This window comes from Malus sylvestris, chromosome 14 (genome assembly GCF_916048215.2).
Source record: "Malus sylvestris chromosome 14, drMalSylv7.2, whole genome shotgun sequence".
Lineage (NCBI taxonomy): Eukaryota > Viridiplantae > Streptophyta > Magnoliopsida > Rosales > Rosaceae > Malus > Malus sylvestris.
This window is the reverse complement of record NC_062273.1, coordinates 6,514,353-6,586,441: the sequence shown is the minus strand read 5'-3', so window position 1 is coordinate 6,586,441 and position 72,089 is coordinate 6,514,353. Positions and strand designations below refer to the sequence as shown.

At 39.1% G+C, this 72,089-nt stretch overlaps 1 protein-coding gene, 1 long non-coding RNA gene and 2 pseudogenes across 2 annotated transcripts; 3 read left to right on the top strand and 1 right to left on the bottom strand.

Moving 5' to 3' along the window:
• Positions 1-24,944: 24,944 nt before the first annotated feature.
• LOC126600257 (uncharacterized) lies at positions 24,945-25,709 on the top strand. Its single transcript, XR_007615398.1, has 2 exons — positions 24,945-25,215; positions 25,377-25,709. It is a non-coding gene; the product is annotated as an uncharacterized LOC126600257 (long non-coding RNA).
• A 6,417-nt stretch (positions 25,710-32,126) lies between these two features.
• LOC126598975 (uncharacterized) lies at positions 32,127-34,594 on the top strand (annotated as a pseudogene).
• A 686-nt stretch (positions 34,595-35,280) lies between these two features.
• On the bottom strand, positions 35,281-39,824 carry LOC126598974 (pentatricopeptide repeat-containing protein At1g52640, mitochondrial-like; annotated as a pseudogene).
• A 10,454-nt stretch (positions 39,825-50,278) lies between these two features.
• Positions 50,279-52,422, top strand: LOC126598973 (calcium-binding protein CBP-like). Its single transcript, XM_050265369.1, has 5 exons — positions 50,279-50,404; positions 51,443-51,618; positions 51,783-51,801; positions 52,168-52,268; positions 52,359-52,422. The coding sequence occupies exons 1-5, from the start codon at positions 50,279-50,281 to the stop codon at positions 52,420-52,422; spliced, it is 486 nt and encodes a 161-aa protein (XP_050121326.1).
• Positions 52,423-72,089: the final 19,667 nt, after the last annotated feature.

The window sequence follows — 72,089 nt, the reverse complement described above, 5'->3', positions numbered from 1 at the left end:
CACTTATTCAAACACATTTATCAGATTTAAGAGCTTTAAATCGTACTTGAAGGTATCCTATAAATAGGGGTTGATTTCTTTACACCTTGCCCCAGTTCTTTTGGGTCAAAGGTTTCAATACTTGCAACATGGTGCTAGAGGGAGTGACCTCTCTCAGCTTTAATTGCATGTCTGTTTCCAATGAATCTTAAATAATTTTTTTTTGGAAACTTGTTCATCAACATGTGGTTCAGAAACGCTTTTTAAATCCTTTTGTCAGACCCTATACGTCAAACCTGAGCGTTTCCAATCAAACTACCTTGGCTGGCTTGGCCAAAGCATTTTCGCGAATCGGAGCTCCGTTGGAATAAAATTCCTCGTAGGGATTGCCTAGTCTAGATAGCCTATTCAAACCAGTTAACATAGGATGTTGCATAACAACTTGACCTAGTATGCTGGTTCAGGATAGAAGTAGTCGTACTCGGGGTCGGAGTTCAAAGCCATCATCGGATTTTAGATTGCCTTTGTGATTATTCCCATTAAATGACGTAGAGCCCATATTTAAATATTATGACTACAATTTTGTTGGTTGTATAAACTTTCCGGAGGCCGGATGGTACATTGGACTTCTAAGTCAGGGTGCCATGTGCCTATGCCTGTAGCCCGCCAATCATTGCCAAGCTTATTACGGTTTGAGTCACCCAAGCTGCTAACCGTTCGAGACAAACTAGGCTAAGAGAGGCTCATCTAACAGTGTTACTTTAGACTTTTTTAGACTTGCATTCGTCTGAAGTTTTCAAAGTTTATGCTTTGTTTGGGATGAGTGGAGTACTACCTGCATCACCAAAAACTAAAGATCAAACGGATATTGAAAGATCAAACTTCTTTATTATAATTAGAGTAAGATTAATTGATAAGGGGGTGTTATTGAATCTGGGAAGAATTGTCAACATATCTTCGGGATGGAGAATCAAATCACTGGTGTAGTTCTATAATATATATATATATATATATATATATATATATATATATATAAAAGAAAGATAATATGATATAAAACTTACACCGGGGATCACTTTTGAAGATAAGCCTATGCTAGGGCGTGAGGAAATGAGTTCTCTATGGACTTGTATTCGCGTAGACCATGTCTAATTCAACTAGTGCTTGTTTTGTTTAAGCCACTTGGAGTGGCATGCAAGGGTCTACCTTTAGCTAGTAGAGGTCATTCTTCTCAGCATCGGTTCTTCAATTTCTCTAGTGTTTGACATTTCGTTGTTCGACTCTATACTTGGATAACGGGGTATGAATTTTTCTGTAGAGGGAATCTTGTCCATGATGTACAGCCATTCTCGACTAAGGGGATGGGTTATCCATCACGTGGAAGGTCATAAGATGTTTAAACGGTTTTGCCTGTGCCTTGAGCTATATTGTTTCGTACTGTTGAGCGAAGTTCCATCAAGGGTTTGGATAGGGGATCTTCTGAAATTCACTTTGTCGAGGACACCCATCCTTTTAGTCTCACTTGTGAAGAGGATGTTGCCTACTGACCTGTTATCAATTAGAATCCTACATACCATGGCATAAGAGATTTGTAATTTGATAACAAGAACACCATTAGAAGGTGAATAGGTAATTTTTGGCCTGGTGACAAGGTTCTTTAAGTGATGCACTCCACGCATCATCTTCCTTCCCTTATATGCCTTTTTGAAGTAATCATTTTTTCGTCCTACCTGGTTGACTGTCGGGAAAAACTTCCCTCCTAAATATCAGGGCAGTAACAAACCCAGGTTCTTCTGCAGCTTCCTCAGGGGGGCAGTTCAGATGAGTTCCTAAGCCAGCTTGCCCGGATATGGGCCAGTTATCTTTGGAGGATCCTGAGCGGTGGAGTTTCCAAGGCCGACAATGGTGTATTTAACAATTCTCATCATTTTATCTAGCATGGTGAGTTTTTCCCATTCCCTGATTTGTAATTCTTCATAAGATTTTTCACTGACGTGCGTATCTTCAGTACATCCTCCCAGACCTGATCGATGAAAGAGGAATCTTCCTTGCTCGAGTCTGTGGCTTGACCATATAATGATCTTTTGGACATAGCTTCTAGAGGGTAGAGTGATCTGGTCGATATGAATAAGAATGTCCTATCAATAAAAACACCAATTATTGGAACCAAATTCGTGCACCGCCGTGAGAGGCGGGTGAGTACAAACTCAGGCAACTTGCAAAACAGTAAATAAGCATAACCAATCATGAGACTAGGGAGGTATGCCATCCAAAGACTTTCGGATAGTCAAGTTGGTGAATGATTTTAGACACAAGCATTGGGCATGAGAATTGAAGTGCTTAGATTGCATTGCCAAAGATGAACCATAGATGAGTGTATTTATACCGTGGGGAGAAAGACCTTTTTAAGATAGAATCCTCGTTCTAAGCTGGGAGAACCATAGAGGATATTTAAGAGTACATATTGCACCCTCTTAAGAGTTATGATTACTTGTCGCGCATGCCAAATCCTAGATTGTAGGAACTTCATGACTTAAAGGATCTGATTGCGTCCATATCCAGATCAAATCGCGTGTCTTGCGAAACAAGCATAGTCATCCAATGGGGTCGCTTAGGACTCCACCTATTGCCCTAGAGTAGAGTGATGGTGGCACCACTCCTCCATCTAATATAGTTCATCCCAAAGCTGGCGAGTCATTGACCAGACTTTTGAGATAATTGTATTCAGATCAGCATTATGTCGGCCCTGAAAAATTTGGTCTCACACTAACACTTTGAGGTAAAATGTAATTAACAATTCTCATGTTAAAAAAAAAAAAATACATGCATGCTAAGAGAAAGTAAATATATAAATTAATCACACCCCCATACTCTATACTCTTTTTAATAAATTATAAATAAAAAAAGTAAATATATAAATTATAAATAAATAAAAAATTATTATTATATCATCATACTCTTTTTTATTATACCTTTTTTTAGTTATGTAACATATTCACAGCATTTTTGTATAAAAGTTTACCAAACACTTAGACACTTTAAAAAAAAAAAAAAACACTTTACAAAAGCTTTACCAAACAATGAACTACTTAATTTTACAGCTGCTTATTTTCACAGCACAGCAGAAACAATTTTTTTTAAAAGTACAACAATACCAAACTAACCCTAAAAGCAGCAAAAGAGAGGGTGCTTGAAATTGTTCGAACAATATTGCACCCTAGCAAAAGAGAGGCTGTCTGAAAGTAGTCTAGATTCACAGCGACAATACTTGTCGCCCATGCCATGACACCCTCCGCAAAGTAAACTAGACCCGTCTTCAAGGCATCATCTTCATATTCTATTCTTTAAAAGCTTTTTCTAGTTCGGCACGAGTCATATAAATCTTCTTGCTTTCTTGGAGGCCATCTTCACTTTAGCCTGCCCTTCTGCTTCTAACCTTGCTATTCTCCATCACACCCAAACTTTTGAGGACAATACCCCCCTCAATAACTTAATCTTGGAAAAGTCACGTTCGTCACACCTAAACTCAGTAATCAGGCAGAAGTTTTTTTTGGTGTAGTGGGTAATAAATTGCTAATCATATTAATGGACTGCTTAAGATTTTGCTAGGTCTACAGAGGCTAAGACGGCCGAGCTACAAACAAAAACTTGCCTCATAAGAAGCACATCCAAGTCCAACAAACAAGCCTAACCCAGGAGCTAATAGCCACGACAAGGCCTAGAAATATAGACCTAATCTAATCTAAGCAAATATAAGTTATATAACAACCAAATTAATTATGACAATGCGAATTCTAATCATGAAATTTACATTTCAAGAGGAGGGCTTAATTTGGAGAGATTTTTAGTGTGTTAGGAATACGGTTCGGTACATTAAGTGTAATAGTATAATTGGTTGGAAACTTAAAAAAAAAGATTACAATAAATTGTATTGTTACACTTGGTATACATGGCTGCATTCCTGGCACACTAAAAAATCTCTCCTTAATTCTCAAGAAGCTAAGTAAGTGCCTAATGTATTAATCCACATTTAAATTTGGCCAAATAAACTATACCCATGAAAAAAGGTTTAGTATCAAACTTTAAGTGTGGGTTCAGTTTCAATCGGTTCGTTTTTTGTCAAAACCGAAAACCAAATCGAATATACTGCTCGGTTCGGTTTGGTATTGTTTCAATTTTTCGGTTTGGTTTAATTTTGGTTTCAGTTTTTTCGGTTCGATTTTGGTTTTCTAATGACTTTTTTTTTAATTTTGAAATTGATCAGTATATGCTATTCTTCTCCTTACCTAATTAGTTTAATTCATTTGGAATAACAACAGCAACAAACCAAGTTTAGAGACCAAATATATATATATATATACAAATACAAAGATACAGATTAATTTTTTATTTTTTTTAACCTTCAAAGACAAACACAAAAAGAAAAAAAAAATACAAAGCTGCAATTTCACAACAGACCAAGCTAAGACCAAAACGAAAAGAAAAAAAAATTGATTAAAAACCTCCATACGAATACTTCTCAACTAGTACAAAGGATAAAAAAAGCCAGGTACAATAATTAAGTTTAATAAATAAAAACCAAATTTTACTGAAAGTAGAGAGGCCTTGGAGGATGGAAGTGGAGGGCTAGCGTGATCAACTTTGCATGCACTACCTGCAAATCCAAAACCAAAGTTATAAAGAATTTCTTTTGACCAACCTATCTTAATTTCCACAAACCCATCACAAAATTCATTCAGAGTATTACAAAAGATACAAATCTAAGAGAAAATTACAAACTTCATTTACATCATCACACAGATTTTGAGTTCAAATTTCAAACAAAATATCTCTTAACCCTCTGAAAGCTGGACACCGAAGAGTTGTTGTAACTGTTGGTATACCATGGGTCCAGCCCATGATGAAGGACATTAAAGGTCCAGCCCATTATAAAGGATGGATGCTAGAAAATGCTAGAAAAATCTGGTCCAAATATGCATGTCGGTGGAGTGCATGCATATTCTAGAAAGTTCTAGCAGTTTGTATAATTGTGTGGCTATCATTTCTAGCCAAAGTCAGTGTGCAATGGGTATGACGGCAAAAACCCAACTATAAATAGGTGTGTTGGTGTTGCTAGCAAATAAGAGAGTAGAAAAGGATCAAGTCCAAAGCTAGAGTTCCACTCCAAGAGTGAGAGTGAGAGTGTTCCACTACACATTGTGTGAGTGAAGTTTAGAGTGATAGAAAGTATGTGTTATACTTTCTTGTAGCCATCAAGTCTTGTCTTGGGCTTGGTAAGACTACTCTTGTTGTACTCATCATTTTCATATAGTGAAGATTGATCGTTGTTCTGTGGACATAGGCATAAATTGCCGAACCACGTAAATTCTTGGTGTCCATTTTCTACTTTACTTTGTGCATTCTCTATCTTGTAGTACCGACATTCCTAACAAGTGGTATCAGAGCCCGATTGGCTTATACAACGAGATGGAAGGAAGTGGCACTATGATCAAACTCACCAACTCCAATTAGGTAACATGGAAGCCAAAGATGGAGGACATTCTCTATTGCAAGGATCTGCATGAGCCAATTGAAGAAGATGCCAATATGCCTAAGAGCATGTCTGATGCCGAGTGGAAGAAGATGAATCGCAAGGCAATTGGCACAATTAGATAATGGGTGGACAATAGTGTTTTTCACCATGTGTCTAATGAAACCAACGCCCACAAGTTTTGGACGAAGCTTGAGTTCTTGTTCGAGATGAAGATCCCAGCCAAGAAAGCCTTCTTGATTAAAGAGCTCATCAATGTGAAGTACAAGGATGGTTTAAGTGTAGTAGAACACTTGAACAATTTCCAGAATATCATCAACTAGTTGGCTACTATAAACATGACGATTGAGGACGAGCTGCAGGCACTCTTGTTGCTTAGATTTTTGCCAGACAGTTGGGAGACCTTTGTGGTGAGTGCAAATAACTCTGCTCTTAATGGTGTTCTTACTCTTGATAATGTTAAAAATAGCATGCTTAATGAAGAAATTAGGAGAAAGACTTCTGGCACATATAGCAACCAAGTATTTGTCACAGAAAACCGTGAAAGAAGCAAGAGTAGAGGGTCTAGAGGTCATCGCATAAGTCTTAGCCGATCCAAGTCAAGGTTCAAGGGTACATGCCACCATTGTGGCAAAAAAGGCCACATGAAGAAAAATTGTTGAGTTTGGAAGAGAGAGCAAATGGAAGGAAACAATAAGAAGAAAGATAATACTGGCAATACCACCGCTATCATATGTGGTGATGTACCAAAAATATTGTATGTTGGTGAATGTCTGCATATGGGTGATTCTGACAAAGACATTGAATGGATCTTTGACAATGGAGCTTCCTTCCATGCTATATCCAAAAATGAGTTCTTCAGTACATACAAAGAAGGTGACTTTGGCATAGTGAAGATGGGGAATGAAAGCTATTCCAAAATTCTTGGAATTGGTGATATTTTCCTAAGAACTAATCTTGGCTGTCAATTGATGTTAAAAGATGTGAGACATATTCCTGATATACGTCTCAATCTGATATCCATCGGTACCCTTGAACGACAAGGTTATTATCACCATATTGGCGAAGGAAAATTGAAGCTTACTAAAGGCTTAATGGTGGTAGCAAGAGGACGACTTTGTTGTACGTTGTACCGGTCAAACGCCAAAGTTTTGAAAGGTGAGTTGAATGATGCGGATGACTCATCTCTAGACTTTTGGCATAAGAAGCTAGGCCATATGAGCGAGAAAGGCTTACAAGTTCTGGCAAAGAAGTCTTGATAGGAGCATATTTATGCGACTTAGTTAACATGTTTTCTTGCATTTACTTAGTTAGTTATTGCTTATAAGAGTGTTTTAAGCTATTTTTGTGTGTTTGTAGGTCCTAATAACTAAGTTGGAAAGAAAGTGCATTTTGGTGCAATTTGGAGCAATTTTGGGCCAAAATGGATTGCATGCATATGGAGCAAGTGGGATGGACGTTTTTGGTGTTTTAAAAAGGGTTTCAACACATACAAAAATCTGAATAATGAAATTGAAGTGTGGAAGTGTGCAGATACATACACTTAAGGAACAATTTAAAAGGAAAAGAAGTGAAAGATGCCATTTGTTGGATTGCTTTACAAGATATATTCACATTTTCAGCAACTACAAACATAATTGCAAGCTGAAATGATGCATAGCATGTGTGTAGAGGTGTAAAGTGGCCAAAAGTTGATGTTTGCAAGATGAAATGATGCAAAATATGTGTGTGAAAGTTGTCTAACAGCTAGTACATGTGGAAAAGGGATGGAATACAAGGCAAATGCATCAGAAATTGAAGAATGAAGGCACATGGACAGCTACAAAGGAGTTGAATTAGCAAAAGAGGAATGATTGCCTTTTGTTAAAGGCAAGACACAATGATAAAAGAGCATGTAAACTAGCTGTTTTTGCATCATTTTGGTCTTTGTTTGTATTGTTTATTGAAGCCACTTGAGTGATTCTTTGCTTTGGAGCTTCTATAAATAGGGAGTGAAGGGAAGAACACTAGACATTACATTACATCAAAAACACAATCAGCCACACCACCCATTCTCCATCCATTCTTTTAGCCAAACCCATCTACACATTTATACACTACATCACAAACACATTTTCAGCCCTCTTTCTCTCTTTTGCCACACCCTCCATCCATCCTAAACACCACCATACCATCTCCTATTCATTCCTCCATACAAATACCATCCAAACCTGTCCCCAAAACCATGTGCCGCAGCAAAGAGGAAGGAGGAGAAGCCTTGGACGTGCATGCCATTTGAGTTAGGATTGCTGGAACGTTTTAGGTGTTTTCTTTCCCTTGTTTTCAATGTTTAAATTAAATACTCTTTGTTTTGTAAGTATGAGGAACTAAACCCCCCTTTGGCTAGGGGGAATTCGAAACCATGTTTATGCTTGCAATATGATTTGATTACTTCTAATTGCGTTTCATAAGCTGTGAATTCAATTTACTTATCTGTTCGTATAAAAACTGATTTGTGTATGTTGGTTGAGAGTGCACGCTTAATTTTCATGCATGAATTTGATGCTAGAATATAAGGGAGTTTTACCTAATCGTTATGAACTTATATTCGCAAGTAGTGAAGGTTGCTAGTCACAATCGCGTTAAGTAAATTCTTGGCATAAATTTCATGCAATTCATAGTAACGAGTGCCTCGTCAATGCTTATGTTTTTCATAGAACTTAATGATTCTTGCTTGTATCTCTATTATGCAATTTATGTAGGGAACTTGTGGGGAGCTTTGGGTTGTCGTATGCAATTCATCCAATTCAATAACTTAAGGAAAATATGAGGGTTAATTAGTGCAATTCACGGTTAATCTGGGGTGTTGGGAATTCATGGTTTATCGAAAAGTAATTGGAAATCGTTTTGTATGCAAGTGTAACATGTGTGGAGAAGAACCCCTTAGCTAGCTTTCCATCCATTCACTTTTATCAAATTCGTTTTAGAATCTGTTCAATTTACAAAGTTTGTTCTTGTTTTCAATTTTCGTCAAAACTCAATCCCCATTTATTTTGAAGTGTTAGATTAGTTAGAAATCAATTTAGTTTGTGTTTTTAAGTGTCTTGAGTCAAGTCATAACCCAATTTCGTCCAATTTAGTGTTAGGTGTTCAAAACTGCCCAGAAAGTGTTTTTAAGGCAGTTTTGAGTGTTTATTTGCTGTTTTGAGTCTTTTGGTTTGTTTTGGTGTTTTATAGTTTAGTTTTGCATTCTGTGAGTCTAGTTTAGTGTTATAAACTTTGTTTTTACGTTTTGAGTCAGTTTCAAGTGATTTGGCAATCCCTCCTAATCCCCGGCCTAGAACGATCCCTGCTTACATATTTTGCTACAATTGATAAAAAGAGGGTTTAATTTGTGTGCTTATATATTTCGCATCAAATTTTTGGCGCCGTTGCCGGGGATTAGCAACATTGCTAGTCCCTTGGATTGTTTTATTTCAGTTTGTTTTAATTTGTTCCAGATTCTGACCTTGTTTTGGTTCTTGGTTTAGGTACTAGTTTATGACTCGGAGTTCTCATCCGATTCGTGAACACATCTTGGACTTTGACGATGATTTTGAGCGAGAGTTGAGACGAAAAAGGAAGAATACAGAACCTAGTGAATCAAGTTCAAATTCAGAAGCCGAACTTGATTTTGAGGAAGAGGAACCCACGGCAAGAGTGGGTGAAGTGGAGGAAGCAATGACACAAGACAATTGTACAATCAAGGAGCTTTCGGCTTCGGGATTGGACAATGCCGCACCTCTATGTATTCAATATCCCGCGACTACCCAAGGAAAGACCGAGGAATTTGAGTTGAAGTTAAGTTTGCTACACCACATTCCAAAGTACCATGGGTTGTCCATGGAGGATCCTAACAAGCACTTGAAAGAGTTCGAGATGGTGTGTTCAAGCATGACTCCAATCAATGTTGACGGGAGCATATTGAAGATGAAGGCCTTTCCCTTTTCTCTCATGGAAAAGGCGAAAGATTGGTTGTATGAATTAGCTCCCGGAACGGTCACATCTTGGGAGAGCATGAAACGGGCTTTCTTGGAGAAGTTTTTCCCAACTTCTCGAGTCATCCTCCTACGAAAAAGGATAAGTGGAATTCAACAAGATGAAGGTGAATCTTTTCCTACTTACTATGAACATTTTAAATCTCTTGTTGCTTCATGTCTACAGCATCAGATGAAGGAGGAACTTCTTCTACAATACTTCTACGAGGGGCTACTACCAATTGAACGTCAAATGCTAGATGCCTCGGCGGGAGGAGCCTTGGTGGACAAGACCCCCTCAGCAGCCAAGACATTAATCTCCAATCGAGCGTTGAATGCCCAACAATACGAAGGTGTTAGACAAAGGAGCAACCCACGGCAACACCAAGTGAATGAGGTAAGTGCCATAACCGAACTTCAAAATCAAATGGCTAACCTTATTACTTTGCTTTCTCAGGTGGTGGAAGGTCCAAAAGTGCAAAATGTGGCAGCTTGTGGCGTATGCTCCATGCAAGGACACCTTACGGACAAGTGCCCACAATTGATAGAGAATGGAGGTTGGGAGACCCTCAATGCCGTGGGATTTGGCAACCAATACCAACCGAGGAATGACCCATTTTCTAATACTTACAATCCCGGTTGGCGTGATCATCTAAATTTCAAATGGCGAGAACCCCAACAAGGCCAACAACAAAGCACATTTAGGCAACAACCCTCGGCTTTCTATCAAAAGCCGTTTGCACCAACTCAACCCCAAGCACAACCCACCCAAAAAATCAGGCTCTTCTATTGATAATGATCAGATTTTTAATTTACTAACTTCTATGGCGCAGGGCATGCAAACTAGGGACAAAAAGGTGGACGAGTTGGAGAAGCAAGTGGGACAAATTGCTGAGTTTATGGGGCAGTTTCGAGAGCAAGGCAAGTTGCCTAGCTCAACCGTGGTCAATCCAAAAGGTGGATTCGAATCTGCAAAAGCTATAACTTTGCGAAGTGGGAAGCACGTAGGATCTGAACCCCAACACTCCAAATCACGTTCTAACGAGGTGGAGGAGTTGATGATTGAAGAGGAAGAACAAAAACCACCCACGGCAAAGGTGGAAACACCTTTGCCGCAAGCCCTATGTGATCCTAAGTCATCCAATCTGTCCAATAGAGGTAAGAACATGTCAAATCCAGTTCCTACTAATGTTTTTCCTTCGAATGTTCCTTTTCCAAATAGGTTCAAGCAAACAAAGAAAGAAGAAGCTGAAAAGGACATTCTAGAGACATTTAGGAAAGTTCAAGTCAACATACCCCTTTTGGATGCAATCAAGCAAGTCCCGAGGTACGCCAAATTCTTGAAGGAACTTTGCACCACGAGGAAGAGGATGTCGACCAAGGAAGTTGTGAAAGTAGGCGAGAACGTGTCAGCCATCTTGCAACGCAAACTGCCCCCTAAATGCAAAGATTCGGGTAGTTTTACGATTCCTTATGTCATTGGTAATACTAGGTTTGAATCTGCCATGTTAGACTTAGGTGCATCTATAAATGTCATGCCATATTCAATTTATGCATCTATGAACCTAGGAAAGTTAAAAAATGATGGTGTAATCATATAATTGGTCGATAGATTTAATGCCTATCCAAAGGTAGTTTTGGAGGATGTTTTAGTGCAGGTTAATCATTTGATCTTTCTGGCGGATTTCTACGTACTTGAGATGGATGAATCGGACCATACCCCTTCATTACCCATCTTCCTTGGAAGGTCATTCATGAAAACGGCCCGAACAAAGATTGACGTGTTTAATGGCACTTTAACGATGGAATTTGATGGGGAAGTGATTAATTTCAATCTTTCTGATTCTATGAAGTTTCCTAGTGAAAATCATTCATTTTTTGCTATTGATATAATTGACTCTTTGGCGCAGGACCATTTTGACAATTTGAAGGACGATGCACTTGAATTGGTCATTGCACAAGGAAAGAACATGAAAAACATTGAAACAGCCACCAAGGAAACCCACGGCATGCATGAGGATTCCATTGCCGTGCCCCCTAGTGAAGATATCATTGAGATGGTGGCTGCCCTTGAGTCATTGCCATTGCAAACTGGTAAGTTTTTTGACCCTATTTTAAGTTCGATTTCGGCTAATAAAATGCTTCCCTCAGTTGTGCAGCCACCCACATTTGAACTTAAGCCATTGCCTAGTCACTTAAGGTATGTTTTCTTGGGAGAGGATGAGACATTGCTCGTCATCATTTCATCCTCACTCACGGCACAAGAGGAGAGTAAATTAGTGAGGGTGCTAAAGGAGTACAAAACAGCAATTGGATGGACATTGGCCGACATCAAGGGAATTAGCCCTACTACGTGCATGCATCGCATACTTTTGGAGGAGGGGTCTAAAACATCTCGAGAGGCTCAGCGCCGTCTCAACCCTCCTATGATGAAAGTTGTGAAGAAGGAGATCATAAAGCTTCTAGATTGTGGAATTGTCTATCCAATCTCGGATAGTAGGTGGGTTTCGCCCGTTCAATGCGTACCAAAGAAATCCAGAGTGACAGTGGTAGCTAATGCCGAGAATGAACTTGTTCCTCAACGCATTCAAACCAGTTGGAGGGTGTGCATCTACTATAGGAAGCTAAACACCACCACAAGGAAGGATCATTTCCCATTGCCGTTCATTGACCAAATGCTTGAGAGGTTAGCGGGTTATGCTTTCTATTGTTTTCTTGATGGTTATTCTGGGTATAATCAAATTGTCATAGCACCCGAGGACCAAGAAAAAACTACTTTTACATGCCCTTTTGGTACATTTGCATATCGTCGCATGCCTTTTGGTTTATGTAATGCACCTGCCACATTTCAAAGATGCATGATGAGCATATTTTCAGATTATGTAGAGAAAATAATTGAAGTTTTCATGGATGATTTTAGCGTCTTTGGTGATTCTTTTAATGGTTGCTTGCATAATCTAAGTTTGATCTTAAAACGTTGCGTTGAAACTAACCTTGTTCTTAATTGGGAAAAATGTTATTTCATGGTTAAACAAGGCATAGTTTTAGGTCATACAATCTCTGAAAAAGGTATTGAGGTTGATAAGTCAAAAATAGATCTTGTACGTCACTTACCTTCTCCGACTTCGGTTAGAGAGGTTCGTTCTTTTCTTGGCCATGCAGGTTTCTATCGTAGGTTTATCAAAGATTTCTTAAAGGTGGCACAACCTCTTTGCCGTCTCCTACAAAAAGAAGTGGCGTTTGAATTCACCAGGGAGTGCACGACATCATTCAACCAACTCAAGGAGTTGTTGACCACGGCACCAATCATTGTCCCACCGGATTGGAGCCTACCTTTCGAGCTTATGTGTGATGCGTCCGATTATGCGTTAGGAGCTGTTTTGGGACAAAGGAAGGACAAGAGGCCGCATGTCATCTACTTTGCCTCACGGACGTTGAATGATGCGCATTTGAACTATTCCACTACGGAAAAAGAACTTCTTGTCGTTATTTTTGCTTTAGATAAGTTTAGATCATATTTAATTGGGACTAAAGTAATTGTTTTCACTGACCATGCAGCTTTGAAGTACTTGCTCACTAAAAAGGAAGCCAAACCGCGGCTAATTCGTTGGATGTTACTACTTCAAGAGTTCGATATTGAGATTCGTGACAAGAAGGGAAGTGAGAACGTGGTGGCTGACCACCTAAGCCGCATGGTGCATAATGAGGAGTCCCTACCCATTGTCGAGACATTCCCCGATGAACAATTGCTGTCCATAAAGGTTAGTGAGCCTTGGTATGCCGATTTGGTGAACTTTTTGGTGTCAAAACAGATTCCAAGCACTCTCACTAGGCACCAACGTGATAAACTTAGGCATGATGCACGGTTTTATGTGTGGGATGATCCATATTTGTGGAAATTTTGCCCGTATCAGATTGTACGTCGATGTGTGCATGATTCTGAATTTCGTTCAATTTTAAGTTTTTGTTACACATATGCATGTGGTGGTCACTTTGGCACACAAAGAACAACACTTAAGGTGTTGCAATGTGGGTTCTATTGGCCTAGTATCTTTAAGGATGCTAGAACTTTTTGCTTAACATGTGATAAATGCCAAAGAATGGGTAACATAGGTGCTAGGGATCAAATGCCGCAAGTTTCTATCCTTAATGTTGAAATTTTTGATGTTTGGGGAATTGATTTTATGGGTCCCTTTCCTTCCTCGTATGGTTTCATGTATATTTTGCTTGCGGTTGATTATGTGTCGAAGTGGGTGGAAGCTAAAGCCACCCGGACTAATGACTCTAAAGTGGTTGCAGATTTTATTAGAACTAACATTTTTGCAAGGTTTGGCATGCCATGTGTCATCATAAGTGATGGAGGATTGCACTTTTGCAACCGGACCATAGAGGCGTTATTGAGGAAATACAATGTCAACCATAGGGTTTCTATACCTTACCATCCTCAAACGAATGGCCAAGCCGAGGTTTCCAACCATGAGATCAAACAAATTCTAGAGAAGACCTTTGGGCCTACAAGGAAGGATTGGAGCTTACGGTTAGATGATGCACTTTGGGCATATCGTACGGCGTACAAGACACCCATTGGAATGTCCCATTTAGGCTCATCTATGGCAAGCCGTGCCATCTCCCCGTTGAATTGGAGCACAAAGCTCATTGGGCCATCAAGAAGTTCAATATGGACCTAAATGCCGCAGGAAGTCATAGGAAGTTTGAACTCAATGAACTTGATGAGATATGGCATGAGGCATACAAGAATGCTAGCTTTTACAAGGAGAAGACCAAAGCTTTCTATGATAAGATGATTCGAGGCAAAACATTCTCCATAGGCCAGAAAGTGCTCTTGTTCAACTCCCGTTTACGGTTGTTTCCCGGTAAGTTACGTTCTAAGTGGATTGGACCGTTTGTTATTACTAATGTTTTTGTTCATGGTGTAGTCCAAATCCAAAGCTTGAAAACGGGACATGAATTCAAGGTGAATGGGCACCGATTGAAGCCCTATTATGAGAACTTTGAGGAGCATGCCGTGGAGGACATCTCCTTGCAAGCCGTGGGCTCCAATGAGGAGTGAATGAGTTCTTCGTCCGGCTACAAGATGTTAAAGCAAGCGCTACTTGGGAGGCAACCCATGTATTCAAATGAGGAAGATTTTTGAATCACTCCACAAGCAGTTTTGCGTTTCTAAAAACCTTCATTTTTCTGCATTTTCATTTTGCCTGATTGTCAATTTTTTTTTAATTTATGTGGTTGTTTCTTATTTAATTATTTTTGGGTTTTGATATCTTTTTTTTGAAACATTGACAAATATGCAAGGTATTTTTACATTCATAAAAAAAAAAAAAGGAACATTAAGTAGAAAAATACAAGAGGAAGCTTTCACAAAGGCTGTTTGGGAGAAGTCTCAGTAGTCGGCGGAGCCTCAGCAGTCGGCGGGGGCACAAAAGGAGGAGGTATCTGAGGTTGATCATTTGGAGCTTCACTACGCAGTATAGCCCCAGAAGACGAAGGCAAATGCTGTTGGAACAAACCCACAAACCTCCGATGATCAAGTAAAATCTGACCATCAGTTTCCTGCATCTGATCAATTTTCCTCTTTATGTTTGTGGCATAGTTGTGTGCGAGCTTGTGCAACTATTTATTCTCATGCTTGAGCCTTTTAATCTCCTGTTTGAGACTCATCACTTCAGCCGCCAACGATTCAACTTGACGGGTTCGAGCAAATAGGGGTTGGGCCATGTTGGACACAGAACCCGCACACTGCACACTAAGAGCCAGAGACTCCTTAACAGCCAACTCATCAGACCGTCTAGAAAGCAGTCTCTTATCTTTAGGAGTGACAAGGTTCTAGGCCACCACCGCAGCAGTCATGTCATTCTTCATTACCGAATCCCCAACGGTAAGAGGACTAGTAGGGGATATGAAGGATGGGCGCCATATGTTGTCTGGAGAAGGCGGGACTGCTTCTTCACCAAGGTTCAAGTCAAAATGACGGTCGGAGGGGCCAGACATTTTTAGAGGTGTTAAAGAAAGAAGAGGTCAGACAAGTCAAGATCGTAGAAGTGCAAGAAGGGAGTTTCTACAAGCAGAAATTCAAGTGTGCTTTGAACGTCCTGCGTACCTCTATAAAAATCAGCACTCGATGAGATTTCAAAGATCGAAGAGGTGAGCTCAGAAATTGAAGAGGCCAATTCAAAAATCAAAGAGGCACTAGCTTTCTCAAAAGCTGGGCTTGCTTAGAAACCACGGCCAATCTTCTTTTCCAGATTTGTCTGCACTTGTCACATGCAACCTCTGCACTTGACGGGATTTCAGAGATCGAAGAGGCAATTCTAGATATCGGAGAGGCATCTGCTTTTCCAGACGTGTCAACATCTGTCACATGCAGAGTAAGCTTTACGAAAATCACGGGCAGTTTGTCGAAGAGCCGATTCCAACCATCTACTTTTCGAGACGTGTCAACATCTGTCACATGCAGAGTCAGCTTTACGAAAATCACGGGCAGTTTGTCGAAGTGCCGATTCCAACCATTTACTTTTCGAGACGTGTCAACATCTGTCACATGCAGAGTCAGCTTTACGGAAATCACGGGCAGTTTGTCGAAGCGCCGATTCCAGATATCGAAGAGGCACTCGCTTTTCCAGATGTGTCAGCGCCAACCACATGCACACTCAGCTTTGCGGAAATTACGGGCAATCTGTCAAAGATCTCTTGTGAAGTAGAAAGCACGTGAAGTTTACTATTAAATCATCCAACGGTTGCTGACAAGAGTGAAAGAATAGTACTGGTTATTAATTCCTATAAATGTCACCCTTCACCCTCCATTGCAAGGCAGACATACATAACCCTCATTCTTCTGGGAGAATGCCTGTCCAACAAACCCTCTCGAGTCACTCAATGTTCTTTATTCCTTGGGGTACCTCTGCAAACAACTCATCCAAAGAAAAAGTATTTCATATCATGAAGGTTGAAAGCAAGAGTATCTCATATCATGCTTTCTCCCTGTCTTTCTCCTTGTCGTTGTTTTGGGACAAGGAGAAAGAGAGCAATCAGCCAGCACTTGGTATCAATCTTCCGATCTGGAACCAACTACCTGGAACCCCTTCCTGATTGCTTACCTAGCCTTGATCTCGAGTACTCATCTTCATCATCTTATGCTTCCTTTTCGTCTACCACATCTGCCTGGGGAACAGATAAGGGAAGTGAAAATGATACCTCGAAGCATGTGGAGACAATTTACCAATTCATCCTCAGCTAGGGACAAGGAGAAAGAAAGCAAGAGGTGGGCACTTGGAAAGATTGAAGAAAGAAACAGACCAACACCTTTACCTCGTGCCTGCCCGCTGTGCAGAAGAAACAAGCAGAGAAGAATGCAGACTGCACAATCAAATCATCCCAGCAAAAGGAGTCTGATTTGAAACCAAGGAACTCTCATATTTCTCGCTCAGAATTCCAAACCAGTTCGAGATCAAAGCTGTGGAAAGTCAACAAGATCATCTATATCCAAAACCAGATTTGCGTTCTTAAACTCTACTCTGTCTGGTTTTTACTTTGCCATATTTGTCATGTTTATTCGTTAATTGTTTGTTTGCTTGTTTTTGTGTGAGTTTATGCTTAAAACATTGAGGACAATGTTTGATTTAAGTGTGGGGGGGTAACCAAGTTGTTTTGCATGAAATTCGTAGGAGTTTGTCACCCATTACTTCTAGTGTTGTTCCTTGTTGTTTTAAGTGTTTTTAAGCTATTTTGGAGTATTTTAGTGTGTTTTGACATAAAAATCCGAAAATCTCATAAAAATTTGAAAAATTGTTTTGAAAAAAAACCAAAAAGAGTTGTTTTGTGTCTTAGGGTACCTTCCAACACAATGATGAGGATTTGGTTTTTAATTACATGACTGTTAAAGAGAGTTATAAACATGGATGAACATTTGATTTACTCTTTGGTGTATGCTTGGTTGTGGTTATAATCTATGAATTCACATGCAATCATAAAGGAAAAATCAGTTTTGTAACATGCTTGAAAGAAGGAACTCAAATGTACGCTATAACCTTGTGAGACTTGAGCCTAAACGTTTATTTGGAGAGTTAATAAACTGTACATCATTGTTTTCTAAAGTCGTTGCATAATCTCATTATTCTTTGCTTGGTTGCTACTTAGAAGGCGTTTCATCATTTAGTTCCAAATGCTAGAACTCATGCCTATTTCATTCAAAGCATGTTATTGATTTGCATAACACATATTCAAGATGAAGTTGTTTAGTGAGCCGAGAGCCAAAAAGCCTATCCCATTCATGATATGTTTAAGTTTAACCCCGTTGAGCCTTGTTTAGCCTACGTTCTTTGTTAACCCACACTATCCTCACCTAGCCTAGATTAGGACCATCCATACCCTTGTTCTTGAAGCATAGTAAAGCATGACTCAAATTGAATTCCTTTTGATTAATGTATTGCAAAAAACAAGTGTGGGGGAAGTGATTCTTGTGTGTGTGTGTGCCAAAGTCCTTAATAAGGCACGGGTCAAAAAAAAAAAAAAAAAAAAAAAGAAAAGTTGTGAAAATGTATGAAAAAGAGTACTAAAGTGTTGTTTGTTGAAGAAAGGGTCCAAAACATTGAATTCGGTCCTAAGTATTGCTCAAATCTTCCCTTTGTGTTAAAAGTTGATTTCTGCATTCTAAAGTGAATTCTAAGTTTCGATTTCATTACTTTGCTTGCTATTGCCTTAGGAACGTTTGTTATCCCTATCTTTCCTTTGTTAACCATTACCCCAAGCCTCGTTACAACCCTTGACTTCTATCTTGAGTGTTATGTGTTTCAATTTGTGGAGTTTGAATTTAGTATGAGCATATGGTGTCACTGGTTCTCGCATCTAAGTAGTAGCATTCCATTCATGAGATCATATCTAAACATGCTTAATAACTCCAGAAATTGCTTTCTTTGTAACACATATATGTGAGTGTTCGTTTTCATGTTTACATCAATCTTCTCACATATAACTAGTGTAGGGTGTGTAGTCAGAAAATGTGTGAAAATAAAGAGTATCTTATAAGGAATTGAGCAAATTCTCTAAGACATGTTACTACATTCAAAACATCATTTTAATTGGTTAAATGTGAACTAGTAAGTGGTGACTGTGATTAAGTATGTGCTCAAGTGTGAAGATAACTAAAATCTGTGGGAATAATGATTTTTAACATGTCATGTGCATTGGAAATCCCTGAGGCAAATGTTGGAAGGATTAGAATGTGTTTTGTTTACTTTGTTTTGTTTGTTTGTTTCGTTTTGCTCGAGGACTAGCAAAAGCTAAGTGTGGGGGAATTTGATAGGAGCATATTTATGCGACTTAGTTAACATGTTTTCTTGCATTTACTTAGTTAGTTATTGCTTATAAGAGTGTTTTAAGCTATTTTCGTGTGTTTGTAGGTCCTAATAACTAAGTTGGAAAGAAAGTGCATTTTGGTGCAATTTGGAGCAATTTTGGGCCAAAATGGATTGCATGCATATGGAGCAAGTGGGATGGACGTTTTTGGTGTTTTAAAAAGGGTTTCAACACATGCAAAAATCTGAATAATGAAGTTGAAGTGTGGAAGTGTGCAGATACATACACTTAAGGAACAATTTGAAAGGAAAAGAAGTGAAAGATGCCATTTGTTGGATTGCTTTACAAGATATATTCACATTTTCAGCAACTACAAACATAATTGCAAGCTGAAATGATGCATAGCATGTGTGTAGAGGTGTAAAGTGGCCAAAAGTTGATGTTTGCAAGATGAAATGATGCAAAACATGTGTGTGAAAGTTGTCTAACAGCTAGTACATGTGGAAAAGGGATGGAATACAAGGCAAATGCATCAGAAATTGAAGAATGAAGGCACATGGACAGCTACAAAGGAGTTGAATTAGCAAAAGAGGAATGATTGCCTTTTGTTAAAGGCAAGACACAATGATAAAAGAGCATGTAAACTAGCTATTTTTGCATCATTTTGGTCTTTGTTTGTATTGTTTATTGAAGCCACTTGAGTGATTCTTTGCTTTGGAGCTTCTATAAATAGGGAGTGAAGGGAAGAACACTAGACCTTACATTACATCAAAAACACAATCAACCACACCACCCATTCTCCATCCATTCTTTTAGCCAAACCCATCTACACATTTATACACTACATCACAAACACATTTTCAGCCCTCTTTCTCTCTTTTGCCACACCCCTCATCCATCCTAAACACCACCATACCATCTCTCATCCATTCCTCCATACAAATACCATCCAAACATGTCCCCAAAACCTTGTGCCGCAGCAAAGAGGAAGGAGGAGAAGCCTTGGACGTGCATGCCATTCGAGTTAGGATTGCTGGAACGTTTTAGGTGTTTTCTTTCCCTTGTTTTCAATGTTTAAATTAAATACTCTTTGTTTTGTAAGTATGAGGAACTAAACCCCCCTTTGGCTAGGGGGAATTCGAAACCATGTTTATGCTTGCAATATGATTTGATTACTTCTAATTGCGTTTCATAAGCTGTGAATTCAATTTACTTATCCGTTCGTATAAAAACTGATTTGTGTATGTTGGTTGAGAGTGCACGCTTAATTTTCATGCATGAATTTGATGCTAGAATATAAGGGAGTTTCACCTAATCGTTATGAACTTATATTCGCAAGTAGTGAAGGTTGCTAGTCACAATCGCGTTAAGTAAATTCTTGGCATAAATTTCATGCAATTCATAGTAACGAGTGCCTCGTCAATGCTTATGTTTTTCATAGAACTTAATGATTCTTGCTTGTATCTCTATTATGCAATTCATGTAGGGAACTTGTGGGGAATGCTTTGGGTTGTCGTATGCAATTCATCCAATTCAATAACTTAAGGAAAATATGAGGGGTAATTAGTGCAATTCACGGTTAATCTGGGGTGTTGGGAATTCATGGTTTATCGAAAAGCAATTGGAAATCGTTTTGTATGCAATTGTGACATGTGTGGAGAAGAACCCCTTAGCTAGCTTTCCATCCATTCACTTTTATCAAATTCGTTTTAGAATCTGTTCAATTTACAAAGTTTGTTCTTGTTTTCAATTTTCGTCAAAACTCAATCCCCATTTATTTTGAAGTGTTAGATTAGTTAGAAATCAATTTAGTTTGTGTTTTTAAGTGTCTTGAGTCAAGTCATAACCCAATTTTGTCCAATTTAGTGTTAGGTGTTCAAAACTGCCCATAAAGTGTTTTTAAGGCAGTTTTGAGTGTTTATTTGCTGTTTTGCTTTTGGTTTGTTTTGGTGTTTTATAGTTTAGTTTTGCATTCTTTGAGTCTAGTTTAGTGTTTTAAACTTTGTTTTTACGTTTTGAGTCAGTTTCAAGTGATTTGGCAATCCCTCCTAATCCCCGGCCTAGAACGATCCCTACTTACATACTTTGCTACAATTGATAAAAAGAGGGTTTAATTTGTGTGGTTATATATTTCGCTTTCGCATCAAGTCTCACATTCCCTTTACCAAAGGTACGTCGTTAAATTCTTGTGAGCACTGTTTATTCGGTAAACAAAGAAGAGTTAGTTTTTCTGTTCCATCTACAAAGAAAGGAAATTTGGTCGATCTTGTTTATTCAGATGTGTGTGGCCCCATGGAAGTCGAGTCACTTGGAAGAAATAAATATTTTGTTACTTATAGTGATGATGCTTCACAAAGTATCTGGGTGTTTTTATTGAAATCCAAAGACCAGGTGTTTCAGACATTCCAAGAGTTTCATGCTATGGTGGAGAGGGAAACCGGGAAACCTCTCAAGTGCCTTCGTAGCGACAACTGCGGCGAGTACACATCTCACCAGTTTAGAGAGTATTGTGTGAAACATGGCATACGTCATCAGAAGATAGTTCCTGGAACTCCATTACATAACAGTGTTGCTGAAAGAATAAACCGAACCATCATGAAGAAAGTCAGGTGTATACTGAGGACTACAAAGTTATTTAAACAGTTCTGGGGTGAAGCTGTAAGGACAACCTGCTATTTGATCAATCGATCTCCATCAATACCATTAGGTCTTAATGTTCCAGAGAGAGTATGAACTGGTAATGATGTGTCTTACTCTCATCTAAAGGTGTTTGGCTTCAAAGCTTTTGTGCATTTGCCTAAAGAGCAAGGATCGAAGTTAGACTACAAAGCTACACCGTGCATCTTTCTTGGTTATGGCAGTGAAGATTATGGTTACAGATTATGGGACCCATACCAGAAGAAGTTTATCAAAAGTAGAGATGTGATCTTTTATAAAGATCAAACAATTAGGGATTCGGATAAATAGGCACAACCATATGGCGTAGTCAGAGGAGTTGATCCATTAGCTTCAGATGAAAAAAGTCACGGTGACTTCCCTAAAGCAGCTGCCAATGAAGTGCCTGCAGAACCAGATATTGTTGATAAAGGGGAGCCTGATCAAGATGAGCCAGACCATGAAATTGCTAATCAGGGGGGGAGCTTGAATAGCAAATTCAAAGAGAACCCAATCAAGGGGAACCTCCAACCCCGCAAGAGAATGAAGACCAAGTCAGAAGATCCAACAGAAGTAAAAAACTGTCTACCAAGTATTCTTTATCAGAGTATATCATGTTCACTAATTATGGAGAACCCGAAACTTATGAGGATGCAAGAGCTCATAACGACAGTGACAGATGGATTAAGGCAATGGAGTCAGAAATGGATTCCTTATTAAAGAATGATACCTATGAGCTGGTAGAGCTTCCAAAGGGTAGAAAAGCATTGAAAAACAAGTGGGTGTTCAAATTTAAAAGAGACGACAACATGACAAGGTACAAGGCTCGTTTGGTTGTCAAAGGTTTTGGTCAAACGAAAGGAGTTGACTTTGATGAGATTTTCTCACCGGTGGTGAAGATGACTTCTATTCAAGTTATCCTTGGTATGGCAGCAAGCATGTATCTTGAGCTCGAGCAGTTAGACGTTAAAACTGCATTTCTCCATGAAAATTTAGAAGAGGAGATATACATGGAGCAACCCAAAGGCTTTGAAGTCAAAGGTAAAGAAAATTTGGTGTGCAAGCTGAAGAAAAGCTTATATGGTCTTAAGCAGACTCAAAGACAATGGAATAAGAAGTTTAACTCATTCATAGTGAGTAATGGGTACAAGAGAACTCATGCTGACTCTTGTGTCCATATCAAACAATTTTTTGGAGGTAAATTCATCATTTTATTGCTTTATGTTGATAACATGTTGATTGTCGGTCAAGATGCTTTTATGATTAAAAACTCAAAGAAGAGTTATCTAAGTCATTTGACATGAAAGACTTAGGGCCAGCAAAACAAATTTTGGGCATAGAGATAATTCGTGACAGAAAATCCAAGAAGTTGTGGTTGTCATAAGAAAAGTATGTTAAACGGGTGCTTGAAAGGTTCAACATGAAAGCAGTCAAACCGGTAAGCTCACTTTAGCCAATCTTATCAAGTTAAGCAAAGAGTCGTGTCCGTATCATGTATGCAATGGTGTGCACACGACCAGATATTACTCATGCAGTAGGTGTGGTGAGCATGTTTCTCTCTAATCTAGGGAAAGACCACTGGAATCTATTAAGTGGATTCTCAGATATTTGAAGGAGACTTCTAAGATGTGCTTGTGCTCTAGCGGTTCCAAACCAATCTTGGAAGGATTTACAGATGTTGACATGGGAGGTGACTTGGACAGTAGAAAATCTAAGTCTGGGTACTTGTTTACTTTTGCAGGGGGAGCCGTCTCATGGCAATCCAAGCTGCAAAAGTGTGTTGCTTTGTCCACAACCGAGGTTGAATATATAGCCGTTACAGAAGCATGCAAGGAGTTGTTGTGGCTGAAGCGGTTTCTCCAAGAGTTGGGTTTGAAGCAAAGTAACTATGGCGTTTTATTGTGATAGTCAAAGTGCTCTGAAGCAAGAACACTGCAGATCATTCATGCACCAAGCACATTGATATTCGTTATCACTCAATTAGAGATGCTATCGAGAACAAGTTGCTACAGCTGAAGAAGATTCATACAGATAATAATTCCTCAGACATGTTGATAAAGGCAGTTACAAAATCAAAGTTGGAATTTTGCATTAAAGCTGCTGGGATGGACTCCAAGTAACTTAAAGTCATGATCGGAATTCCTCCCTTATGGACTGGAGGGGGAGATTATTGGTATACCATGGGTCCAGCCCATGATGAAGGACATTAAAGGTCCAGCCCATTATAAAGGATGGATGCTAGAAAATTCTAGCATCTTATATAAGCAAACCAAGTGCCAAGGAAATTTGGTCCAAATATGCATGTCGGTGGAGTGCATGCTATGCTAGAAAGTTCTAGCAGTTTGTATAATTGTGTGGCTATCATTTCTAGTCAAAGTCGGTGTGCAATGGGTATGACGGCAAAAACCCACGTATAATTAGGTGTGTTGGTGTTGCTAGCAAATAAGAGAGTAGAAAAGGATCAAGTCCAAAGCTAGAGTTCCACTCCAAGAGTGAGAGTGAAAGTGTTCCACTACACATTGTGTGAGTGAAGTTTAGAGTGATAGAAAGTGTGTGTTATACTTTCTTGTATCCATCAAGTCTACCTTTGGCTTGGTAAGACTACTCTTGTTGTACTCATCATTTTCATATAGTGAAGATTGATCGTTGTTCCATGGACGTAGGCATAAATTGCCGAACTATGTAAATTCTTGGTGTCCATTTTCTACTTTACTTTGTGCATTCTCTATCTTGTAGTATTGACATTCCTAACAATAACTGCTGGCGAGTATGGATTCTTGGCGAGCTGGGAGATTTTTATCTGGGAGCCGAGAGAGATCAGATGAGTGAGAGAATGAAGATCCAGTTAGGAAAAAAAAGAAGAGGGAGAGAAGGGTGAATATGTGAGCAAGAAATGAAGAAAGAAGAGGGAGAAAAGAACAAGAAAGAATAAGGATAGAATAGTGAGGCAGTTGGGGTGAAAGAAAAGAAGAGGGAGAAATATGTTAGGTTTAAATTTGTTAAAGGTTTCCAACACATTAATCTAGCTTAAAAGTTTGGCAACATTGGGCTTATAAGTTAGGTTTAGAAAATAATATCCAAAACAAATAAATAAATAAAAATACTATATTATTTTAATATAATTAATTCAGTTTGATTTGGTTTACAAACTATTGAATCTGAAACTGGACCAAAAGTTTTTGTACTAACATTTTTTAATATCAAACTCAATAAAATAAAAATCAAATAAATGTTCTTGAAACAAAAATAAAAATAAAAGGAGACAATTATGATTGGAAAAATGTAGGAACCATTTCAACAATGTAATATATCAATTTCAATTTGGTTAATCTAGTGGTATGGGCGAGTAGGGTCATGTGTTGAAATAGGCTAAAGATTCGGAGTTTGAACTCCACTTTTGGAACCTAAAAAAGCAATATTTCAACTTAAGGAGAAATAGAGCCAATGTCTCCCCTCAAATGTAGGATGTCAAAATAGGGTTTTGTTCTTACCTGTCGGAGCTGAAATTTTCCATAAGCACTCTATTTTTGCCAAGGAACACCCATTACGGAAATACACTTAAATTTTCATACCAACTCTATATAAGGATCTTCAATGTTTATTCTTTGAATCGACAGCTCTCTTTTGATTTCATTTGTTTCACACTCGTGCACAACCAAACACACACTCACAAAATCAAGATGGAACATTCTAGGCGTTTGTTTTCAACTGTCTTCATCCTCCTCCTCCTTCTGGTGACTATTGGTATCTTTCTCTTTCCTCATCTTAACTTCATCTTTATGCCTAACAAAGAAATAAAATTTATATATATTGAAAGAAGTTTTGAGTCTGAATACTCATTCTCCCGGTGATGAAAAAGAAAACCAAGATTTTATGGGTTGATATAGAGATGCATGTTTTGGCAGGAACGGGTCCAATGGTTGCTGAGGGGAAGACAAAAGAAAAGTCATCGAAGAATGAGAAGTCGTCGAAGATCTGTGAGTCTCCAAGCCATAAATTCCATGGAATTTGCTTCAGGTCAAGCAATTGTGCAACTACATGCAAAAAAGAGGGATTTATGGGAGGCAAATGTACTGGCTTTCGGATGAGATGTGTATGCACTAAAAAATGTTAAGTCATACAAAAATTAACATACGTATTTGGATGCATGCATGTGAACAAATGACCTTTTTTTTTTGTTTTGTTTTTTTGAAAAAGAATAAATGAATGAACTCTAATCTACCATAAGGGTTTCTATCCTTGTCTTGTTTTTGTGCGTTAACCGCACATGAGTTGTTTTGCAATATAAAATATCTTCGTAATAAAAAGATCATTGCATTAGTGAATGCACTGCACTGGTACCTTTTTTTTAAATATAAAATCTGCTTTTTAGTTCATATTTTTAGAATAAATATAGTTAAATCATATTTTAACTAATTCTATAAAATCTTAAGTTAATTAAATAAAATATTTGTTAACGAAAAAATAGTATAACAACTTCTAAACTTTAAAATACGATTCCAATTCCAACTTCAACCAGAGACAAGTTTAAGTTGATTGTGATTTTAAACATAAGGGTGTATATAATGATAAAATTGACATATTGTGGCCAATTTTGAAAACCACGTTTACACTTTGCAGAGATATTTTTCCAAGTGACGAGTATTCAAGTGGTATTTAACATGTCATAATACAAGAAAATGATATACTATTATGTCTTTCCACTTATTTATAACACGTGAAGTGACTGCTTAAATACCAGACACTTGAAGGCAAAAATAATTAACAATTTTCATATTAAAAATAAGGGTTAATCTCAGTTTACTATCCTAGAGTTTCTTGGTTTTGAACATTCGGTACATGAAGTTTTTTTCATCCCAGAGTGGTACCTAAAGTCATAATTTTGGGACACTTTCATACATCCGTTAAGGTTTCTATTAAATATGTCGTTAAATGGTGACGTGACATCCATGTGGACAATGATTGGGCGCCACGAGTCAATATGGGCCCACCTAAATATTAAAAAAAAAATTAAATAGAAAAAATTAAAAAATAATTGGCTAATCTTTATCCTACCCCTCACCCACTCCACCTTCCTCATCCTTGATACCCACCCGCCACCATCCCTTTTCCCTGTCCCCTTCCACAAAAACCCCCAAACAACCCTCCATCCCTTCTCTCTTTGTGGCCAACACCCAGAATGCGAACCTGGATCAGGAAACCCGGTTTGCCACAAGCTCTTGTTCGAGCCATCGCTTACGCCGCTGTCTCTCCAGAGAAGATGATGGAGTTTCTCGATCTGGATGAGAGCTTGGCGCACGCACAGGCCGACCCGTCGTTAGAGAAGTTGATTTCATAATGCAGCCAATGATCGACGAAATCGAGAGGCTGTTTGATCCCTATTCTTCCACGTGCTCATCTGGGTTCAAGATTGCAATTTTTTCTACAGAGATTTCTTTCTGGTGTTTGTGCATCCCACCTATTTGATCCAATGTATAAGTCAAGATCTTTTCCTGAGGATATAAGTTTCTCTGAAGATTTTCTTGTCTCTTTTCTGCTTATTTGGTGATTTGGTGAAATGGGTTATAGTGGAATTTTTGTTGAGAATAATGATTGTTACAGTGAAATGGGTTATGGTGGTTCGGCAAAAAAAAAAGGTTATGGTGGAATTTTGAATGGAGAGAGAATGGAGGGAGGATTGTTTGGGGGTTTTGGGGAAAGGGACAAGGAAAAGGGATGGTGGCGGGTGGGTATCAGGGAAGGGGAATCCCACCATCTTCCTTTTCATTTTAAATGGACAACTTCTTTAATTCTTTTAATATGGTCCCACCATTGTTATTTTAGTTTTTGCATGGTTTCTTTTCAATGGTCCCGCTATCGTTTCTTTTATTTTTATATTCCCTCATATCTTTTCTCTCTTAACCCATATTTTATCTAATTTTTGCTTTGTCTTATTATTCTTTTTTTATATAATTATGTATTTACACCTTTAACAATACACACACACATACAAATTATTTTTTCCAAAAATAACATATTATTTAGTTAACGTATATAATATATAATAAATTTATTTAAATCCATCTAGTCTACCTAGGACCCCCTCGTCTAGTCCACCCAGACCCCGTCTAGGCGCTAGGCCCCAGTATACCGCCAAACTAGCGCCTAGTATCATTTAGAACCTTGATCGTAAACAACTAGATCTTAAGCAACAAGAAGTTGCTTCCCATTCATTAACTTCTCATTTGAGGGAAACACAAATCCTTCTTCAAAAAAATTTCACTGAGTGTGGGATTTAAAGATTGCCTTCATCTTGATGCACCAAATCTCATAGTTGATGTCATTGAAGACTAAAGCTCGAAACTCAGCACCAAATCCAGACATCTTGCAACTCGATTCACTTGAGTTCTTCATTTAAAACTCAGAGAACCTTTCACAAATCCACCCCTTTATATTCAACTTAAACCAAGTTGTGAAGCCATATTAGTGTTTGTAGTGATTTTTGGGTTAACTTGGTATAGTTTTTGTATGAATTTCACCAAGAAATTGAAAAGCTCAGTGAGCTGAGATTTTGCACATAACTCAAAGAACCAAAAATGGAGTACATTGTTCCTTAGTGGTGCGTTTGGTACGCGGGACGGGACGGAACAGAGTGGAACGAGGCGTTCCGTCCCACGTTTGGTGCGCTAAAATGAGTGGAGTGCCTCGTTCCATGGGACAAGTTTTTGATGATTTTTTGTTCCAGCTCCCCCCCCCGTGGAACGGCTTGTTCCACGTCCGTGGGACAAATATTTACAACATTTTAAGACAAAAATGCCCTTTGTCTTTTTCAAAATTTACATCATCAAAATCATACAACAAACCCTAAAAACTATCTTATCTTCTTCTCAGCCGTTGTGAACCTACCTCTGCATCTCCCCTTCGTAACCTTCTTCCTCATCTTCTTACGTGTATTCTTCCGTCTAGCCTCTTCACCTCTGTATCTTCCTTTTGCAACCTTCCTCCTTGTCCTCTTCCATGTAGCAACTATGAATCTCCCTTTTGCAACTCTTCCGTGTAGCAGCTCTGCGAACCTTCCTCCTCATCCTCTTCCGTAGCATCTTCAGCTTTGCATTTAGACTTTTGGGTATTCATTGCATATCAATAATTCTTCAAATTTGCAGCCCTTAATATTTTAAACATGTGGTTTGCAATGTTTGTTGGTGTCATGGAATTGTTTTCATTTGATGTTATTATCTTTTGTATCAAGAGGTAGTTCGTTCTCTGTTTCATTGTTTATGTGCGAACTTCTGACTTTAACATTGTCTAGGGATATATGTGAGTTGAGAACACATTACTAATGGGGGTTTTTTAGAGGTTGGTTCTCTTTTGTTTGATGATTGTCCGATATTTCTTTACTTTATGTGGAAATTGATGCTAAATTGAGAGAGGGTGCGTGCTATGGATTGCTGTCATTGGCATTTTTGCATTGTAGAATGTTTCATTATGAGGTTGCAGATGCATGAAGGTCTGGTGTTAGGCACTTTTAGGGTAGAAATTCTAGTAATACTTGATGAGTGATGCAAGGGAATCTATATTTTGAGGATGTTTAGCAAGTTAATATAATTTGATTGGGAATATAATGTTTTGTGTGGTTTTATGTTGATGGTAGATTACATACTTATTGAAACAGAAACAGAAATTGGGTTTGGTCTAGAAATTATGAAAATGCATGCAAGTCTTTACCAAGTTGCTTCAAAACAACAGTTATTTATGAGCTACTTGGATAAACTCGAGCACAATGGCATAAGTGATGATGCTAGAATTGTGTGTTATGGAATTGTCATATGCTTTTGATGTTCTCTGTGTAGTCTTGTATCTTGCTTCTGCATTGTATTTGGATCCGGTTGAGCAAAAACGCAATAACTTTTTGAGATAAACACCCATGTAACATTTTTGTAAACCTTTCTCTATCTCTCTCATTACATGATATGGGAGAGACGAGCATACATGGGATTTGCAAGTTTTTTCCCAACTTTTTGTCACTTGGAATCCTGTCATTACTTCCCAGGAGACCCGTGATTGTTTTATGAGCTTCTAGGTGGGGTTAGTAGTTATGAATGTGAAAGCTTAAAACATCAAAGGGTACTAAAAATGGAGTTCCAATTTTATGTCTTGGAGCCTTAATGATGCTTTATTCTTATATATTGGTTTCAAAGGCACTTGTGAACACAATCTTGATGACTAATAGATTTCCTTGTTGGTGAATTTCTTGAAGTTACACCTTTCACATCCTAAACATAACAATCACAGCGGCCGTCCATTTTGGTTATCCTATTTTGATTTTGATTTTTCTTTTTCTTTTTCTATTTCTTTTTCTTGTTCTTCCTTGCAACATATATTGTTCTTGTGATCATAACCAAGCAAAATCTCACTTATGTTGTTTCTCATTCTTTCTGCAGCACTCTTAATGCGTCAAGGGGTTAATGTGAAGGGTCTGTTGAAAGTTGATCCTGTAAAAGAAGAACTTCAACCATACATTTTGCACAGGAAACTTGCAGGTGCTGTATATCCGTATTTATTGCACTTTTTGTTCTTTCTCATATTTTTCTGGTAACCATTCTTATGTAGCAGTGGTAGTACTTGTTTGCTAGTTCAACTCTTTCTGGAAATGTTTCCTTTGAACCAAGAACCTCTTTTGTTAACACAAACTCCACAAAGTTGGTTGACTGTACTCTTTTTTTGGCTTTCTTTTCAAAATTGTTAAAAAGGAAGACATAAAAGTTATCTATGTATATGAGGAAGCTATAAAAGAAGAAGGTTTCATAATCAATTCATAAATTGTATGGAAATACCACTAACTTGGTTAGAAAGCCTAATATTTAGTTTTGAATTCTAAGGGGTTGTAACATTCTACAAGAACCATCTCTGACTCATCACAAATGAGGTCTCAAGGAAACATGAACATTCATTTGGAAATTTTATGTTTTGCTTTTGGTGTAGTTCCATATTACTGTTGCTATATTTATTCATTATTTAGAAATGATTTTTAGGTTTTGAGAAGTGCATATTTGATTAATCGTAAAACCTTAACCCCACGCAGAAGGAACTGAGCTAGATATGTGAATATAAATCTCATGTCAACTTTTTGGTTATGCAATCAGTATCTTATTTATTCTCTTTTGTGTAAGATGTTACTTGTTCTCAGAAACTTAGTTTGTTATCTATAACAGGCTTATCAAGAGTCAACCAAAGAAAAGCGGCGTGCTTAAATTGCTCAAGGTTTCACTCCATCTCCCTTCTATTTTCTTCCTTTCCATACATGGGTACTTTTTATTTGTTATAAATACCGGCACAGTTTGGGTTTGGAATGCTATACATGTTTAGGATGGGGTCATGCAGGGTTGTACAGATATGAATTGCCCCAGTTATGTTTCCCTCGTTATATACACCCATGATTCCTGTGTTCCAACTAAAGCTTAGTTATCAATTCCCTTTTCCAAGTTAATGTTCTTTGCGGCCAGCACTGCTTTTAATTCATTTTATGCCTGTAAAATTAATATACACCTATTCTATCTTGTAGTTTGCATGAACTGGGTTGCTTATTACTAAATCTTTTAATAGTTGCTGGTTTATGTGTTCTAATCTGTCTGCTATAGAAGACAGATAAGTAGTAGGTTGCATTTATACAGCTTACTATGGCATTCCCATTTCTTGTTTTGATCAAAATTTTATTATCGATTTTATTTGTTCATAATTATTTAGATGGATGGAAAAGTGAATAGAAATTGAAGTTAGAGAAAATTTGATATGTTGTTGAGTAGACCATTACCCTTGCAAAAAGTGTGGGACCTTGTTGTCAAATTTCTCACTGAGCATGTGAGTTCATGATGATCATATAGCTCAATGGTTTAAAGCTAAGAAAGCAACGTCCATAAACATTATATATTATTACTTCCTTTAATTTCAATGACTTACTTCATTAGTCTAAACCAAACCCTCCAAGTGAACTATTTTGAATTGTATAGGTTGTTGGGCCTTGCCTTTTATTATACATTATATTATCATTATTACCTCCACAATTTGATGAGTCTTCAATAGACTAACGTTTAGCCTATGTGATTGATTCTTTCCTGCATGATTGATTCTTTCTTAAAATCACTTTCAAGTTTATATACCTGCTGTGCTTTGCTCTGTGATGGTTTCTAGGGTTTTTTTCATGTTGAAGCTCTTGTTTGTGTTTGCTTAATTTTACCAAGTCCAAGTATGTAAAATGAATTTAGCGTATGTTGATGCTCCATTCATTCCTGTGTTGGTTTTTTGCATGTGAAGGTATGGATGAATATGAGACTCAATTCTTTGTTCTTTTGAACATTTGGATTATAATGGCATAAGTCTTTACTATGAATGCACAATTGTTGAGGTATAGACAACAACAAAGGAGACAACAGGAAATAGCTAGTTTAGAGCAGAGGACATTTGTTAGACTTCATGTTAGGAGAGAGGAAATAAACCGTATCACGCGATTGAGTGATACTCAATGCTTGTGGGAGCTGTGAATGGATAGGAATGCATTTCCAGTTTTATGTGATTTACTACAAACTCGTGGTGGATTGGTAGATGATGGTCATGTTACAATAGAGGAGATAGTAGCTACTTTTGTTAACATATTAGTCCACCACAATAAAAATAGGTCAATGCAAGTTAGATTCATTAGGTCTGGTGAAACTATTAGTTGGTATGTCCGCAGAGTATTGCGTGCGTTGCTCAGTTTGCAAGATGTGTTGTTTGCAAAACCAACCCCTATCCCAGAGGATTGCACGGAATCGAGATAGAAATGCTTTAAGGTAATCATCATAATAAAATCATTAATAACATTATTATTTGTAGTTGCTAATTAAAATAAGTTTTTCTTTTGTCTAGGGTTACTTAGGAGCGCTAGATGGAACATACATAGGGGTCACTGTGCCTGATGTTGATAGACCAAGATATAGAACAAGGAAAGGTCATATAGCAACTAATGTGTTAGGCGTATGCACACATGACCTCAAATTCGTATATGTGTTATCCAGTTGGGAGGGATCAACTATTGATTCGAGAGTTCTTGGTGACGCTGTTACTAGAGTTAATGGCCTCAAGGTCCCAACTCGTAAGATAGACAAGCACCTAGTATCTTTCCTTACCTTTGTTGGCCAACAACTAAAATTTATTATCAACTAATATAGGTGCATACTATTTGGTTGATTCGGGATATACTAATGGTGAGGGTTTTCTAGCACTGTATAGAGGCACTAGATACCATTTGCAAGAGTGGGAAGACAATTCACGTGCACCTAGAAATCATGAAGAATATTTTAATATGAAACACTCACGTGCTAGGAATGTTATTGAGAGATGTTTTTGTCTCCTCAAACGACGTTGGGCTATCTTACGAAGTCATTCCCACTATCCAATCAAGATTCAGGGACAAATGATCACCGCATGTAGTTTACTTCATAATTTTATCAGAATGTATATGGTGGTTGATCCTGAGGAAAATGAAAGGCTTGCATTTGATGAATTACCTATAGGGGAAGATTTACCAGAAGTATTAGCCTACATTGAAACCGTTGAGTCAAGCCAGATATGGACTCAATGGAGGGATGATCTTGCAAGAGAAATATATGATGAGTGGAGAGGAATGAGGGCTTGAAAATTGGTTGACATGGTAGTTGTTGTAATTGTCTTTTATTGAGATGTGGACTCAATGTAGTTGTTGTAATTGGCTTGAAAATTCGTAACATCAAGACTATTGAGATGTTTGTTATTGTAATGTGGTAATTGGGAGTTATTTGGATGTTATGGCTTCTTTGATATGTTTATTTGTGTTACTAAATTTTAATAAATTTTAAAATTAGGGTGTAGTTAGTTAGGATTTTATAAGACCTTTGAGGATTTTATGGCTTCCTGCATTCCTCAAAAGGTATGCATTTTTAGGGACATAGATCTATGCATTTTTAGGGAAATTTGAGAAAGTTGGAAGCTTTTCTGCAAAACCTCATTCGTTAATTTGGTGGCTTTCAATTTGTACAGCTAATAAATAATTTTGATTTGGTAATTGATTAGTACAACTAATATAAATTTAGTCATTGTCATTTGATTGTGTTTCTAATTTAAAGATTTCAATGGAAACAACAATACATGAATGTGGTTTTCTATTCATTATAGCTATGTTTATTTGTGTTACTTATGTAATATATGGCTTCTTTGATAGATTATATGGCCACCTCACGTAATTAGATTGATCATGAGGAGGATGTACTACTTACCATCCTCGAGAAGATGGTTGCTGATGGTGTTGGGTGTGAGATCGGCAGTTTTAAGGCTGGTACTTTTGTAATGGTTGCCTCCAAGATGAGGGAACAGATTCCTGGCATTAATATAGAGCCGAAGCATATACAAAACAAATTGAAGCGTCTGAAAGAAAAGTATTCATCTGCATATGACATGATGAATACATCTGGATTTGGTTGGGATGATGAGAAAAAATGTGTTGTTGTGGATAATGACGAAATACTACAAGATTGGGTGAAGGTAAATTTTTTTTCTTATTCTTTATCAATTAGATGCTTTGAAAGTATTAACCTTGATTTCTTTGGGTTCTTATTGTAAAAACATCCCAATGCATCTTGCAAACCAAATAAGCCATTCCCGTTTGTATCCTCAGTTATATACGATGTTTGGGAGAGACCGAGCCACAGGTAGTATGGCTGAATCAGCTGCAGATGCAATTGAAAATATGGGTTTGGAAAGTGAGGATTGTGAGACTTCCAAGATGCCTCCACATTCACCTACCCCATCTCCTTCTGTTGCTACATCTAGCGCATCTCAACTTGTTAGGAAGAGGAAGAGGAGTAGGAATGATGGTGATGCAAACATTGTATCTGTTATCAGTGAAGGTTGGAATAAAGCTGTTACTGAAATGAAGAAATTAGGTGAAAGTTTTACTTTCAGAGAAGCGAAAGCTAGACTACCTTCAGAGCTTCAGGCCATGGGTCTTCCATATGATCAGGTGCTAAGAATTTCAATGAAGTTAGTGAAAGATACCGATCTGATGGGTATTGGGACTACCTTGGATGACTCACAGAAGCCAGATTTCATTAAAGTGTTTATGGAAAGCCTTTGAGCATTTGGGGTTTTAGTATTTGTGGTTTTAGTATGATGAACTTTATCAACTTCTAGTGTTTTCATTATTGCTTTAGCAAGACATTATTTGTTTTTTAAGTCAGGACGAATGTTTGATTTCGGATATTTCATGTTTAAGTTATGCATATTTCATTTTCTTTGTTTAAGTTCTGAATGATTAAACCCTAAAACGTTTACGATATGCATGATCATTAAACTTATATATTTTTCAACATTTCTCATGTGCGTGTTGTTTGCCACGCAATGCAATGGGGAAAATTTAGAGGGGTGTCCTTCGAAACACGGCCAATTCTAATGTTTGCAGAACCTCAACTCCCACAACAACAACCCACAATTGAAAGGACCAAAATTAGGGACTAAAAATTGATTTGGGGTGTGGGTTTTGCAATTTGCATAATAAAATTTGATGGGTTTGTGCTGAAAATTCGAATGGAGCTGTAGCAAAATATCATGGAAGATTCATAACTGCCAGCAGGCTGTAAGACTGACCACCAAAGCATAACAACAACAATAGTTTACATACCAAGTAACAAAAGTTTCATTGAGCATGCCTATACAAATAGACATGCAAGAGTAAGATACCTATATTAATAGACAAATTGAGACATGGTAAGGTCAGGACGGGACTACACCTTACAATCCATCTGATACACGACCTTTGGTTCATCAGTCACTTTCAAAGTCACTCTCTACACTTCTCGATGCTATATAAGCTTTATTATCTCTCAGCAAGTTTGCCAACTCTTGTATTAAGCAAGAAATGCTTTGTTCCATCTTACTTGCAAGTATCTCAATATGGTCGAGGAGCCCTAAACCCCTACTCCGGTTACTTAGCATCTCAACAGTAGAAAAGTATGGTGGTATACCTTCATCGATCATTATCTCAAAGTATTTACAAGCCTCCTCTAGTTTACGTTTCTTCTTGCATAAGCCATGAATCATGACAGAGTATGTTGAAACATAAGGATAAAATCCTCTCTTCCTCATACTATCCCAAACTTCAGTTGCCCTATCAAATCTTCCTATCCTGATTAGCAACTTAAGCACCATATTGTAAGTATGTCGATCGGGCATGCAGTTGTCTTTTTCCATTCTAGATAACAGCCTGAGAGACCCATTAACCTCGCAGTGATCACAATGATAAGCCTGGATTGCATTGTAACTCCATGTATCCGGCATAACACCCCTCTCAATCATTTCATCCAAAAGTTGGTAAGCCTCTTCCACCTTTTCGTTCTTACACAATTTCTTGATAACACAATTGTAAGTATACACATTGGGCAAAATATTATATCTCCTCATCCTATCAAGCACCCTAAAAACTGAATGAATATCATCCACCTCACAATAAGTACGAATGAAAATCGAATAGGTACAAGCATCCGGTTCAACTCCATTCGAACCCATCTCCTGAAATATCTTATACGCCTCGTCAACTTTCCCACCTTTACATAGAGCCTCCAAATAACTATCATACGTAGGCACATCAACCAAACATCCTCGTTCAGTCATTTCATCAAACAACTTACGTGCTTCATCTGAATCACCAACGTCTCCCCAATCTCTCATCAAAAAATACTATAAGTTTGCGCATTCAACTGAAACCCAATCTTAACTTTATCAAAAAATTCATGGGCATACTTGACATGCTTTCTTTTACATAATTTGTAAAGAAGCTGATCAAGATCATGAACACTGGGCTTAATAAACTCAACCATTCGATTTAAAGCTCGAATGCCATCGCGAGGCAAATTAGCTCTACTATAAACCTGAAAAATAAGCCAAAAAATTTCCTGGCCAATATCACAACACTTGGACTCTCTCACTTCTATGAGGAAATCCCACAACACAGCATATTGCTTGCTACTTCCTAAAATGTCAATCAAAATGTGATAGCTTTCAGCACTATGTCGAAAACCCGGAATTGTTTTAGCCCAAAGAATGAACCTGTGTGCAGAAAGCCCAAGATTTTTGCGGCGTTTCAGAACTTGCTCAACCAAGTCTGTGGAGATTTGGGTAGACAGAGCGTTGAGGGAGAGCTCCAAGTTGTGGTGAGAGTTCCTATGGTCGCTGAGGATGCGGGAGAACTCACTTACCAGGTGCGGTGATGGTGGAGATGGCGGGTTGTGGTGGGTGAGAGAAGAGAAAGGGTGGCGATGAATGTTGGGTTTGGAGGGTGAGAGAAGACAGTGGAAGATAAAGAAGAAGAAGTAGCAGTGGCGATCTTCTGTGTTGCCGTAAGAAGGGTTTTGGGTATTTTAGTCATTTTAATCTTTTGGTTCCTTTCCGTCCATGCGCTACCAAACGCATGACGAAACAGCCATCTTGTTCCATCTTGCGCGTACCAAACATAACACAGAACATCTGTTCCGTCCCGTCCCGTTCCGTCTGCATACCAAACGCTACCTAGATTCACGTTGGATTCAATTACAAAATTCAAGGCATGAAAGCCGAACATTATAGCCGTTGCCCACACAAGCAACGTGACTATGGTCACGTGCAGGGCACACGAACATCTTAAACTCTAACAAACTAAACACGTGGTAAGTTACACACCGGTTAGATTATATAATCTTGACCGTTGATTACAAAACTTAACACTTTCAACAATTAAACAAACCCCTGCAGAATTGAACTTCATCTTCATGCATTTCTGGGATTTTGATCGTGCAGCAATGCTTACTTGTCAACAGGTGGATCAGGTGGCTTATATATGATTTCTTTTCCTTTAGCTATCTCTTTGATTTAGCTTGATTTAATGTTTTAGAATATGTATTTGGGTTACGAGTTATGTTTTTAATTCTTTTTAGTGACTAATCGATCCTTGCTGACGGAAAGCTATGGGTCTTGAAATCTGTTATACTTTCTTAAATTTCTTGATACTGATTTGCTGCAAAAAATCTTGCAGCTGCTGCTAATGGTGGTAGATATGGTAATAGGAAAAATTATGTGGTGACCAATCAAAACCGAACACGTTCTAATTCTAGTGAATTCTTAACACCATGTCACTATCCCACGTCGTATGGTCACCTTCACGCACAATAATTTTTGTGGAGTTTGGCTGCCAACTGATACGAGTATATTCCAATTGAGCTCCTGCACTACCTAGGGTAAAGTAGCCTAGAATTCCTAATCCTTGTGGATTAAGAAATCCTTATTCTACTTCGGCATACTTACTTTTCCTATTAAGTTTAAGACTACTGCATAAATCCTTTGCCTATTAAGTTTAAGACTAATTTTCCCCATCAAGAAGCGAATTTTTAGTGTTTTAAGATTATCAATGCGAATTTTAAATTGAGAATTTATTCGAGATGAGCTCTGTTAATCAAACAACTAGCAGAACTAATTAGATTTTGCACTTGTTTGGGTTAAAACTTGAACTTTGGGCACAAGCAGGAGTTGGCCCAAAAGGAGGTCTGAAAAAAAAGGAAAAGCCCGAAGCCCAGCCAAAGCCCAGAGGGCAGAAAAGGTCTTTCCCGACTAGGTGCATATCATTTGCACCACTTGCTCACCTGCCTAGAGACCAAGTGGTATAGACCAACCAGCTAATCAGCCCAAAAGCACTTTACAGTGGCAGTACAAGTAAATAGCTGATGAGTCATTACCCTTCAAGCTGCATTCAGGCAAGATTACTGCTACAGGAGGCCAAACCGAAGTGTCTATAAAAGAAGAAAGAGAAATCAGAGATAAGGACACTCAATCAAACAAACAAATACAAGCACAAACTCGACTCAAAAGCCAGATTTGCTTTTAAACGAAGCAGTAGTCAGCCCAAGCCTTCATCCCTTTCGGGACCTTGTCCTAAGCTTGCTGTAGTATCGATTTCTTTCTGCAAACTCAACTCCTTACCTCCTTTTCTAAAGCTCTCAAACCCCTTGATAAACCACAAAGATAGAAAGTTGCAAGACTATCAGCCTTGCCCGACCCTCTTTGTTTTTGTCTTTTCATTCATTAGCCTAGCAATATATTATATACTTCCAATTGTATTCAAGTTATTTCTAGTAAGATGATGATTAAAAGACTCTCTCAGTTCTTGAATCCGATTTGAATATGTCTTCACAGTTCAAACCAGATCTAAGTTCTAAGCTTTCGGGCATGTAAGATTGATCATTCAAAAGTCCTTGGCCTCAAGGCATAAAAAAAGAACCTTATGTGGACTTAACCCATCCACGACAAGCTTTGATAACAAGAAGTCCGAAGTTACTTGGGGCGCAAGTAATCGATCTATCTCTTAGTTTTATTTCTATTATATTATGATTATAGTAGAACGTTTGAGTATAGAATGAATTCTGATGGGAAGCCTCAAGGCCTATATCTAAGGCCCTGCAAAGGCACCTATTTGGGTTCATTCTGCTCTGCGGGCTCAGATAATCAGAAGTATAATGGTTATAACACTTCTGCAAACAATAAAACAGACATCGTATATTCGAGTATTGGGTTAGTTCTTAACCGGAAGCCTCAAGGCCTACACCTAAGGCCCCATAAAGGCACCTGTCATAACTAACATGGCCTCTCGGGTATATGTACAACTAAAACTCAACATCCATTTTACATCTGCCGTGTTAAAGATGGCAGTGGCATGCCTGAGCACTTAAAAGTTAATTTTGATTGTGAGCCTCAAGGCTTATACCTAAGGCCCCACAAAGGCACTTTTCAAAGTTAACTCTATCCTTCTCTTACAGCCTTGCCCGACAAGCCCGCCAGTGAAGCAGAAGCCCGACAGAAAGCATCAACCGGCGCCAACCTCTCGGGGAGCTGTGTGCTCGTCGGCTAGGAGACATCCCCAACGGAAATCCTAGCCACGAACATAGTTTCAGCACGACCGGTGGGATACATTTGATCAAAAGAAATATGTCAAAACGACCAGAAGATTTGCAAACTGCTTTGTTGCAAATGCTACAAAGACTGGAGAACGCCTCCGCAGGTTTCAGGCGGGAAGCCGACCTGGTTATAAAACCAACTATTCCTATATCTTTACCTCAACCTGGGGGAAAAAGATGATAGGGAAAAAGAGAGACTTAAAACCAACCAGCCAAAGGAAGCAGTGATGGATAAACATACTGTCCCTTCTTATAGGCCCCTATAAATATGATCAGTATGGCCTGGGCTGAGAAGGGGAAAGAAAAGGTCACAAGGGAAGAAGAAAGAAGATTGGTTGACAAACTCACAAAATGGGTGGTCAACTTGCCCGAATATCCAAGAGCAGTCATAATCAAAGGGATGGTTTTATGCAGTAAATGCCAATGCGAGTATGAGATCGAAATACCACCCGCAGGAGCCCTCATGGATCATGGACTGATCAGGAGGAATGAAGAAGAAAAAAGAAAAGAGGCACATGAGAAAGATAGGCGGACTGCGGGAAGGGATACTTCCCGAAGCGTTTTTCAACAGTTAGAAGGCGATTCCCAACCTAGGGCTTTGTCAGAGATATTTCGCAATCATGAAGTTTCTGAGGAGGCAGAAGATAAAGATGCCAAGAAGCTGAAAAAGAGAGGTGTAAAGCACTCTCAGTACGACCATATGGGAAGAAAAGTCAAGAGGAATGAGAGGATAACAAATCCTGTCAAAAAAGATAACCCTGCCCGTCTCGGGCAAAAATGGTACGTGGTTGGGAAAAATGGATAGCCCGTTAAACAAATGGGAGCCTCCATGGTCAGAAGGGTTCAAAGGCAACACAAAGCCTACATGAACTCCTTAAAAACCCCTGCGACGTCGGAAACATCCAAGAATCAAAAGTTGGAGAAAACGTCATCTGGGGGGAGTAGTCAGCTCCGCTGGATGAGTAAAAAAAAGGTGGAAAAGGCTAATAGCAAGACTGAAGGCGAGGGAAACCATGTGCCGCAAAGCCTACACCTTGGGAAATATAGGATCTTGAGGAGAGCTCAAGAAGATATGATCATGGTACCAACTCCCGGATGGAAGACAAAGCCCATTTGTTTCGGAACTGTTTCGCCTAAAAGAAAATCACCTTTTCTATCATTAGTGGATCCTTTCGGCGAAGTTCCAAAGCAAACACCGTATTCGAGCATGAATCAACAGGATGGGGCACCAGAACCACTACTCTCAGCAGATGCGATGGCTTGGTTAGATGAGTTGATGGACCAGATCGGGAGCAAGAAAGAAGAACTGCCAGAGCCTAGCAATTTTCATATCAACATGGCGTATGTGCTATCCGCCATGTTTAGTGCCAGACCTAATCAGCCTGCCACGATGGAAGGTGACTATATGACAACTAAGTCAATGATGGCCCATGTCAGTGTTGAGGTAGCTGAAGAGGGAGAGTCGGGAAGAGCTAAGTCATCCGAAGCATCTAAGAATGGTCATTTAAGGATCTATACAGATAAGATGGTGTTCAGCCACCCAAACATTTCGATTGCCAATCATCTTAAGCCAATATACGTTACAGCCCATTTGGAAGGAGTGCCTTTCAAAAGAATTTTAATTGATGGAAGAGCGGCTGTTAACGTACTGCCAGCCAAACAAATGAAAAAGTTGGGGAGAGGCACAGAAGTTCTTATTCCTACAGACTTCATGGTTTCTAGCTTCTCGGGCGCTATCACCAAGACTCATGGGATATTGCCTTTAGAAGTGGATTTGGGGTCTAAACAGATCATGCTGGCATTCTTTGTGGTGGATTGCACTTCCACCTATAGAGCCTTACTTGGAAGAGATTAGATCCACCAAAGTCTTGCCATACCCTCCACTTTACATCAACAAGTGGCTGTTTATCATGAGGCAGACGCAGAGGGACTAGGTTTTTAGGAGATGATAGAGGCTGAAAGGGTAATTAAGTTGGCTATTTCCTAGCAAATGTAAAGAGTCTGTAAGTTGGCTATTTCCTAGTCTTAGGATTAATTATAACTTGCAAAGGTTGGAGCTTGTGTTAAATGAGGAGCATGATTAACCAATATTACACGGCAAAGTTTTTTTTCTGGTAAGAATCATTTGCATTCATATAGGATTTGTGTTCCCTATTAAAGATTGATTTGGTGTGGGATTCTAGGAGTCTATTCAAATCTACAGTCTTAAATAAGGAAGAGGTTTAAATAAGGCCAATCTCTTTGATTATTAGGAAAAAGAGTTAACCTAGTATATAAGGGGTTGTGTTGGGAGTTTTACAGTAGACCTTTTGCACGCTAAAGATATTTGTGAGATTGTTTTATAAGGTCAAGGGGGAGGAACAAAAGACTGTTAGATTCTTAGCTTTATCTAGGTGAGAGTTTGAGAGCATAACACATCATTCATTCATCATGGAACTTAGTGTAAGCTTTTCCTGTGAGGAAGATCATCAACCTACGTGAATCGGTGTTCATCCAAGAGAAGGTGAAAAGGACGTGGTCTAGAAGACAAGAGTATTTGATCAAGCTTCTGTTGTAGTATAAGAAAGTATCAATTGAGTCTTGTATTATGTCCTTGAGTTTTTAGTGAAATTGGCTGTGTGCCTTGAGGTTTTTCTCTCCTGTGTAGAGGGTTTTTTCCTCGTGCGAGATTTCATACAAATCCTTTGGCTTCGTTTATTTACTCTTTTGATTTTTGTTGTGAAAAAATCAGGATTGAAACATATTTCAATCATGCATATTGCATTTAACCTTGATCCATCCAGATTTACAATTTCAGAGGCCGAATCACGGCCATTTCTCCCTACAACCAGTGTTGCAGAAGCAAGTTTCTACAATCCCAACGTAGGAATTTTGAAGTGTTCAGGAGCAGATGAGAACGGCCGCCCTACCAAGGTGATGGCCCAAAAGTTTCTAGAACAAGGAATGTTCCTTACTAGAGAGGAGTGGGATAGACCTTGTATTATCCCAACGCCCCTACATCGTCAATGAAAGAACAAAAAGGGAAGGATCAGGTAATGGCAGTCAGATCCTTGATTAAAAGATTGTTGGTGTATGGGAAATGAAGAAGGCAAGAAAGGGAGCTCTTAGACAGAGAAAAGCAGGAATGGCAGGTAGGAGCTTCGACCAGCCAGGATGAAAGTAGGGAGGAATCTTGTAGAGAATAATTGGAGAGGGCCATCCAAATGGCCGAGTGCATATATGACCTAGATGGGCCAGACGACCTGCCTTAGAGCCCGGAGCTAGTCGAATTTTTTTGTGCAGAACCTGATAAGCCACCACCAAAAGTTCATGATCCTCTGGAAGTTATTGATCTAGGGACAGAGGAAGATCCAAGACCAATACAAATAAGTGGTTTATTGGAGATTGATGATTGGGCAAAGAGTATCTATCTTTTGCAAGAATTTAAAGATTGTTTTGCTTGGCATTATACTGAGATGCCAGGTTTAGAATCAACCTTGGTGGAACACAGAATGCCCATCAAGGAGGGATATAAACCTGTTAAGCAAGCACCGCGAAAGATGTCAAATGAGATAGAAGAGAAAGTCAAAGAAGAGATTGAGAGGCTAGTAAAAGCTGGATTTATCAGGCCAGCCAAATATGTAGAGTGGTTAGCCAACATTGTACCCATTTTAAAGGCCATAACAAAAGCAGTACGATGTTGTGTTGATTACAGAAATGTTAATGGCGCTACACCAAAAGATGAGTATCCTATGCCCATGGCAGATCTATCCATAAATGCAGTAGCAAAACACAAAGTCTTATCTTTTATGGATGGAAATGTCGAGTATAATCAGATAAAGATGGCTCTGGATGATATACATAAAACAGCTTTTAGGTGTCCTGGGCATGTGGGGGCATATGAATATCTGGTCATGCCATTCGGGCTCAAGAATGCTGGTGCAACCTACCAAAGGGCAATGAATGTCATCTTTCATGATCTGATTGGCCATAATATGGAGGTGTATATTGATGACATCATGGTGAAATCCAAGACAGAAGAGCAGCATCTGATAGACCTCAGGCAAGCATTGACAAGAATGAGGATCCACAAATTGAAGATGAATCCAAAGAAATGTGTGTTTGGAGTGAGAGCGGGTAACTTCTTGGGATTCCTGGTTCATCAAAGAGGTGTAGAAGTGGACAAGAACAAATCGCGGGCAATAATGGAGTCGCTTTCACCCACCAACAAAGTGCAACTCCAGAGGCTGCTAGGAAAAATTAATTTCTTGAGAAGATTCATTACCAATTTAGCGGGCAAGATCCAGCCGCTGACTCCTTTGCTAAAACTGAAGGATAAGGAGAATTTCGAGTAGGGACCACCACACCAAAGGGCTTTCGACAATATCAAAGCTTATTTGACTTCTCCACCAGTGTTGGTACCACCTTAAAGGGGAAAACCCTTAAAGCTATATATCTCTGCTTCAGATAAATCAATCGGGAGTTTGCTAGCTCAAAATAATAAAGGCGGGAAAGAGCAGGCAGTGTACTACCTCAGTAGAATTCTGATCGAGGTAGAAACAAGATATTCCCCAATAGAGAGATTGTGCTTAGCTCTGTATTTTACTGCCAGTAAGCTGAGGCATTACATGTTACCTTGTCACGTGCACATCATCGCCAAGATAGATGTGATAAAGTACATGTTGTCAAAGCCAATGCTAACAGGAAGGATTGGGAAATGGATTCTAGCATTATCAGAATTCAGCTTTCAATATATACCCCAAAGGGCAGTTAAAGGCCAAGCAATTGCTGACTTCTTGGCGGAGCATCAAGAGTCTCAAGATGAGATAATCAATATCCTAGGAACCCTGGAAGTTACTAGTGTTTGGATCCCGCCAAGCAAAGGTATCTCGGGCAAAGAGTAGTAGGTCCAGCAAGAGATAAGAAGAGCGACTGGTCTATGGATTACTTCTTGGAAGCTATATTTTGAATGTTCCTACACTCAGAAGGCTTCAGGAGCTGGGATTGTAATTATCAACCTTCAAGAGGTGTATCATTATTATTCATTTCTCCTAGATTACCAAGGGAACACCAATAATTGGGCAGAATATGAGGCCTTAATAATTGGTTTGGAAATCTTGATGGATCTGGGGGCAGTGGAGGTAGAGGTGTTTGGTGATTCAGAATTGGTAATAAACCAGCTAAATGGGGAGTTCAAGTGCAGACATATCACCATGGCCGGATATTACTTGGCAGCCACACAGTTGCTGAGTTATTGGGATTCTGAGATATCGGTTAGTCATGTTCCCAGAGGATCCAACCTAGTGGCCAACGAGATGGCGCAATTAGCCTCAGGCATGCCAATACAGGAAAGGAAATATGGGGTAGATGTCGAGATTCAAAGAAGAAACCTTCCTTCTATCCTGGAAAGAGGATTTAGTTTGGATGTAATGGTTCTAGAAATGGAGATGGAAGATTGGAGGTCGCCCATCATTCATTATTTAAGGGATCCCTCTTCACCCACTAGCAAGAAGAATAGACAGCAAGCAACTAAGTATGTCTTATGGGCGAAAGACCTGCTAAGGAAAACTCCAGACGGGTTAATATTGAAATGCTTAGGCCAAGAGGAATCCATGAGAGTAATGGCTGAAGTACATGAAGGAGTATGCGGAGCACATCAGGCTGGAACGAAGATGAGATGGTTGCTTAGAAGGTATGGTTATTTCTGGCCCGACATGGAAAAAGATTGCAAGTCCTATGCCCGAGGATGTGAAGAATGTCAAAGGCACGGTCCTCTCCAACATGTACCCTCAGTACCTTTAAATCCAGTGGTCAAGCCTTGGCCCTTCAGAGGATGGGCAATGGACTTAATTGGGCAAATCTATCCAGCTTCTAGCAAGGGGCACACTTTCATAATTGTAGCAACGGATTACTTCACCAAATGGGTAGAAGTCTCGGTCGTAAAATCCATAACTTCAACTACAGTAAAAAAATTTATTGAAACCAAGATTCTGTATAGATTTGGGGTGCCCGAAACCATAGTAACGGATCGTGGACCATCTTTTATTTCAAAAGAAGTTGAAGAGTTTGCAAGCAAATACAAAATAAAGATGATCCAGTCCAGTCCTTACTACCCACAGTTAAATGGCCAGGCAGAATCCAGCAACAAGATTTTGGTAAACATTATCAAAAGAATGGTGACAGATAGTCCGGAAAAGTGGCATGAAAAGCTGGGAAATACTCTGTGGGCATACAGAACTTCCAAGAGGGCAGGAACAGGGACAACTCTTTATGCTTTAACTTTCGGGCAAGATGCAGTGCTTCCCATGGAGATCAATGTAAGTTCTGTCAGAATTCAAAATCAGTTTGGGTTACACAGTGAAGAGTATATCGAAGCCATGTATCAAGGGATTGAAGACTTAGATGTAGCCCAAATTGAAGCCTTGAACCAGATTCAGGAAAGGAAGAAAGCTGTTGCCCGAGCTTATAACAAAAAGGTGAAGATAAAGTCTTTCAAGGAAGGAGATTTGGTGTGGAAGACAGTCCTTCCTCTAGGAGCCCAGCTTAGGGGCTTCAGAAAATGTAGTCCGACATAGGAAAGTCCTTTCATGATTAGTCGAGTATTAGACAAATGAGGATACTACTTGGCGGACCTCGAAGGAAATTGGCAGAAACATCCCATTAATGTTAAATTCTTGAAAAAATATTGTCCTACATTATCGGATGTTAGAGATTGTTATATTGAAGAGGATGCAAGGTAAAGTAAGCTTCGGGATACTAAAGTGCAGTGTATGTTCATCAATCATTCAAGAAGACAGAAAGACACAAAGCTGCTTAAATAATGTTTATTTCATTTCGACAAATTGGTGAAATTTACAACAGATTCAATTCCGATGTGCTACGTTCGATTCCTTCTAGGTGCAATGGTGTCTCAGTTGGTTTTTCGATGTCTTCATGGATAGAATCCGATCAGGTGATCGGATTGTGCGGCCAAGATGAGCTTGGCAGAGGATCCTCAGGCAGAGCCATTACCATACATGATGGTGAAGCCTGACTTATCATGACAACGAGCAAGGAGGCAAGTCTTCATGAGGAAACCACCTAACCAAGGGTGTTGGAGATAGCAGGGTGTTTGACCAAAGGTGTTGGAGATAGTGGTTATCTGATGAAAACTTTTTTTCTCACGAAAAGGAAGTTTTAGGAAACCCCACTTGAATCTTGAAGAACTCATTTCACAGTTTTGGGAAGAAAATTACGGAGGCAAAAACGCTCAGGGTTGATAACAGAGGAGGTTGAAGATGATTTAAGCAGGAATTTATAGGAATATTAGAAGGTAGTTCAAGAGTCATGGGAAGGTCAAAAGACTCCGGGTTGTGTTGATCTCAACCAGAAGATACAAGTTCCAAGAACTAGGGTACAGGTGCATGCAGCTATTCAATCAATATTGGTGCTTGGAGTTCCAGTCTGAATATTGATTGAAGGGGGCACTGTTTGGGTTAAAACTTGAACTTTGGGCACAAGCAGGAGTTGGCCCAAAAGGAGGTCTGAAAAAAAAAGGAAAAGCCCGAAGCCCAGCCAAAGCTCATAGGGCAAAAAAGGCATTTCCCGACTAGGTGCATATCATTTGCACCACTTGCTCACCTGCCTAGAGACCAAGTGGTATAGACCAGCCAACTAATCAGCCCAAAAGCACTTTATAGTGGCAGTACAAGTAAATAGCTGATAAGTCATTATCCTTCAAGCTGCATTCGGGCAAGATTACTGCTACAAGAGGCCAAACTGAAGTGTTTATAAAAGAAGAAAGAGAAATCAGAGATAAGGACACTCAATCAAACAAACAAATACAAGCACAAACTCTGCTCAAAAGCCAGATTCGCTTTCAAAAGAAGCTGTAGTCAGCCCAAGCCTTCATCCCTTTCGGGATAAACCCTCACCAAAAGCCTTTGTAATAGCTCTGCTACCTTGTCCTAAGCTTGCTGTAGTATCGATTTCTTTCTGCAAACTCAACTCCCTACCTCATTTTCTAAAGCTTTCAAACCCCTTGATAAACCACAAAGATAGGAAGTTGCAAGACAATCAGCCTTGCCCGACAAGGTTAAACCTTGCCCGACCCTCTTTGTTTTTGTCTTTTCATTCATTAGCCTAGCAATATGTTATATACTTCCAATTGTATTCAAGTTATTTCTAGTAAGATGATGATTAAAAGACTCTCTTAGTTCTTGAATCCGATTTGAATATGTCTTCACAGTTCAAACCAGATCTAAGTTCTAAGCTTTCGGGCATGTAAGATTGATCATTCAAAAGTCCTTGGCCTCAAGGCATAAAAAAATAACCTTATGTGGACTTAACCCATCCACGACAAGCTTTGATAACAAGAAGTCCGAAGTTACTTGGGGCGCAAGTAATCGATCTATCTCTTAGTTTTATTTCTATTATATTATGATTATAGTAGAACGTATGAGTATAGAATGAATTCTGATGGGAAGCCTCAAAGCCTATATCTAAGGCCCTACAAAGGCACCTATTTGGGTTCATTCTGCTCTGCGAGCTCGGATAATCAGAAGTATAATGGCTATAACACTTCTGCAAACAATAAAACAGACATCGTATATTCGAGTACTGGGTTAGTTCTTGATCGGAAGCCTCAAGGCCTACACCTAAGGCCCCACAAAGGCACCTGTCATAACTAACACGGCCTCTCGGGTATATGTACAACTAAAACTCAACATCCATTTTACATCTGCCATGCTAAAGATGGCAGTGGCACGCCTGAACACTTAAAAGTTAATTTTGATTGTGAGCCTCAAGGCCTATACCTAAGGCCCCATAAGGGCACCTTTCAAAGTTAACTCTGTCCTTCTCTTTCAGCCTTGCCCGACAAGCCCGCCAGTGAAGCAGAAGCCCGACAGAAAGCATCAACCGGCGCCAACCTCTCGGGGAGCTGTGTGCTCGTCGGCTAGGAGACATCCCCAACGGAAATCCTGGCCACGAACAGCACTAGGTTTCTTTTTCGACTTTCTCGGGTTTTCTTGGCATCCAAGCAAACGAAAGAAAAGAAAAAAACTTGATACGGTGAGCAATTGATGGCATGTGGAGGAAACTGTGTGACTATTGAGAATTTGAGATTATGAAGGCTTATAATCTTTTTTGCATTCACAAAATGGCATGCAGAAAGCAATATAAATCAAAATCGCTGATATTGTGTTGATCACTTGAGCTTTCACGTATGCTTGAGATTTCGTGTACGATTCCTCTATATTGACTTGAAGCGTCATTTGCAGAGAAAAAGTTCTAAAGGGCCTGTAAACAATTTTAGATAATTGAGAGAAATTGGCAAAACAATTTATTGCTCCACTTAACCTTCTAAGCCCAATTTTCCAAATTTAATAAGGGTATTTTCTTTTATTTGTTTTGTTGTTCTTTGATTTGATTTGAGTATGGACATAGCTTGAACTTTTGAAAATGGTTGACAAAAAGGGTTTTCATAATAAATAGTATATATTGAAAAAAGGGTAAAATGCTGTTTAACCTCCTGAATTATTACTCCAGTTGAAATTGACCCCCTAAATTATTTTTTTGGTAAATTAACCCCCTGAAATATTTAAAATTAGGCAATCAGCCCTTTGCAGTTAGGTTCTGTCCACCATTCCATCAAATTCAAGGGCAAATTAGTCATTCCGTTATCAGTTCTTACTTGTCAATGATAACTACCAATAAAATTAAAACACATGAACACAAAATAATGTGTAAAACATATAGCATAATAAGAAAACATAAGAAAACCGAACGTTTACATAAAGGACCATTTCACATTGTTATTACAAATTATTTTGTGTCCATATGTCATAAATTTATTGGTGGTTATAGTTGACAAGTAAGAATTTATGATGAAAAGACTAATTTGCCCTTGAATTTGACGAAATAGTGGATGGAATCTACCGACAAGGGCTAATTGGCTAATTTCAAATAGTTCAAGGGGTTAATTTACCAAAAAAAATTGTTCAGGAGGTCAATTTCAATTGGGGTAATAGTTCAAATGGTCAAATAGCAGTTTACCCTTGAAAACAATACCACTAAATTAAAAAAAAAAACTAATAAAAAAGACTTTCAAATTTTGAATTTTAACCAAAATTCATGTATTAATTTTATTTAATGGTTAGAATAAAACTCAATATCAAACCAAGCCAATAAAAATGACCCAAGAAAAATAATCTATCCAACTTCCGATTTTACCCCTAACATTAAGTCTTGGCCATTCATTTGGTTTGTTTGCTCCAGATGGAGAGAGAAAAGGTCTATAACCTCTGATTAATTTCTCTCTCCAAGTGTCTTTTAACTTTCTCATTCCATCAGCCCATCATCTGATCTTCTTCACCGTCAAACTCTGAAAATAGCGATGGAAATCCTGATGGATGTGAATCACCATCAATTTGAAAAATCTGCAAACATACCCAAACCAAATTTTCAGACCACTAAAAGAACAATAAAAAAATGTCAGGCTACCCACACCTTCCTCCCGGCTCCGGCTACGGAAGCACTCTGCCAGGTCAACCCTACGGCGCTCCCCCCCCCCCCAAGGGCAGCACCAGCACCAGACAGCTCAACCCTACGGTGCTCCGTCTGCACCGTACGGCGCCCCACCCTCCGCACCATACGGCGCACCCTATGCTCCAGAGAAGCCGTACAAGCCAGACAAGCCGTACAATCAAGACAAGCCTCACAAGAATCAAGGCGGCGGCGGAGGATATCCGGCGCCTGGTCCGGGTTACGGCAGCCCGTTCGCGGCTTTGGTTCCGTCGGTGTTCCCGCCTGGCACGGACCCGAACGTCATAGCTTGCTTTTAGCTGGCGGATCAGGACAGCAACGGCTTCATCGATGACAAGGAGATGCAGAGAGCTCTGTCGTCGTACAATCAGAGCTTCAGCTTGAGGACTGTTCATCTTCTCATGTACCCTTTCACCCAGACCAACACGAGGAAGATTGGTAACAATTTACAAGCCTCATTACTCCATGTATGCATATCTTTGTAATTTTTTTATCGACGCACTAAACGGTGTTGCCTGCGCCGAGTCAGTGATCGGACACTGAGTCGCGTTAGAAACTTAGAATCAATGCGAAATGTCTATCATGCCCTTAACGCCTAACGGATATAATCCGTAGAATGCGAATGTGGTAGTCATGGTCAGTTGACCGTTGAATCTTTATGGCATCACGCGTTATGCTTATCCACAAAAAGATAATATGAGACTAAATTTTGGTTTACAAAAGTTCGGAAATTTGGTCTTCTTAGTATTTAGCTTTTCCAAAATTACTGAGATGAAAACAGATCATTGCCGTCTTGGCAATTTAGTCCATCATGTCATGCTTACGTTTTTTTATTTATATAGCATGACATTTTATTAGTGGACTGGACACCGCTATCACGGTAAAACCGTTATATGCAAGTTGCTTTCGAGTCTTTGAAAGCATCATCATTGCTAATTTGGTACAGTTTATTTTTGTACATAATGATATTTATTGTGTGTCTGGGTAAATTGTGATAACATGGCCCAAGGAATTCGCTGCACTGTTCTACAGTCTTCAAAGTTGGGCGGTAATCCCAATAATTCTTTTTTTGTCCTTTTTTTATAAAGGAAAACTAATGAGAAGTGTTTGAAAACTTTGAGTTTTAATGATAAGGACAAAATAAAGCGTAAAGTGCATAGTACCAAGATTGATTTTTTAGTGTAAAAATGTGGTTTTTCGTTAAAATGAACAGTACCAGGTGCTTTTCGTTAAAGTTCCCTTTTTATAATCATTTCGTTTTTAATCTTAATTTTCTTTTAAAAGTTGAAATCTTATTTGGTTTCATTTTTTGATTCTTAGTTTTCATTTTTTTTTTTTTGAAAATTGAAAACAAAATATTGCAGTAACCAAATAAGATTTCAATTTTTAGTTTAAAAAATCAAAAATTAAAAATGAAAATAAAATGGTTATGAAACGCCCCATAAGATTTTGTCTTTTAATTTTTGTGAGAAATTAACTGTTTTGTAATTGGTGTGGTTGATCAGGGAGTGTTTGAGAGGTTCGACCGGGACAGAAGTGGGTTCATTGATGCAAATGAGTTGAGAGATACACTGCTAAGTCTGGGATTTGCTGTCTCACCTGTAGTTTTAGAACTGCTGGTCTCTAAATTCGACAAGACTGGAGGCAAAAAGAGGGCCATTGAATATGACAATTTCATCGAGTATGTTTCCTTTTCCTTTTTTCTATCATTCTTTTTTGGGATTGGTTTGAGGATCAAATTCTTACGCATTAGATACTTACAGCATTTCATTGTGGTATATTTTATATTATGTTTTCTTATCGATATCTGATTATTCCTTGTTCGTTTGTTTTGATTAAATGCAGGTGCTGTCTGACTGTTAAGGTGAGTTCGATTTTCCCTAAAGCTTATATTTTGTGCACTTAATTTATAGTGTTAATTGGGGAACTTCAACCTAGCGTTGGCTTGAAAGTTGATTCTGATTCATGCATAGTTTGTACGGTTGAGTATTCAAAACTCTAAGTTATTGCTGCAGTTAGTTGACAAGCATATCAAAAAGAGAACGAACAACCCTTTATTTCGTTGCTTAATTTCTTGGCTGGGAAACCATAAAATCATTGTTCATCACTGAATCATATAGTTTCCACAAAAAATGGATTTTCATTATCTCAAGAGGACAATCTGTGGGTTAACCGCTGAACTGTCGATACTTAAGAGAGTGTTTTCTTTTGTGATGCTTGTGTCTTGCAGGGATTAACCGAGAAGTTTAAGGAGAAGGACAAAGCGTACAATGGTATGGGAACTTTCAGTTATGAGGAGTTCATGTTGACTGTCCTGCCATTCCTCATTGCGTAGGTTGTGTGTTGCTAAAGGCTTTATGAATTCGGTTCCGCGTCTTCCAGTGTTTTGTAATATCTAGTTCTTTCTTTCTTGTTTCTTAGTGGAGTGGAGTGCAATAGCTGTATTTTCTCACTGTATAGCTTTCATGTAACTCCGCCTGGGTAAGTTTATCTTACATTGCCGGTCCCAAGCCCGGGTAAAGGAGGAGAGGGAGGGCGTCAGGTAGTCGACAGCCGGCACTCCACAGTTACGTCGAATCCTTATGAAAATGAATCCAGAACGAAATCGCGCTAAAGCTAGGGCGTCACCCGTAAGTGGCGCGTTGTGTGGCCTGAGCACAATGATAAGTGAGCAAGGGTCGCTGTATCTCCATCGGCACCCGGATGCGTGTTAAATGAGCAAGGGGGCCATAAAAACTTCTTTTCGAACGACTCCACTCAAAGTTGTTTGGGAGCATATGCTCCTATCAACTTTACACAAGACACACAAAAGAAGTACTTTGATTCTATTGGACATGGGAGGGTGAAGAAGCTAGGACAGAAGGGTAGAGTTCAAGAGAGCATAATGCGTTTAGGAACGTGGAATATAGGAACCTTAACGGGAAAATATATGGAAGTAGTGGAAGTTATGGTGAGGAGAAGGATAAATATTATGTGCCTACAAGAAACTAAGTGGGTTGGTCTTAAGGCAAAGGATCTAGAAAACTCAGGGTTTAAACTTTGGTATTCAAGCACAAATAGAACGAGAAACGGTGTTGGCATCATCATGGACAAGACCTTGACACAAGATGTTGTAGATGTCAAGAGGGTAGGAGATAGAATCATGGCAATCAAGCTTGTAATATGACAAGAACTCATCAATGTGATTAGTGCGTACGCACCTTAAGTAGGGTTGGATACGAGTTCGAAGGAGAAATTTTGGGAAGACCTTGGAGACTTTGTGCAAGGAATTGCCCAGACGGAGAAGTTATTTATAAAATGAGATTTAAATGGACACGTGGGCAGGGAGACAGGAAACTATGGAGGTTTTCATGGTGACCATGGTTTTGGGGAGAGAAACGAGGATGGGGAAGCTATCTTGGATTTTGCAATGGCATATGATCTCTTCTTAGCCAACACCTTCTTTAAGAAGAGAGAAGAACATGTGATCACCTACAAGAGTGGGTCGTCAAAAACACAAATAGATTTTCTTCTAATGAGAAAAGGGGATCGTATAACTTGTAAGGATTGCAAAGTTATACCGGGAGAGAGCTTGGCTAATCAACATCACTTGTTGGTGATGGATGTACATATCAAAAGAGTGAGAAAAAAGAACAAGACTTGGAAGTGCCCAAGGACTAGATGGTGGAATCTAAAAGGAGAAAAACAAGCCATTTTCAAAGAGAAAGTAATCACCCAGTGTGGGAGGGATAGAGAGGGGGAAGCTAGCCAAAGGTGGGATTCCATGGCTAGTTGTATCCGAAAAGTAGCAAAAGAGGTATTAGGAGAGTCCAAGGGCTTTGCTCCACACAAAAAGGAATCTTGGTGGTGGAATGAAGAGGTACAAACAAAGGTGAAGGCTAAGAAGGAATGTTGTAAAGCCTTATACAAGGACAGGACCGATGAAAATGGTGAAAGGTATAGAAGAGCGAAGCAAGAGGCGAAGAAAGCTGTGAGAGAAGCTAAGTTAGCGGCTTATGACGATATGTATAAGCGACTAGATACCAAAGAAGGAGAGTTGGATATCTATAAACTAGCTAGAGCAAGGGAAAATAAGACAAGGGACCTAAACTAAGTGAGGTGCATCAAGGATGAGGATGGAAAGGTTCTTGCTACAGAGAACGCGGTCAAAGACAGATGGAGAGGTTATTTTCATAATCTTTTCAATGAAGGACATGAAAAGAGTACTTCTTTAGGGGAGTTGAGTAACTCAGAAGAGTGTAGAAACTACTCCTTTTATCGTCGAATTAGGAAGGAAGAAGTGGTTGTAGCTTTGAAGAAGATAAATCATAGAAAAGCAGTGAGCCCAGACGATATACCGATCGAAGTGTGGAAAATTTTGGGAGAGACAGGTATAGCATGGCTCACTGACCTTTTCAATAGGATTTTGAAAACGAAGAAGATGCCAAATGAGTGGCGAAAGAGCACTTTGGTGCCTATCTACAAGAATAAGGGCGACGTACAAAATTGCATGAACTACAGGGGTATTAAGCTAATGAGTCATACAATGAAGCTCTGGGAGAGAGTCATTGAGCATAGATTGAGGCAAGAGACATGGGTTTCGGACAACCAATTCGGGTTCATGCCAAGGCGCTCAACCATAGAGGCAATCTATCTCTTACGAAGATTGATGGAAAGATATAGAGATGGAAAAAAGGATTTACACATGGTCTTTATAGATTTGGAAAAAGCGTATGATAGGGTCCCAAGAGACATTCTTTGGAGGATTTTAGAGAAGAAAGGAGTACGAGTAGCATATATCCAAGCTATAAAGGATATGTATGAAGGACCAAAGACTGCCGTAAGAACTTATGAAGGACAAACCGAAAGCTTCCCCATAACTGTAGGATTACATCAAGGCTCATCCTTAAGTCCTTACCTTTTTGCGTTGGTAATGGATGAGTCAACAGGACATATTCAAGATGATATTCCTTGGTGTATGCTTTTCGCAGACGATATAGTGTTGATAGATGAAACTCAGGAAGGGGTAAATGCGAAGCTTAACCTTTGGAGAGAAGTGTTGGAATCTAAAGGTCTTCGCCTAAGCCGATCAAAGACAGAATATATGGAGTGCAAGTTCAGTGCAAATGGAGGCCAAAATGAGTTAGGGGTGAGGATCGGAGATCAGGAAATACCAAAGAGCGATCGTTTTCGCTACTTAGGATCTATCTTGCAAAAGAACGGAGAATTAGATGGAGATCTCAACCATAGAATACAAGCTGGATGGATGAAGTGGAAGAGTGCATCCGGCGTGTTGTGTAACCGTCGTATGCCACTGAAGCTCAAGGGAAAATTTTATAGGACGGCAATAAGGCCGGCGATGCTGTATGGCACAGAATGTTGGGCGGTGAAGCATCAACACGTACACAAAATAGGTGTAGCGGAGATGAGGATGCTTCTTTGGATGTGTGGGCACACGAGAAAGGATAAGATTAGGAATGAGGATATCCGAGGTAAAGTAGGAGTAGCCAAAATTGTAGGAAAGTTGAGAGAAAATCGGTTACGGTGGTTTGGACATGTGCAAAGAAGGCCTACTGACGCTCCGGTTAGAAGATGCGACTACGGGACAGAGGTTCAGGGCCGAAAGGGTAGAGGAAGACCTAGGAAAACTTTGGAAGAGACTCTAAGAAAAGACTTAGAGTATTTGGATCTAACGGAGGACATGACACAGGATCGAGCACAATGGCGCTCTAAGATTCATATAGCCAACTCCACTCAATGAAGAAGGCTTTGGTGTATTTAACACAATACGTTGGAAATGAAGTAAAGCTTATTTATTGATATCTCCGATAAGTTACAAATATGTACATATACATGAGTCAAAATAAACAAACAAGAGGAAGCCTTCACAAAGGTTGCTTAGGAGAAGTCTCAGCAGTCGGTAGAGCCCCATAAAGAGAAGGCATCGGAGGGGGATCATTCGGAGCCTCAGTACTGGACAGAACCCTAAAATGATGAGGCATCGGAGGTTGATCATTTGGAGCTTCATTATGCGGTACAGCCCCAAAAGACGAAGGCAATAAATGCCTTTGGAACAAACCCATAAACCGCTGATGATCAAGTAAAACCTGACCATCAGATTCCTTCATCTGGTCAAGCTTCCTCTTCATGTTTGTAGCATAGTTATGTGCGAGCCGGTGCAACTGTTTATTCTCATGCTTGAGCCCTCTAATCTCCTGTTTGAGACTAATCACTTCAGCCGCCAATGATTCAACTTGGCGGGTTCGAGCAAATAGGCGTTGGGCCATATTAGACACAGAACCTGCACACTGAATACTCAAAGCCAGAGAATCCTTAACAGCCAATTCATCAGACCGTTTGGAAAGTAGTCTGTTATCTTTGGGAGTGAGAAGGTTCCTGGCCACCACCGCAGCGGTCATATCATTATTCATCACGGAATCCCCAACGGTAAGATGACCAGTAGGGGATAAGAAGGATGGGCGCCATATGTTGTCTGGAGAAGGCGTGGTTGCCTCTTCAACAAGGTTCAAGTCAAAACGACGGTCAGAGGGGCCAGACATTTTCAAAGGTGTTGAAGAGAGAAGAGGTCGAACAAATCAAGATCTTAGAAGTACAAGAAGGGAGCTTCTACTGGTGAAGATTCAAGTGTGCTTTGAAACTTAATGCCAGCCTTTATAAAAATCTGCACTCGATGGAGCTTCAGAAATCGAAGAGGCGTCTGCCCAGAAATCGAAGAGGCGTTTGCTTTCTCAAAAGCTGGGCTGCTCAGAGACCACGAGGGCCGATCTCAGAAATTGAAGAGGCGTTTGCTTTCTCAAAAGCTGAGCTGCTCAAAGACCACGAAGACCGATCTCAGAAATCGAAGAGGCTTGCTTTCTCAAAAGTTGGGCTGCTCAGATACCACGAAGGCCGATCTCAGAAATCGAAGAGGCACCTGTTTTTTTCAGCCTTGTCAGCACCTGTCACATGCACACTCAGCTTTGCTGAAATTACGGGCATTCTGTTGAAGATTTCTGGTGAAGTAGAAAGCACGTGAATCTTACTGTTCAATCATCCACTTTTCACACGTACCATCACCTCAGGGGTACCACAGATAACTTTACCAAAGATCTCTGACAAAGTTTAGACACGTGAAGCTTGCAGCTCCCACTACATCGCTATGACCAAGAAGGGTAAAAGAATAGCAAAGAAACAGCACTAACAAAGTTTAAACACATAAATTTTGAAGGTCTAGCTACCATATTATTACCCACAAGGGTAAATGAACAGCACCACTGCTGGATAATTGGAAAGTCCCTGTGTGTCAACCTCTGTGCTTCGTGGCAAGGTAGACTAGCAAACATGCCTTACCTTTACTTATATTCGAGAAAACACTCCCAACAAGATTGCTTGCTCTAAAATCGAAAAGGCACCGTTCTCCGAATCTCGAGAGCCAGACTCCCAACATGATTTATTTCTCAAAAATCGAAGAGACACCGCTCTTCGAATCTCGAGAGCCAGATTCCCAACAGGATTGCTCTCTCAAAAATTGAAGAGGCACCGTTCTCCAAATCTCGAGAGCCAGATCCCCGATAGGATTGCTTGTTCGAAAACCGAAGAGGCACCGCTTTCTCAACTTCGAGAGCCAGATCTCCTTGGATAAAGCTTGTCTGTAATCTTCACACGCAACATCAGCTTTCCAGATACCACAGATCACTTTTTCAAAGTGCTCTGACACACGTGAAGCTGGCAGCTCCCACTACCGTGCTATGACCAAGCAGGGTAAAGGAATAACATTACTACTTGTTGTTAGGGAGACTCCTATATATGTCGACCTCCATCCTCAACGGACAGGCAGACCTGCAAAGATGCTCAACCCTTCATCATATCTGAGAGGGCACTCCCAACGAAGCCTCTCGAAATACTCAGCTTTCTTTCCCCCCGGTAATACCTCTGCAAACAAGCTACACCAGAGCAAGAATATCTCATATCATCAGGGTTAAAAGCAAGAGTATCCCATATCATGCTTTTTCCCTGTCTTTTCCTTTGGCATTGTTCTTACCTGCAAGACAAGGAGAAAGAGAGCAATCAGTCAGCACTTGGAATCAAGCTTCCAGTCAGGAACTGACTGCCGGGAACCCCTTACCTGATTACTTACCTGGCATTGCTCTCGAGTACTCATCTTCAACATCTTATGCTTCTAAAGAAGATACCACATCTGCCTGAGGAACCGATAGGGAAAGTGATAAGGATACAAGGAAGCATGTGGAGACAAGCGTAACAGAACGCGTGCCGATACATCCACTACTTTGTCAACAGCAAAAGTATCCCATATCAGCAGGGTCGAACGTACTCTAGATTTGATGGACTTGTTTTGACCCTCAAATTCTTCAGTCGGCCTTATACTCTAGAGGAAACCAGAAAACCCTCCAGCCCAGTTCAAGAATAAGCCTGTGGAAAGTTACTTCTTCAAAAGCAAAAGTATCTCATATCATCTATTCTCATTTTCTTCTCTTTATCCTTCATGCTGCCTACAAGATAGGGAGAATGAGAACAATCAGCCGGAACTCGAAATCAAACTTCTGATCTGGGACTGATTGCTTGGAGCTCTGATTGCTTACCTTGTCTATCACCTCTTTCAGCAGATCCCCTAGCTCGGCGACTTGGGGGACTCCTACTACATGGTTTGTATCGCGCTTGACCAAGCCTGAAACTACAAGTAAGCTTCAAGTGAAATTGATACATTACCTTTTGCATCTCCACCAGTTAAAGATACCACCCTTGGATGGAAGAAGAGTACTTCCAGAAAAGATGCCACATCTACCTATGAGACAGATAAGGTAAGTGAAGACGATACCACACTTCGGTACTTAGAAGTTTAATGATTACAAGATCATTCTCCCACACTAATGACCAGAGCAATAACTTAATAATTTCTGTTGTACCAAAGTCCTCACTGATTTTGTGCATCAACAATCCTTAAGTCCTTACCCTTTTGCGTTGGTAATGGATGAGTTAACAGAACATATTCAAGATGATATTCCTTGGTGTATGCTTCTCGCAAATGATATAGTGTTGATAGATGAAACTCATGAGGGGTAAATGCGAAGCTTAACCTTTGGAGAGAAGTGTTGGAATCTAAAGGTCTTCGCCTAAGCCGATCAAAGACAGAATATATGGAGTGCAAGCTCAGTGTAAATGGAGGCCAAAATGAGTTAGGGGCGAGGATCGGAGATCAAGTAATACTAAAGAGCGACCGTTTTCGCTACCTAGGATCTATCTTGCAAACGAACGGAGAATTAGATGGAGATCTCAACCATAGAATACAAGCTGGATGGATGAAGTGGAAGAGTGCATCCGGCGTGTTGTGTGACCGTCGTAGGCCACTGAAGCTCAAGGGAAAATTTTATAGGACGGCAATAAGGCCGGCGATGATGTATGGCACAGAATGTTGGGCGATGAAGCATCAACACGTACACAAAATGGGTTTAGACATGTGCAAAACCGAGCGCAATGGCATTCTAGGATTCATATAGCCAACCCCACTTAGTGGGAAAATGCTTTGTTGTTGTTGTTGTATAGCTTTCATGTAACAAGGCTTCAGAGTCTGGTTTTACCATGTTTTTAACTTTTGCATCATTTTCCTATTAAAGGTTGGTGTCGTTGGAAATAAAATTTTCGGAAATTTTATTTAAATCCATCTAACATATTTATACACCCAACTTACTCTTTACATCCATTTGATTTTTAACTAAACTATTAATATATGCATTTATTTTTACACCCATTGAATTTTTAACTCAAAAGCTGCCACTGTGCCACTTGACTTTTGATAGTAAAGGGTTTACCTCCTCCTTAAACTTCTCCTCCTTCTCTTTGTAACTGGACAAAGCAACTACTTCTACCTTCATATTAACAAATGAAGTACCAGAGACAATAAGCTTTGATTAATAAGAACATTATACAAAGCAAACATGACCAGAGAGTAGAGAAGAATAACTTATATTCTTAGTCCTAGTATTGAGGAAACAACTAAGCAAGATAATGCAAAGGAATCATGGTTACTGGGTCCTTTCACACTGGACATTTTTTCATCATACGTAAACAGTAATTCAAAAGCAGGTTTAATGTATAAACATATGGGAAGAAGGATTGGTAGGATATTCTGCAGACCACTAGGGTTGGACTTGAAAGCAAGAAATCACTAGAATTTTAGTATTGATTCTGGAATTTGGGGCAGCAACTGCTTCATAATATTTTTTTTGTCATGGCGATTAAGCCAAAGGCTATCAACAAAATCTGAGGAGTAAACATGTGCTTTCATTGTTGTTTGTTTTAGCTGGAAGGTAGGATGCTTTCGTTGTATTTGTTGAAAAAAAATTACAGTAAAGTAACTTCTACACTCTAAAAAATTGAAATCAAATGAACAAAAAATTCATAAATTGAGTCATACCTTGGTTGGAGGATTCAAAACTTCAAAATCACCATTCAATAAAAAAAACTTTTTTTTCTCTATGAGAGCTATTAGGGTTTTAGTCAAAATGAACGTAGGATAAACAAAGAGTGATCGTAGGGTTTAATTGTCACATCCCAGCCCGGGGCAGACCACTTCCTGGGCCCATTCCACCGCCGTAGCATGATATTGTCCGCTTTGGGCTTACCATTCCCTCATGGTTTTGTTTTTGGGAACTCACGAGCAACTTCCTAGTGGATCACCCATTTTGGGAGTGCTCTAGCCACCTTCTCGCTTAACTTCGGAGTTCCGACGGAACCCAAAGCCAATGAGCTCCCAAAAGGCCTCGTGCTAAGTAGGGATGGGAATATACATTTAAGGATCACTTCCCTGGGCGATGTGGGATGTTACATTAATAGTAATTATGCAATAGGATAAAATAGACAATTATGCTAGGTAGGCCTTGTACTTAATAGTAATTATGCAATAGGATAAAATAGACAATTAACATTTGAAATTTAAATTAGATGTAAAAAGAAGTTAAATGGGTTTAAATAAAATTTCCCCAAAATTTTCTTTGGCTAAGAAGTGAGATGACTTTGACATCATTTTCCTATGTAATTTTTTTATTTTAGCAAAAAAAAAATAATAATAAATAAAGTGGACTTCTCCACATTTATTTTAGGGGTCAATAATTCCAAAACGAAAGCCTTTAATCCAGGCAGGCACATAGTATCTTCTAAATTTATTATGCAGTGACCATTGTTTTTCCTATTAAATTGTTTTCCATGTCAACAAGGCACGTTACCAAATTTATGCATCGAATGTATGTCATCAATCGAATTTATTTGGTGTAAAATATGACACATCAATTAAGTTATAGGGTGTAGATGGGTCACATTATTTGGTGCACAAATTTCGTGCACGAATTTGGTGTATGTAGCACCATCCAACACAATAAGTTTTACATCTCCAAGGGAGTTAGCAAATTTTATATGTGAAAGTGTTATTTGCTAACTACGTGGTACTTATATGCTACTATCAATTTTTTTCTTCCAATTACTTTTAACCCAACTCTTCAAATTTTATTCTCTATCTTGAAATATTAGGATTAAGTACTTAAAACCTGAACCTTGTATTGTCATGCCAAATTAGTCTCAACATTTTTAAACATTCCAAATAAGTACCCGATCTATTGGAAGTCATATATGTTAAGTCTCAGTTAATTTTTTCGTTAAATGTACACATGACAACAATGGATCCCATTGATTTGCTTATTTGGACACTAAAATAATAACAAAAGTAACTTCAAAAAAAGACATGAAGATGCATAAAAAATAAAAATAAAAAATTCACAAATAAAATGGAAAACAAAAATGAAGATTGAGAAATCTCCTAACAAAGAAGAGGTTAAGAATTCATATAAGGTTTCAATGAGCTTATTTCTACTTATGTGATTTCCTCATTCGTCAATTTTTTGCTAGTAAAGCCTCGAGTTCTTCTTTATGGGTGGTGAAGATGGTGGGGGCCTCATCATGGCAATCCATACCGTTTCAGCAACCTCCATGACCTTCTTCTAGATATTGGCCGCTTGAGTTGTAGGGTAAAGTTTGTGGTGGTGCACTAGGTTTAGAGGTAAGTGGTGGTGACTGTTACTTGATGGAGGACATGCTTCCATAACCTTCTATTGATGTTGGAGACAAAGTAAACCCTAATTAATTTAACAAAAAAAAATTAATTAGGTCTTGATGGATGTGACATTTTCAATAAATTAGGTACTTGTTTGGAATGTTTAAAAAGGTTGAGCCCAATTTGGAATAACACTAAAAAGTTGGAGAGTTTTAGGTACTTAATCCAAAATATTATTATATCATGTTTGTTTTTTGGGGCCCGAATTTGGAATATATCGCTGAACACGATTTACTAGTTGAAGAAGTAGCAAGTAATCTTGTAAATATACAAGATCAATTGCTACTTATTAATTTACTAATTAGGTTGCTACCTCTGTTGAAGATGCATGTTTCCTACTTGAGGTAGCAAATTTAACTTTGCTACTCAATTGCTACCTCTCTTAGAACATTTTCAACCCTTGGGTTAAAACCAAAACTTTTTAACCCAGAAAATGTAGGTTTTAACACATAAATAGTTTTTGTCACATCCCGTCCCGGGCCCCCACCACATCCCAGGCTTGACTCCGCCATAACACGATATTGTCCACTTTGGGCCCCGACCACGTCCTCACGGTTTTGTTTCTAGGAACTCACACGAGAACTTCCCATTGGTTCACCCATCATGGGATTGCTCTCACGTGAACTCGCTTAACTTCGGAGTTCAAATAGAACCCGAAACCAATAAGCTCTCAAAAGGTCTCATGCTAGGTAGAGATGACAATATACATATAAGGCTTATATGATCCACTCCCTTAGGCGATGTGGGATATAATAATCCACCCCCTCTTAGGGGCCCAACGTCCTCGTCGGCACACTTCTGGCCAAGGATTGGCTCTGATACCAAATTGTCACATCCCGATCCGGGCCCCATGGTTTGTAGCATCCCACATCGCCTAGGGGATTGGATCCTGTAAGCATTATATGTATATTCCCCTACCTAGCACGAGGCCTTTTGGGAGCTCACTGGCTTCGTGTTCCATCGGAACTCCAAAGTTAAGCGAGTTCGCACGAGAGTAATCCCATGATAGGTGACCCACTGGGAAGTTCTCGTGTGAGTTCCCAGAAACAAAGCCGTGAGGGCATGGTCTGGGCCTAAAGCGGACAATATCGTGCTACAGCGGAGTTGAGCCTGGGATGTGGTAGGGGCCCGGGCCGGGATGTGACAATTTGGTATCAAAGCCAATCCCTGGCCGGAAGTGTGCCGACGAGGATGTTGGGCCCCTAAGGGGGGATGGATTGTAGCATCCCACATCGCCCAGGGGAGTAGATCCTGTAAGACTTATATGTATATTCCCATCTCTACCTAGCACGAGGCCTTTTAGGAGCTCACTAGCTTTGGGTTCCATTGGAAATCCGAAGTTCAGCGAGTTCATGCGAGAGCAATCCCATAATAGGTGACCTACTAGGAAGTTCTCGTGTGAGTTCCCAGAAACAAAACCGTGAGGGCGTGCTCGGGGCCCAAAGCAGACAACATCATGCTACGGCGGAGTTGAGCCTAGGATGTGGTGAGGGCCCGGGCCAGGATGTGACAGTTTTTTTGCTCTAATAATTATGGGTTAAAATTTTACCATGAGATTAATAAAGAATGAATTTAAGCTAATTTTATTTTCTGTAACTTTTTTTCTAAACCAAAATTATGTGGATTATCATAATTTATTTTTATGAACATTTTAATCTAAAAATAATTAGAATTTGAGAAAAGTTGAAAATTAACTAAACCGACCCTATGAAACATGTATTTATAGAGTTTTTTTTGTTGAATTTTGATTTAAATATTATTTTAATTGTTTTTTACACACCTTGACCCAGAATGTCCACTTTGACTCCCAATCAAGCTGTGCTGGTCAACACCAGGAGGGTGATGAAGCCATAAAGAGTAGTGATGTGGAAAATGTGAGTAACTTTAAACCTAAAAGTGCCTAAATGCAAGAGTGCGCATATGAGTGGGAATGAACCCATTTCACACGTGATGTCAGATCATAAGTAAAGTATAGTGAAATTAGAATAAGAACTATACCATCGGAATTAGTATCCGATATCAGCGTTTGCTAAAAATCATCGTCGACACGAACACTGCCACTAAATCCTGGAGGGACGAAAAACAAGGGTGAGTGGGCCCAAAAACAAAACTTTATAAAAACCTTTTTGAAAATGTAATAAACCATCGCCGGAAAACATTTATAGTTTCCAAATATAACATAATGCGTATAGTATGAAATTACTTATCATAGTCTACCGAACGAACAAAACGCAACATGTACACTAAGGTCTGGATAGTTAGTTCAGATTGGCCGTTAGTCTGAGGGTGAAATGGTACTGGACAAAAACTGACAACTCATAGCCTTTAAGAAGGCTTCCAGAGACTTAGAAGTAAATCATGCATCACAGTGAGATACAGTAATGATGTGTACACCATGTAGCTGAACAATGCAGTTCACAACGCTTTAGCGAGCAGATTCATATTGAATTTCTCTTGGATTTAGCGAAAAACTATGTCGATAAGGCTAAAAGAACACTCAGGAATTTGAGGGTGAAAACAAGTCCATCAAATCTAGAATACAAGGTAATTGGAATGAATGCATGAAATCTCGCTGCAATGGTAGCTTCCAGAAGATTCAATCACCAATAGTAAAGATTCGTTTAGTAAAGTATTTGTTGGGTGATTAAGACGTTGGTGGTCACAACTAAAATTTCAATGTCAGTGATTCTTCTAGACAATCTATTTGCCTCAGAAACAATACGAAGTGCAATAAGGTAGACACGTACCCAAAATTGACTAGGATGTCTTCTAGTACAAGCAGGTGACTATGGAATCACGATCAAGTAGATGTCAATCAAAACGCCAGAAAATCTAAAATGTTTTTAAGAATATTAATTTTGCCAAGTGGTCTAAAACGTAGTCCCTCTGGACCAACGGAAAGTGAGTTGATAGTTGGTCAATGATCACCAAAACGTCATCATAATCTCCACATGTACAAGATACCACGTACCGGGAGCTTATGGTGATATTCCCCATCTCTATTTAAATATAGAAAGTGATTATAACCACTCGAACGATTTCTTGATGATTCGTAAGTAACATCATATCAATACTTGTGAATTCCAGCTAAAATGGGATAGGATAGGCTAAAAGTGTTCAAGGGTAGATATGTCTTTTGTTGCGGTAAACAATGATTACGTTTGCACAACCGTGGTAATACACAATAGTGCGATCGTAGATGTTGGTTTTGTTTCTCTATCACCACTGTCAGAAATTTAGTTCCTTTCAAATGAAGATGCATTTCTGAAGTCTAAGGTTGGTAAAGATTTTGGACAAGTTTCTCCACAGAGAAGTGTCATCCGATTTTCAAGTAAATATGACAACTGTTGGCTCTAAGTCATGAGTAAGATGGTTTATTTGGTATGGTTCTAACTGTTGGGAAACATAACCAATACTCCGTCATGCTGCATCAACACGAAAATTTAAAATTGCCCAAATTTTAGGTTTTAACCCAAAATTTATTTTACACCCAACTATTGAAGAAGAATAATGTTAGTTTAAAATCTAAATTTTGATGGGCCGACTTTTTAACCCTGGCCTAAATTCTAGGTTAACAATTGGCCCAAATTTTAGATTTTAACCTAAAACTACTTTGGACCCAACCATTTGAGAATTATTGGATTATTTAAAACCTAAATTTTATGTTTTAACCCAAAGTGTTCGAGATAGTCTTAGAGATGCTCTTAACCCACTACAAAAGAAAATAAAACCTTCACATTTGAAATCAAAGTAATTATAAAAATTAATAAAAAGTCCTCTCGAAAGTGTTATGTATTCAAAAAAATTTAGACAATTATTTATCATCAAGGGCACCTCTTCTTATTATTAAGGATATTTTTTTATTCGTAAGAAAAATATTTTTAATTCATGGAAGTGAGACCCTTTTTTTTATCCTTATTTTTATTATTAGAAAGCCATAACTCTACTTCGAGTCACAAGGCTTCACAAAAGAATAATGGGACAAAAAGTCCCTAAAACAATAAAATTCAAAACTCGCCGAAAATAATACAAACAAATTCAGAGAGATAATTTTGTCATAAAATGCAAAATTTGAAAAAAAAAATTGGATTAAGTAGACTTGGCAAGTTTTTACACAACACGTTATCGGGTCACACAATAAAAATCTGTTAATAACAGGTCTTTAACAAGTTTACAAGAGTGTGACATGGGTAACCCGTTTCGAGACGTTAAGAAAAAAGTCATTTTGATAATTTTAATTTTTTTAACTACTAAAAAAACTTACCATAAAATACAATAGCCATAGTGTATATGTATATATTGTATATTACTATATCATTGTATTATTATTTTATATAAATTTCAAAATTTAGGTTTTGTTAATTTATTTATTTTTATATTATACTATGGACAAAGAGTGAGATTAAAAAATTATAAAAATCATTAAAAATAAAAATATCAAGTAATTTAAAAATATTAAACACATTAAAAATAAAAATATCAAGTAATTTAAAAATATCAAACACATTTGAATGATTTACAATGTTTGATTTTTTATGCTTAGTTTATGTGGAAGAGTGCTAATGTGGAAAGCATTAATGATAACATTGTCTACAATTCTTGAAGACAGTATATCAAGCTAAAGTTCTAATACCATTTCGCTTGGTGATTGATGAAAATTGAAGGGTTTTATTGTAAAAAACGTCCAATGTTTCTCAACTTTGAAATGCAAACTCCTTTCATTTTGCACATCCTTGAACATTTGATATTCTTTTAGTAATGTACTAATGTTTTTTCATTAGGCTCTTATTTTGGGATATATAATACTTGAAAGACAAATGTTTTTTTTATTTTTTATTTTTTATTTATTTTTTAATGTTTTGAAGTAATATTTATGTAACAACTTGGTATGCATATACTAAGTATTATGTTTTCCATTTTTTTGGGGTCAAATTATGCTTTTTCATTTTCATTATTTATTGATTTAAAATATATTTTCTTTAACGGGTAACGAATCAGGTCATATTACCTAATAATATTAACGGTCGATTTAGGTTCAGGTCGATTTAGGATTGGGTCATGTTACCCGTTCATTTTAATGGGTGTTACACGACACGACCTGTTAAGATATCGGTTATGTCACGAACATAGAAAACACGACACGAAAATCAAGTCTAGGAGTAAGTACCTAAAACCCCAATATTTTAGTGTCATTCAAAATTGGTCTCAACATTTTTAAACATTCCAAACAAATACCCAACCTCTTAAAAGCCGCATTTGTTAAGCCCCAATTAAATTTCTGTCAAATTAAGGCTTATTTTGTATCCAACACCAATAGAAGGTCATGAAAGTATGACTTCCACCAAGTAATGGTCACCATCACTGTCTACAGGTCATCACCTCCAAACCCATGCACAACCACAAACTCCACCCTACAACTCAAGTTGCCAACATCAAGGAAAATGTCATGGAGGTTGCTGAAATGATATGGACCGCCATTATGCAGCCACCACCATCTTCACCACTCACAAAAAAAAAAACTAGAAACTTTACTAGGCGAAAATGGTATGGACCGCCATTATTCCTGAATTTGTTTATTTATTTTTAACTTTTCATCTTCATATCATTTTTTGATATTATTATTTTAGTGTCCAAGTAAGCAAATAAGTGAGACTCATTGTTGCCACATGTACATTCAACGGAAAATTTAAAGGAAACCCAATGAAAATTCCAAAAAACTTTAGTTTTAATGAAAAATGACAAATAAAAGTGTAATGAATAGTACCAAAGAAATGTAAAAATGTGGTTTTTCGTTAAAAATGAACAGTACCGGGAGTGTTTCGTTAAAACTCCTCAAATTTAACTTAGAACTTAACATATGTGACACTTTCAAAAGATTGAGAACTTGTTTGAAATGTCAAAAGGTTGAGTACTTGTTCGGAATGTTTAAAAATGTTGAGACCGATTTGAAATGACACTAAAAATTGGGGAATTGTAGGTACTTAATCCTAAAATAATAATAAAAGCAGTTTTATTCCCACTGTCGGGCGAGAAGAAGCTGCATACTGGAAAGTAAAAGAATTTGTGACGTTGTCTCACACAATTGAAAATCAGTGGACGGTTTTACATTCACTTGTGTTGATGCACAAAACCGGATGGTACAACGTAAATCCAACCGTGAATCTGCAAGAAATGTAAATAACACAAGATATATCATGGTTCACCCCAAGGTTTGGGCTACGTCCACACTGATTATGTATTTATTTGAAAGGTGAGAGGAGTGAGGGAGCTCTGTAATGTGAGAGCTTTGAAAGGATGAATGAGCCTTAAGAAATGGCCATGTGCTTCCTTTGTTCTCCTCCCACCAACATTTATAGCCTCCTCTTGAGCATAGGGCCAGGCTTTCCACCGATGGAGGTGCGGAGAAGGAGATGGCTTCGATGCTCACATCGATATCGGGTCATCTAAAATCTACAAACAAGTCCACAAGATTTCCACCCCCCAAGCAGTTTTGCATGACGCTGACACGTAGCGTATGGCTCCCTACCACGCAGACCACCTTCACGTGGACCCAAAGTATGAACGTTCGTTGCGTTGCGATGGGTGTGGCGGTGACGTGGGCGAAAGTGACATCGACAGCTGAGGCGAAAGCGCGTTGTCAACTAGCGTTGCGTGGAGTACAGTACTTGTTGGCGGAGCCGTCTCTGAAGAAGGGGTCGAGGGTTAGGTTGTACCTGCGATTGGAGTGGGGGCCAGTTTTGGGCTATTCCTTGGAGTTGCTTGCCATTGTTAGTTTGTGGAGAATGTTTCAGGCAAAAGTGGGACGACGGAGGTGGGGCCCACACCTTGCTGACATGGTACGATGGTCGAAGTGACGATGGAACCTCAGGAGGGGTCGGGACTGGAGCTGGAACGTGGGAGAATGAAATGGCTAGATACATGGTGATACCCTAGTCTTTCTTAGCATGGTGGAGATTGGTGTGGCATATTCCATAGTACATAATCTTTTATGGCCACATCGTTGATCCTATTTTCTCTTCGCTCGAAGACGAAATGAGTAATCTTGCCTGAGGAATCGTGAGCAGCCCACCCAGGAATTGTCTGTGTGTAAAGATGCAGTCTTCGGTGCCAAAGCTGATGAACTTTCTATCATTTTTTCTTGTTCTTCACTAACAGAGAGAGAGAAAGGGAGATTAGATGAGACTGGTTTCTTGGGTTTTTCTGGGAAAGCTTTGGGTTGTTGGGTTTTTGCAGATTCACGGCGGAGGTGAAAAATTGAGAGAGAACCGACATAACTTTTCGTGTCGATTCCCATAGACGGCGCCAAACGTTGATGCACAAAACCGAAGGCCTTGGAATAACGTAAATCCAACCGTGAATCTGCAAGTAATGTAAATAACACAAGATGTATCGTGGTTCACCCCAAGGTTTGGGCTACGTCCACACTGATATTGTATTTCTGAGAGGGAGAGAGAGTTTGTGAGGTGAGAGTGAAGCCTCTGGGGGTGAGAAGGCTTCCTCTGAATATGAGAGACCTCAGGCCTAGGAAATGGCCCCCCCTAATTGTGAGGGTGATGGGTCCTTTTATAGAATAAGGACTCCTCACTTATTACATATTTGCCCATTCCTTTATCACATAATTACATTTAAGTCCCTCGAGTATTTGTACGAGATCTAAATACGAGGCCCTAAATATGGTATAAACAGTAGTCCCCCCAAGTCTTCAGTTAAGAAAGTCTTTTGGCTGGAGACTTGAAATTCAGTCCATGTGTGGGCCGAAGTAACTAGATGTCGTCTTGAACTGGTACTTGATATAAGGCGGTGCTCAAAGTGAAATGATGCTCAACTATAAGTAGCACATGTTGCGAGGATGCTCGGCTTGTGGCTTATGTTGCCTTGGTTGGCTCGGTTTGTGACGTTTGAAAGTGAGGGAGTCCTTTTTATAGAATAAGGGCTCGCTCCTCAATACATAAATGATAGGCTAGAGTTGATGCTCGCAGTGATGCGGTTGCTCAGTAGGCGACGATGCTCTCTAATGAAGGTGAGGGAGTCCTTTTTATAGAATAAGGGCTCGCTCTTCAATACATAAGTGATAGGTTAGGAGTGATGCTATAGGCGAGGCAGTTGCTCAGCTGGCGGCGTTGCTCTCTAATGAAGGTGAGGGAGTCCCTTTTATAGAATAAGGGCTCGCTCCTCAATACATAAGTGATGGGCTAGGAGTGATGCTCGCGGCGAGACGGTTGCTTAGCTGGCGGCGTTGCTCTCTAATGAAGGTAAGGGAGTCCCTTTTATAAAATAAGGGATCGCTCTTTAATACATAAATAATGGGCTAAGTCCCCCAAGTATTTTTCATGGCCCAGTTGAGGCCCAATATATGGTACATAATGTAGTCCCCCAAGTCTTCGGTCAATATAGTCTGTTGGCTGGAGACTTCAAATTGAATCCATGTATAGGACGAAGTGGCGGTTGTTCAGAGGCGGTATTTGTATACCCTGCACTAAAGCTTTTCAAGTGAAGCTTTGAAGCTAGAGCTCTGTAAATGAAGCTTTCGAAGCTGAAGCTTTTGTAAATGAAGCTTTTGAAGCTGATTGACATGAGTGATGCTCATGAATGTTTGATTGACATGAGTAATGTTCATGGATGTTGACATGAGTGATACTCATGAATGTTAACATGAGTGATGCTCATGAATGTTTATGTATGATTGATATGAATGATGCTCATGACATGAGTAATGCTCATGTATAATATGAAGTGTTGGGCGTACTTTTGATCACCTGGTTGGTGGCATGAATGAGAGTACGGGTTATACATTTCATCACCTGGTTGGTGGCATGAATGGCTAGTTGCCAAATGATATTAGAGTACGGGTTGTACATTTCATCACCTGGTTGGTGGTAATAGCGGTAGGTTGCCGAATAATTTTGGAGTACTGGGCGTACTTTTGATCACCTGGTTGGTGGTAATAGCGGCGGGTTGTCGAATAATTGTGGAGTAATGGGCGTACTTTTGATCACCTGGTTGATGGTAATAGTGGCGGGTTGCCGAATAATTGTGGAGTACTTGGCGTACTTTTGATGACCTAGTTGGTGCTATTTCGGGCTTATGGGCATTCGCCCTCCACAACATGCCAACCCATTTGTTTTGGGCTTTGCCGTTTTTTTTTTTTTACCCTCTGATGGGGTTTATACAGATGTCTCCAAAAGATAAAAAAAATAAATTACATCATTTTGATGGGGTGTTTATTCTTTGCTTTGGCTTTTCTCTTTTCTTTTCTGTTTTTGTAATTATCTCAGTGGGTAGCCATGTTTTCTGCTTTGCTCTTTTCCACCGCAGATCTCATGTTGAAAGGGTAGCCATGCTTTCTGCTTTTTTTTTTCTCCCCGCTCTTCCTCTTTTTCTTTTTCTGAAACATTCTCTCAACAACATCATGATTTTTTTTCTTTTCTATTATGTTCCAAGCCCACTTGATAGAAGATTGCACGTTACTCTCCAGCTCTTTCCTCTTTCTTTTATTCCACTTTTGCTTTCTCAGAGCTGGTTGATGATTTTCTTGCTTCTATGCATTAAAGGCAATGATTAAAGGAGACAAGAAAACTTGGTGGGCATCTTCTTATCTTATTCATGAGTGCTTCTCGTGGGTTTTTGCAGAAATCTTATTCTGCTCGGCATCTGATCGCTTTCAAATCCGGGGCGGACGCCGGGTCGGGACCGAAACTTTTGTCCCCGTATACTGAAACTGAGTTTGGGATCAGAGACCAAGTCCTTCAGCTTGGCAGTCCTGGGATGATGCAGCCACATGCTGCCATCCATGAACTGTACACCGTTGGATTCCCACGCTTCCAGTGTCTGATCAAGCTCACTCACATCCAGAGTCGTTGGCTTTTCCAAAAGCAAATGCTTCTTTTTTCGAGCAGCCAACACCGCCCAGTGTAGGCGAAGACTTGTAGGCAGGGGCATGTATACCACATCTCCACATGGATCGTCGAGCAGCTGATTGTAGCTCCCGTAGATCTTGACGGCTCCGGAGAGTCCACTGTCGACTACGAATTTTCAAGCTTTGTCGATCAAAT

Bases quoted from the DNA above. Each gene is read 5' to 3' on its own strand.
- LOC126598973 (XM_050265369.1), top strand. From the start codon at position 50,279: ATGCAGAGAGCTCTGTCGTCGTACAATCAGAGCTTCAGCTTGAGGACT. The intron at 50,405-51,442 runs GTATGCATATCT...GTGGTTGATCAG, and splicing joins TACAAGCCTCATTACTCCAT to GGAGTGTTTGAGAGGTTCGA. The intron at 52,269-52,358 runs GTAGGTTGTGTG...CTTGTTTCTTAG, and splicing joins GTCCTGCCATTCCTCATTGC to TGGAGTGGAGTGCAATAGCT.